Below are 72089 nucleotides of genomic sequence, written 5' to 3'. Positions count from 1 at the left end.
CGAGTCTAATTCTGAAACCGCATCTATCATCACATTGTAAAAAAGAGACTTGTCATCAGTAAACATTACAGCAGCTCCTATAGCTGATGGCATAGGTGGGACAAGGTTGATTATGATATATTTGGTCCGACCAAACTTAAAAAAATTCCACATTTATTTAAAATATCATTGAATGATATCTTTACCTCCAGTACATTTTCCGATGAATGGGATTATGAAACTGTAAATAATATATTATCTGATTCAGAAAAATCTGCTTCCTTTTCTAATAATGCAATGTTGGACGACACACCCGACTTTGAAACAATGTATTGTTATCAACATTACGGTCATCATTTTGTGCCTACATCTGCTAATCCCAGAAATGATTTCACATACCACCAATGGGAACATTGCCGAACACCGCTGAAAAGCAGTTCCAAGATATTTGCACATAAAGTTCCATATTTTTCAGTTTTTAACAATTCAGACCCAGCCTCATATTACTATAAGGTTGCACAAACATCAGCACAGAAAAATGTGTTGACAAACAGATTTATTCTGCTTCCTTTATTGCCTAGTTGTCTGAACAAGGTTTCGACTTATGGAAAGACACTATAGACTTAAAATCAGTCTGGGGTACTAGAAACTGGCAGGTCCAGGGAACAGAAGCATTATTTAGAGAATGCCTCATTTCTCAGCAAATCATGTTTTTGAATGAAACCGTGCAACAAACGCCCTGTCTTGGATTAGCCAAGAAAAAAAATTTGAATACACTTCGGATGCCCACACCATCCCACACCGAGGTTAACATAACATCACAAGAAGGGATTACTTTAGAGTAGCTCATGCACTACAACATGTCAGACCCCTATTGGAAGGGATGGTTGATTTGGCCCACAGATACCAATAGTTGTCAGGAAAGATTCATGGGTCAAACCAAAGGGTTAAGTATCACCAGTCCAGATCCACGCTATGTGCAGAGAGAACATCCAGGGGTAGTGACATCATACAGTGTTGGGAAGTTATGCCTCGATTGGCTAAAATCCTCAACACTGTCACAGGTGAAACAGCACTTATCCTTACTTACAGAGGGTGTGACCTACGGGATTTTGTATTAGTTCACAGAAAGCCACATCATACATGTTTCTTTTATGCTGTCTATAATGAGATTTGGAAAATATCACAACAAGAGGCCGCAGGGAGATTATAAGAAATAGATTGTATAAACCTAGAGAAAGCTCTGGCAGTGTTTGACAATGGTTTAACTACACTAACCTCCAGGATATATGGGCAACATTGTATCTTCTGCTATTGATGCACTAGAGCAGGATGTGTCCATATTACAGCACGAACAATCACAGTTGCATTCTATTATGTTGTTAAGCTGGACTCTGCAACCTTTGCGTGCAGGCTATGTGCCTTTGCATTTCATCAACAGCACGTCTCTGTTTTCTGCATACAACCTAACAGAAAAACAGATAGAAATGGCACAAATGGGAGCAGAGTACAAAATGTTTCATATTGAACAACTGGACATATTAGCTTTTACAGTGGCAGAGTCACTGTGCACAGAATGGTTAATCCATGGCCACATAATTTTTCCGGTCACTACTATTCAATTTCAATATCGCCCTGAACAAAAGCAGGCAGGCAGATATGAATAAATGGATAGGGAATTCATCAAGGATTCTTTGGAATACCATACAGATTTTGGTGCCGGTGTGGGGATAGAGAAGTGTTTTTAAGTGGCACTAACTGTGAGAACACTTTAAGTGGATCATTCATATTTCAGGATATAATGCTGCATGGGGCCTGTAACGGCGCAGTAGCAAACTTATCATGTCACTTGAGGGGTGCCCCAGCAGCTGTGATCACTCCATTGTTCAGGCTACTTTCAAATGGGAGTTACTTGAGGCTGAACAATCAAGGTTGTTGTGGGATGCTTCCTGGCATCGCAGATCTGGTGACCATTAGTTTAAGGGTTACTTGCTGAATGCAAGTATTGTTTCGACCAACACATACAATCAGGGAAGCATCGTTATTGCTTTCACTAAATGATTAATTAATACGGTTTGATGCTCAGAGCAGAATGAAAGCCATGCTCTTGCAGAAGTCTGTGTCCTTAACTTCCACTCAAGAGACTTTTGATCTCCAGATCGCAAGGTCTCCAGCAGGGATACAGGCACTCATATGTACGAATTGCCCCTTCCATTTTGCAAAATGGTAAATCGTATCTTTAGCATGTCTGATACGTCAGGCATCGTCCACCTATTTAAGACCAGGGGTTCTGGACTATTGAGCACCTTTCAGACAGTCCTCAGAGATATACCAAACTTTTTGCAAGCCGTGTTAAGAAGCATTTTTGGAGGATTACCACTGATCCTGTTGCTAAAGGCAGGTATTCTGATATTTTACTGCTACCCAATGGACGTCCCAATCACAAAGGAGATAGAAACAGTACTCCTGGAGTGAAAATGCAGTGATCTAATTTTACAACATCTAGGCACACCTCGCCTAAAAGAACTAAGTCATTTAGACCAATCTAGATGGACGGCATCTTACTGTCCTCCGATACCTATTTTGCTGAGAAGAATGCGTGTTGGATCTCTGTTTGACACTCCCATCATGTGTGCATCCGGATGTTGATGCTTTACTGGACTCGATAATGGCCCATATTCTGCAGTGTCCCCAGCCTATTCCAATATTGCTGGCGGCATTCCTGGAGCCACCACAGGTAGTATTGGCTCCTGTTGGTATGGACATTGGCTATTCCTCTGACACACAGGCCTTGGATGGTGTGCTAGCTGTCCCAGCATCGGTGTGGACAGTACAAAAGATCATCTGTGTTCAATTGACATAATCTGCTAGATGTTACAGGGACCGTTGTCTGCGGAGGCAGGCAACGAGAATGTTGTGTCTACCAGCCAGGACACATAAACATTTGACTCATTTTGATTTGTTGTGTGCTGGGAGAAATTTTATTTTTGAAACACAAACAGAGAATTGGAACACCATAACAAAATTGACATTCTTTTTGAGCATGCATGGCTTTTAAATGCTTATAGTATTTTGAACTACACTTACGGTAAGCTTGACTCACAATTTCCATTTTTCATCTTTTATATTTTTGTTCTATTATTAGAACTTTTGAACAATATTTTTAGCGAAACAATAAACGAATGTTTTTTAACTAGTTGCGTACCAGTATCTAGTCAGCCTAGTAGTACGTTTAGAAATTAACTATGTCGGCCATTCGGAAGAGGAGTGGGAGTTATATTCCATATAGGTACCATAATATAGGCCCAGGTAACTTTGTTACTCTTCACCTATATTCTTACCTACATTACACTTATAACAGTTTACAGGGAATGACCATTTACCTAAATACGACACTGCATTCAGAATGCAGGTCTTCCCTAGATTGAAATCTCATACATTATGCATGAGGATTCTTGGAAGCACAACAGGACTACCATCTCTTGTATAATATCTATGTATAAAGTTAATGCCCGATGTCATCCTTAGACCGACACAGTAATACCGTGAAGTAGGACCCCTGGGGAGACGCTGAGGTTCCTGCATGCAGACACTCCAGCTCGCAGTGGCCTAAACACATCCCTCGCGGTGTGTCCAACTCAAGACCAGGAAGGGGTCCCACAGTCTCTGACTTCGGGTATGTGGTTAACTTTATCCTAGAGGGATTCTTGGCTTAACACCTACACACATGCTAGGTACACGTAGGTACATCTAGTTAGGGAAGCATCGCAGGAGTACATATCTTTTTATTATCATGTATTCTGTATACTCGTATGTATTATTGATTACTGCAAGATGGTAGAGTTATACCATCCTTTTTACTTCCGTAATACTGCTGATCATTTATATCTTTTACTGTCTAACGATTGGGGCAGCTCATCTATTTTACACTAAAATAACAACTGTTCAATAAATGCTTATTGAGAACGCCCAACCATTTATTCTGTGTATCTCTCTAAGACAGACTAAATAAGCATGAGTGACTCAGCGAAAAGTGGTACATTGTTTCCAGAGTCCTGAGGGATCAGGGTTGTCATGTTTGATGGTTGCCAAGAACTATTCTCTCCTTGGTAAGAGGAGACTCTAGTGGCACTGTGCGTTAGCTGATACAAAAGGCCAACATACCCGGTGGAGGCGTTCAGAACCAGTCTGACAGCAATCCTACAGTGTATGCTGTCCGAATGTGCAGATCCTGTATAGTTTTATAGGAACTACACAACAGATCGGGTGCTATATTTCAATATATCAGTCCTTTTTCAATTGAAATTATAGTAGGTGTATGAGTTCTGATAGCTGAACATTTTTATGCTTTCTTTCCTATGGCCAACAGAGCAAATCCAACACTGAATCCGCTGCTTCATGTGCTAAATGCAAAACGTATCCCAACTCTGACCTCCGGCGCCAAAGCATTCCCTAGCAAACTGATATTGTTTTAAAATGTTGCATCATGCAAAGTTTTCTGCATCCTGTTAGGATTGCCATTAAGCGACTCATTGTCCCAAATAAGGCTCGAGTTTTGGCTAATTGTATGAGACCTGGCCCACAAGTCAGGGCTCCTGAAATACTTCTTTGCGATCCGAAGAGCAGACACAGAGAAGCTCAAGGTGATGATAATCTGGGAAGAAATTCATACACGGCACTCAAGAATGCCTGAGCAAATGCAATAAAATACACACTTTCAACACTCAAAGAAGATTCACTATGGGACCAGCCTACATCAAAATAGCAGTTTAAACATTTTCTCAATAAACAAGTCAGACTCATTCATCTTATTCACCATTGATAAGGAGTCATTGTGACGTAGAGCTAAAGCTTAGATGTCCAACAACCAGCCCTTCAGGCATATCTGACAGTGAGTTTCACACATCACAGATCCTATGCACTTGCACATTCTTGCAAAACAATCATCACATCTGACTCCACAACAATTTAAATCAATTTGGAGTCAGAAGATGTCAACATGTGATAACTTCTGTGCCTGCAAGACAATCCACCAACCGCGAACTGCGAGGTTCATAACGTTTATGAACATAGCGGACATATTACCAAGGCAGGCGATATGAAATTATCGCCGCTTTTGCGGCCGTTTTCGGCCGCAAAGCGGCAATAATTTCATCGCCCTATTAGCAAGCTGTCGCTAACATCAGTTAGCGACAGCTTTTAGGTGATAGAGAGCGGTTTGGGGCCCACTTTGCATGTCAGCGATATTTATCGCTAAGGACATGCAAAGTGGGCATACCCAACCTGTTAGCGACTAAAAGCAGTCGCTAACATCACTATTGTCTATTATCAATGCAGGCGTAGCGATGAAAAAATATCGCTGAAAACTAATGCCTGCTCAGACCACTTCTTAACCTGTATATCAAATTGAAGTTGGATATTCAGGTTAAGACCCTATTGGTATTAATGCCTGAATATCGCTGGATTTCCAGCGATATTCGCGGATTAAGCCGCTATCGCCGGATATTTTATTGCATTTGAATTAAACGTTGCTAATAGCACGTTATCTCGGCGATAAAATCCGGCGATACACGGCGTTAAAAAAATTGTCGTTAAGCTTATTTAGCAATACATATTGCTAATTGTTGATAATATGCCCCTCTGGCTTCAAGACCCTTATTCTTTTAAATCAACCTGATGTGATACCCAGAGCATAAATCTGGGCTTGACTCCCGAAACATTCCTCCAGGACTATTCAAAATAATAGATTCCTTGCAGGGAACTCACAGCGTAACTTCTGTTTTCGTGGTAATGTTTTTACACTGGATAACCTATTGCCCAGCTCAGCACATGTGAGCGTTTCATTTTTCAGTAAGATACTTGAATTGGGATATTTTAATGAGCTTTTATTTGTATGGTTTTCTATTTCTGGTATATTTAATCCACTCTTGCTCTGGAAAAAAATTCTGATGAAGAAGAATAAGTGCTGATCTGAATAAAATAGACCCCAGAATAAGTGCTGCTCTGAAAAAAATAGGCCCCACCTGCAACCTTTGACTCAAAATAGGCAGTGGGAGAATGTGCTAGGAAAGAACTATTGAGGCTTCATGTCTGTTTAGGAAACCATTCTCTTAAGAACAGTATTTTATTCCACAAATTCAAACCCAAAACCCCAGGGGTCCTGGCAGGTGACACTGAAAACTCCAACAAGTGGATTACCAACAGTCCCAGAAAAAGGCAGCCACAAAGAAAACCTGGAACACAAGTCAGCTGGTACACTGAAGACCACAAACTGTCCAAGCAGCAATGCAATCAACTGGAACAGAAACAGAGAACCAGCAAAGTGGAATTTGAAAAAAAAAACACATTCATAGATGCCCAGAAACGGAAACAGAAGAAGGCCCTAAACAAACAAATAAAAACCTGCTCCAACAGCAGCAAAGAAATCTTTCCTATTATCAAGGATTTCACCACACACACAGCTGCCAATGGCAAAATCACCCCATCACAAGCTCTGTGTAATGGCCTCTCAAACTTCTTTAGTATATAAATGACAACTATATACAGCAACTTTGCACCACAACTGGACCCCCTAAACCTCTCCAGAAGTCTCCCAGTAATGAATGAATACAACGGAAACACCTCATGGGACACCATCAGCACAGCTGAAACCACAGATATCATGAAGGCCATGCACTCCGGTGCTCCACAATCCAGGCCCCATCAGGCCTTTGACAAAGGAGCGATCCCTATCAGCGAGGCCCTCACCCTCACCCCATCCTCAAAACCTCCATCATTACAACCATCTTTCTGGAACCATGGAAACATGCAGCCATCAACCCCTCCTAAAAATACCCTCGGCCAAGCCAACAAAACTTGCCAACTGCTGACCAATAGACCTCCGTCACTACCTAATCATATCTTGGTAGAAACCATCAACAAGTGCCGCTTAAACCACTTTAATCAATCACCAGCTTCTAGATGCCACACAATCAGGATTCAGAACCAACTACAGCAGAGAAACGGCCCTCATAGCTGCAATGGATGACATCCAAATGATCAGAGACAGGGGGGAAATTGCAGTCCTCATGTTTCTAGACCTATCAGCAGCCTCCAACACTGTCTCTCTGCCTGTTCTGAGTTGAAGCCCTTGAATGTATCTGTTATGTCTTTGCTGGAGGATGCTAAACCGGTCAACATGCCGTCCTACTCCTCGTATGTGTGAGAACTCATCTGTGGAGTCTCGACACTCTGCAACATCCCCATGACTCCACTGGCTGATGTCATATGTACTCACAACATAAACATCATGACATGTGCTGAAAACACACACCTGATACTGTCCCTTTCAGACAAAACACCCAATGCCAGAAACAGGTTCAGCACAAGCTTGAATGAAGTGGCCATCTGGATTAAATCCAACTGCCTCAACTGAACTTAGACAAGATCAAAGTAGTGATGTTTGGGAAAGGTGCCTCACCATGGGACACCACCTGGTGGCGCACAGACCTCAGACCCATCCCCATGCCTTGCTTACAAGCAAGAAACTTCAGATTCACTATAACCAAAAAACTGGACATGGTCGCCCAAATCAATGCAGTACCTTGTCCTTCTTCAACACCCTGTGGATGATACCAGGAAAAACGATTGCCATGCCCTCTTCACCAGCAGACTAAATTATGGAAACAACCTGTATGCAGGGATAACCAACCAGCCCACAGGAAGAGTGCAGGCTGTCCAAAGCACAGCAGCCAGACTGGTCCTCAACATCCCACGCCAAGACTACATAACACCACACATTCAGGAACTCCTCTGGCTCCAGATACACAAGCGTGTACATTTCAACTCCTTACCCACATCTACAAAGCACTTATCAACACAGGCAATACCTACCTGAATACTGGCAAAATGTTCCGCCAACTTTCCAGACACCTATGCTCTGCAGGATTCCCAGTAGCACATGCCCCATGCTTACCCAAAAGCAGAGCATAAGGTTGCACCTTCTCATACCTGGCTCCTAAAGCATGGAACAACCTCTCTGCAACACAGCAAAAACTCCTCCTCTCTTCTTGACGTTTACAAGAATCCCAGTTCATCGAGCAAGCCCTCTAGGGATGGCCTCTCACACCCTTAATGAGCACATGCAAAAACACTACGCTCTTTAATAGAAGTATGTTTGACTCATAGTGAAGAAGATCCATGATAAAAGTCAACATTATTGTAATGAAACCCTGGATTCCTTTTGTAAATAGCACATACCAGGTGGGGTACATATGCCACTCAAGTGCAAGAATCAATGTAAGAAAACAACAAGCATCAGGAACAGGAGCCAGAGACAGCCGTATTTTCAAGTGGATTGGACTTTTGATGGCAAGTTCACATAACAGGCTCCTGACTACTGCATATGATAGACATGTTCCCATGCATGTGTGCCTATGTGTACTTAAAGTGGCAAAAGTGATCTTTAGAGAATCCACAACAAACAATATTTAGTGCCACCACCTCCTTTTTTTAACTCCTTAGCTGCTGAGTCTTTTTCCACCCCAGTGCTGAGGCTTTTTTTTTAAGTTTGGGGGATTTTCCTGTTATGGCTTCATAACTTTTTTCCACAAAAGGTATCCTTGCCAAATGTGCACCTGTTTTTCCCACATCTTAAAGATTCCAAAGTCACCTGCATCTTGGATGTGTTGGTGTAATATAAAATAGGGGAGATTGTGAATCAGGACTCTTTAAGATTGACTACAGGGTCAGTCCCACAATGCACCCAATGGAGGACAATAGGCTGCTAATGCTCTTCGTGTCTGCACTATGATTATTATCATCTCGCTGATAATTTTTAAATGATGAGTAGTGAAAAGAACAAGAAGGACGTGCATCAGTGTACTGATATCTATCAGTCTGTTTTGTTATGTCACGTTTACGTAAATTATAATGTCCATCAGAGGTTTGGGGCAGCGGAGAGGCACCCCGTGATTTGACTTTTTCTTAATTTTTTTGTTTGCTTCGGCATCTATTAGAAGACATGGTGCTTGCTTGGTATTGTCCTTTTTGGCACTACCTTTAGACTGTGGCTTTTTAGGTCGAGCCTTAGCTGCAGCGTGCATGCGCAGCGCGCTCTGCCAGACTGCGGTAGGAAAGTATGGGAGAGAAGCTTTGCCCACTCCCCCACCCTTCTTTTTCATTGGCTTGTGTGCTTGTCCTTCCTGAATGCTGGTATGTGATTGGTAAAGACGCTTGTAAGTCTCTCCTTAGTACTGCTGTGTCAGCATTTGTAATGTCCCATGGTTACTGACCCCTTTACTTCACTGCTTACACAGTAGTGTGATATTTAGAGCTCTAAGTACTATTTTCTTCCTTGAGTTTGCACTATTTCGGGTAGGACGTTGTGCTTTATTTACATTCAGCACACTTTGCGACCTTTCATTTTCGATGCTGCTGGCACAATCTCGACCGCTTGTTTATACAACACTCACAGTGTTCCTTCTCACTCTCTTATACCTAGGACATGTGATTCCCCCAGCCCCTCCAAATCCAGAGCAGGAAGCTCATCCAGGGGGATCCTGCTGCCTGGGACTAGCCCCATCTGCTCACAATCTCAACAACATCTCACTCAGCTAGCAGGGGATGAGACGACAAGGCTCTGAGCTCTGCGTTTTCTTTCTGCTCCAAGAGCAGGAGGGCCCAAAGCCCTTGGCACCATGAACCCAGACGCGTGGACAAAAGGAGAGTAAATCCCCTGGAAGGAGCAGGTGTCCCTCGATGAAGCGTGATCACAGACTCTCAGCACTCTTGCAAAGAGGATACTTGAGCCGAGCAGTAAGTCTGATAACTTTTATTCATTTCCCAGCAGCCCACAGCTCAGCATCTTCTGTTGATTTCAGGGAGGCATGGGAGAGGGCTCATTGACTAATTTACATAATTGGTTCATCCTAGCAAGCACGAGCATCTCTCCCCTTCATTTAGTCTGTTTGTATTTCAGAGAAGCCAAGGATATATTTTTGGGAAGGGAGATTGTTTCTACACTCGATCGCTTTCGTGCAGTTTTACTACCCCTGAAAGAACCCGTGAGGTTGATGTCTAATCATGAAATACCTACTTTTTGGGTCTCGGGTAGCGTTGCAGTGCGAAAGCGCTGTCATAGCTTTGTGAGGCATGCAGTATATACTGTAGAGTGGAACCTTTGTGGAAGCTCGGCCGACTCTCGGCCCATTGGCTTTTGTCTTAAATGCTGCCTTCTTGTTGGTTTGAGGCTTGTTAGTCTCTCCTCATTCGTCTTTTCTATCCTTCCACTGCTACCAGCCCCTTTACTTCTAACTGTATTTTTCTTCCATTGACTTCCCCCCTCCCCTCCCACAGTCTGTGACTTCTCAGACCACACCAGCCCCCCATCCACTCCCCTTTGTGCCTTCTTACCACCCATACTTCCGATCCTAATGCAATAGGACTTGTGTAAATGCGAGTTCTATTGCATTTTCAATGCTTGCTTATAAAGTCCTCTCTGTGACATACGCTCCCGGTGTTGTGTAATATCTGGTATCCCCTCGGGATCGAGTATCCCCTTCTCTTCGGCAGTTTCCGGACGCCCTGCCTATTGGAGAGCTCGGACGAGCCCCCAGTAGCCCCGCCCACCCCAGGAGAGACGAATCTCGGCTCAGGCAGGCAAAACGAGCAGTGCGCCGAGCAGAGCTGCTGATGTAAATGCACGCATACAGCCATTGAATCCCTTACGTCTTGGAGACAGAAGAGGAAATAATTCACGGTGTTGAAATTAGCTCGTATTACAATTCTTTTCTTGGCCATCTCCAACTGCTTATTACGTTCCCGAATGCAGAGTTTTTTTAAGAAGCACGATTACAAAGTGATTTACAGTAAAATCTTCATTGAAATGTTTTTCAAGTTTATGTTCGCTAATATGTCTGTGGTATGTGAGCATATTATTGTGTGTCTGAGAAAAACCATGTATGCCTTTGTGCCACTTTCATCGTGAGCTGTGTTTGTATATCTACTTACTTTAGTTCAAGCACATAGCTGGCAAGGTTTCAGATTGCTATGTGTGACATTTTCATAATTTTAGTGTAATTAATGAGCAGCACTTCAATGACAATGAGGGACACGTTTTCGCGCGCAAAGTTAAGACATGAAAAACATGTACATTTCAGAAATTACTCCCATTTGAGCAGCGAGAACCTCTACGGCCCCCTGACAGACATTAAATTATGACGTCCAGTGACAATACCCAACTATCACAATTTCAGTGATAGTAGCATAGTGATGCAAGCAAAAACGCACAGGTCTAGGAACAGTCACAAAGAAGAACTTACATACAAGAGGGAATTATAAACTTTTATTGTGTGAGAAACAGTACCAGAGTGATAAGCACAGTCGTGCACAATTGTCTAAAAGGTCAATTTGTATTCCAGCTTTTGTTTGGAATGTTGAGTTGAAGCAGCCGAGGGGCAGGGTGAGGGGTGCTAAAAACCGGCATAAGGATAATTGGAGGTAAGTAAACAATTTAATAAATAAAACGAATTTCGTAGCGTGTCCTGCATCGCAAAATACGATGCAGCGCGCGCTACAAAATTTGTTTTATTAATTAAATTGTTTACTTACCTCCAATTATCCATATTCTAGTTTTTAGCACCCCTCACCCTGCCCCTCCCCTGCCCCGCCTCTCTGCCCCACCGCAACTCCCTCCACGGGCCACGGCTGAGTGGAAGCTATTATGCAAAGGCTCTACGGCCTGTCACCCTAAATGCATTACAATTAAACACTTCTACTAATTCCCTGTGCCTGTGTTCATTTGCATTCTTACTCAAACTTGAAGGTTTTGTCCCCTTTAAATAATTTTTACCTAATTCGTGAACATTATTATTCCAAAGCTAGTTCAAGAAGTCCACTTTTTGCTTAGATTCTGTTTCCATCGCTTTGTAAGCTATCAAAAATATTGCACTATATTAGTGTCTACTCAATTATTACATTCAGCCCGCTTATCAAAAGTAATATTTTGTGCAACACAAGTGATACATGCGAAGTACACAAGAAAAAACACACAGCTCATACAGTTTAGCAGCTCGTAGGAAGCTGCTCTATTACAGAGAGAAGGTGATTGGAGGAGGAAATGCTGCCTGTACGTCCAAAGCTGGGAGAAGTGGCTCTGATTTACATGCACTCATACGAAGCAGACATTTTTTGCTGCAACAGGCAGGTAAGATATGCAAATGGAACTTGTAACATATTAAAGATTGCGGTCGCCATCAAATAATACTTTGCTTTTCTCTGGGGTGCCAGGGTCGGACAGACTTTTAGGGCAGTATGGCAGCTCCAGAAGGGCATTCGTGCACATGCTTTTTGCCAGTGGTGGAAATGGATATGCCGTGTGTGAGAAGTTGGCTTGGCATAGGATGTCCACTATTCTAGTGGGCACCTTGCACCAGTCCAAACCACCCTTATTGATGGTAGGTTTAAAGACAACCTATACAGAAAGCTATCGTAATGGTAGCTGTGGAGAGCAGCCTTCAGGCTAAGTCTTGAAGGAATGTAAAGCTGCTTGTTTTACCAGTCTATAATCTCATGAATGGCCAAATGAAAGGAGGACCACACCAGGTATATATATAAAATATATGTATTTATTCTAAACACATCCCCCTAGTCTCTTTAAGAGGCTAGAGGCAAAAGTACATTCAGTAAACTTATTTAGCACACAGTAAATTAGCACAATATATGTGGAGCCCTAGGGGCGTACCAAACCATATGTATGTATGTATGTATGTATAGATGTACTTATATAGCGCGATTTCTGTCACCAGACGGGCATCCTGGCGCTTAGACTGTCCTGACACTTACACATACATGATGTTTTCCAGCAGCAGATACATTTACGTTGCCCTAGGAAACAAATGGGTTTTCAGGGCTTTTTTAAAAGAATAAAAGTTTTCCAGACCCCTCAGACCTAGAGGAAGGGAATTCCACAATCTTGCAGCCGTAAATCTAAAGGACCGGCCGCCAGTTCGGGACCTCAGAATCTTAGGTACGACCACCAAATGAGATGAGGCTGAACGTAGCAGTCTAGAAGGGGTGTACCAAGAAAAGAGGTCCCGCAAAGGGAGCGGACCCTGCCCATGTAGGGCCCTAAATACCAGGCACAGTGCTTTAAAATCAATCCTCTGGGAAACTGGTAGCCAGTGGAGGTCCCTAAGTGCCTTAGCAGAGGAATCCAGACGTCGACGTGAGAGGGCCAGTTTGGCGGCAAAATTATGCACCCGCTGCAGTTTACTGACTAGATTAGCCGGAGCTCCCAAGAGTAGTGCGTTGCAGTAGTCAATGCGACTTAAAATTATGCTCCGCACTACCTCTGGTCTTACCTGTGCCGGGAGCAAGGGCAAAATCTTACGCAGCGAGCAGAGCAACGCCATAAAGGTGGCCACCGTTCGATTCACCGATGCATCAAGCTGCAGGCTAGCGCTGAACATTACCCCCAAATTACGGACCGAGTCCGCGGGCAGACTAGCGCCCCGGAAATCGGGGGGCCAGAAATCCAGCGGAAGTGGTCTGGGGATACGGTCCAGGGAGCAGTGCAGCACCTCAGTTTTTGCGCTGTTGAACTGCAGGGAGTTATTGCCCAGCCATTCAGCCGTGGTGTTCATACAGCGATGAAAGTCCTCCTGAGACACCCCATCCTTGCCCTCGAGGCAAAAGATGAGCTGGGTGTCGTCAGCGTAGTTGGTGACCGTTATGCCAAAGGATTTAATCAACATGATCAGGGGGCGGACGTAGAGATTGAAAAGAATGGGACTGATGGCTGACCCTTGAGGTACGCCCTGACCAACCCTTCTGGTGTTTGATTTAAAGGGTGGTATGGCCACTAGCTGGTGTCTATGATCTAGATACGACACCAGCCATTCAAGGGCCAACCCAGATACTCCGACCTCCGCCAGTCTCCTGATCAGTATTGTATGGCTGACCGTGTCGAACGCGGCAGACATGTCGAGCAGCACTAGAAAGGCTGCTCGACCCTGGTCGGCCCGTGTTCGCAGGTCATCAAGAACGGTCACCAAAGCCGCTTCTGTCTCGTGCGCTGGTCTGAAGCCAAACTGGGCCACATCCAAGCAGTTGTTAACCTCGAGAAAGTTGGAGAGGTGTTTAGTGGCCCATTTCTCAAGAATCTTAATAGGAAATGGCAACAGAGAAATGGGTCTGTAGTTAGCTGGACAGGCGGGGTCCAGATTTTCCTTCTTGAGTAATGGAGAGACAACCGCCAGTTTCCAGCTATCTGGGACCCGCGCCGAACTAAGGGACTGGCAGCAGATGGAAAAAAGAGGTGGAAAAAGCTCTTCCCGAAACAGCTTCCAGAATTTTGGTGGGAGTGGGTCAGACGGTGAGCCTGAAGATATACCGTCGGCCAATGCACAGAAATCCTCGAACGATGGTAAGGGCAGGATGTTCACTTCCGCTAGCCTGGCGCCCTCCTCCACACTGTCAGCACAGTTGGAATAATGCACAGTCTGACCAGATGGCAAGGCAAGATTATTTAAGATGGTAACAATCTTGTCCTCAAAGGCCTGTGCCAACGAGTCGCAGAGAGCTTGGGAGGCAGGTATGTTGTTTTTAGTACAAGCTGGATGGGCCAGATCTTATCCGATCTTAAATAGGACCTGAGACTTGTTTGCAGCTGCCAGCAATAGTTCTTCCAGGTGTCTGGCCTTGGCCAGCTTAATCTGGGCCTTATAGGTCGCCAGAGCTTGTTTAAAACGAGCTCTACATGGTTCCAGATACTGTTTCCTCCAAGCACGCTCAGCCTGTTTACACTGAAGCTTGAGCTGCCGGAGTTCCTCTGAGTACCATGGCATAGCCAGATTGGTCCTAGCTCTGATTTTACGCATCGGCGCCAGAGAGTCCAGAGAGGTCGAGATTTGCTGACAAAACGTCTCATAACTCCTGTCCACCGTGTCTCCCAATGCGAAGCCTTCAGGCAGAAGACTAGGCAGGGCGGGCTGCATAAGAAGTCTAGACCATTGTCTACCCATTCTAGTACCACCCACACTGCCCTTCGCCGCCGTGACAACTGGACAAGGGAGGGAGAAAAGGACGAGAGCATGGTCAGTCCAGCCCTGAGGTATGACGTCCTGCACAGACACTTGACCTGCGTCGGCAAGAAGCAGGTCAAGGATATGACCCTTGGAGTGGGTTTGCGAGAGTACTAGCTGTGAAAGCTCAATATTACGACAGGCTTGGACCAGCTCTACAAAGGCGGAATTAGTCGGACCATTTGGCCAAAGATTAAAATCTCCTAGCACCACCAGCCTAGTATGGGAATGAGACAGGTCGTAGATTAAATCTATAAGCTCAGGCACAGCGGATAGCGTCCCTGCGTCTGTAGCATAGCAGCCCCGTGTATAACACACCTCCTGGACCCTTGATGGAAAGGCCGAATACCTCACATCCAACGATGGCCTTGATGTTGAGCTGAGAGAAGTTTAATGTCTCTCTAAGGATTAGTCCAGTTCCGCCTCCTCTAGCCCCTACTCTGGGATTGTGTATTATTTTAAAACCCGGGGTACAGGCTGTTCCCAATTCCACCGCACTAGCCGATGTGGTCCAGGTCTCAGTCATGAAGAGTGCGTCTAGATCATAGGTCTCTATGAGTAGCGCAATCTCTTCACAGCGCTTAATGAGCGATCTCACATTCAACAGGCCGCAGGTTATAGAATCTGGGTGCCTACCGATGGATCTATGCCCACGGTTTAAAAGAGTGCCGGTGTTCAGGCGTATGAGATCGTCACAGGAGTATAATGGGGCAGTACGTTCCTGGCAGGCAGAGAGTCTGGCGTCCGGCGCGTCCTGTGCGCGAACGGGCGCAAATGGGCTTACCTCTGGCGAACCTCCGGCGATCCGCCTGTGAGCCCGCTGCGCGCCTACGCTGCGCGCCTTAGAGTCTACCATCTTAAATTGCCGTAAGCACACGAGTCCTGCAGTCAAACCACTAGCCCCCCAACCAAGATGGCGCCTGCTATTCGGCACACCCTGGTACACTCACCCAAAATGGCGGCTCCAAACACCGCAGCGCGACCTCCCCAAGAGCCCAAGAAGCCCCTGAAGCGCTCTAATTCCCTCAAGTGGGGATGGGGACGCAATTATAGTGCAGGTAAGAAACTATGCTGAGAGTAACCCCCCAGAACAGGCTGGAACGAAGAAATGCGCCTAGCGCTAGATTTATCAGCGCGAGCGCGCAGTAGAGCACAAGATTTAAAAGTTGTTTTTAAAATAGCAAAATAGAGCAGCAAATGCCTCAGCGCGGCGAAGGTCAAGTAAGTCTGACCTGATAGTGAAGGAAGTTCCGTTTTTATGCCCTTTCCAGGCACACGAGTCCTGCAGTCAAACCACTAGCCCCCCAACCAAGATGGCGCCTGCTATTCGGCACACCCTGGTACCCTCACCCAAAATGGCGGCTCCAAACACCGCAGCGCGACCTCCCCAAGAGCCCAAGAAGCCCCTGAAGCGCTCTAATTCCCTCAAGTGGGGATGGGGACACAATTATAGTGCAGGTAAGAAACTATGCTGAGAGTAACCCCCCAGAACAGGCTGGAACGAAGAAATGCGCCTAGCGCTAGATTTATCAGCGCAAGCGCGCAGTAGAGCACAAGATTTACAAGTTATTTTTAAAATAGCAAAATAGAGCAGCAAATGCCTCAGCGCGCAAAGGTCAAGTAAGTCTGACCTGATAGTGAAGGAAGTTCCGTTTTTATGCCCTTTCCAGGCACACGAGTCCTGCAGTCAAACCACTAGCCCCCCAACCAAGATGACGCCTGCTATTCGGCACACCCTGGTACCCTCACCCAAAATGGCGGCTCCAAACACCGCAGCACGACCTCCCCAAGAGCCCAAGAAACCCCTGAAGCGCTCTAATTCCCTCAAGTGGGGATGGGGACACAATTATAGTGCAGGTAAGAAACTATGCTGAGAGTAACCCCCCAGAACAGGCTGGAACGAAGAAATGCGCCTAGCGCTAGATTTATCAGCGCAAGTGCGCAGTAGAGCACAAGATTTAAAAGTTATTTTTAAAATAGCAAAATAGAGCAGCAAATGCCTCAGCGCGCAAAGGTCAAGTAAGTCTGACCTGATAGTGAAGGAAGTTCCGTTTTTATGCCCTTTCCAGGCACACGAGTCCTGCAGTCAAACCACTAGCCCCCCAACCAAGATGGCGCCTGCTATTCGGCACACCCTGGTACCCTCACCCAAAATGGCGGCTCCAAACACCACAGCGCGACCTCCCCAAGAGCCCAAGAAGCCCCTGAAGCGCTCTAATTCCCTCAAGTGGGGATGGGGACACAATTATAGTGCAGGTAAGAAACTATGCTGAGAGTAACCCCCCAGAACAGGCTGGAACGAAGAAATGCGCCTAGTGCTAGATTTATCAGCGCGAGCGCGCAGTAGAGCACAAGATTTAAAAGTTATTTTTAAAATAGCAAAATAGAGCAGCAAATGCCTCAGCGCACGAAGGTCAAGTAAGTCTGACCTGATAGTGAAGGAATTTCCGTTTTTATGCCCTTTCCAGGCACACGAGTCCTGCAGTCAAACCACTAGCCCCCCCACCAAGATGGCGCCTGCTATTCGGCACACCCTGGTACCCTCACCCAAAATGGCGGCTCCAAACACCGCAGCGCGACCTCCCCAAGAGCCCAAGAAGCCCCTGAAGCGCTCTAATTCCCTCAAGTGGGGATGGGGACACAATTATAGTGCAGGTAAGAAACTATGCTGAGAGTAACCCCCCAGAACAGGCTGGAACGAAGAAATGCGCCTAGCGCTAGATTTATCAGCGCGAGCGCGCAGTAGAGCACAAGATTTAAAAGTTATTTTTAAAATAGCAAAATATACTAAGAAAGTGGTATAAGAACCACGACTGACATAGATACAAGGCCTTGAGAACCGCTGGGGCCACCAGGAACCACCCAAGGTATTAACACAGGGGACCCACGGGGGACGCGTGTAGTGTCTAAACACAGCCGCGAATCACCATTAACTTCTAGGGGGAAAATCGCGGTTGTGAAATTACAGATTAAGAACACTTAGAAGAGGACTTGGAGCAAACCCCTTTAGAACTAGGAGGTTCTAAAGTCAACACTCATGGGAGCACCGGAAGCTGGAAGCAGAGGGGACAGAGTCTGAGTCACTAGCCAGTGACCAGGAAGGCGATGAACAGATGCCCACCGATGTCGGGTGATGTCAGGTGAAGAAGGTGAAGCTTGACTCTTCATCCACGAGGACCAGGAGGCGTCGAGGACAAACAGGAGCTGGATTCGAGCTGTACCACAAAGGATGTTGAGTGCTGCAGAATCGGTTTCCGGATTAGACCCAACAAGCCTTGGCAACAGCAACCCATGCAGAAAGCAAAGATTGGCTTCGGTGCAGACCACCAAGGTCTGAAGGACTCACCCGTTGGAGGGGAGTCAGGGAACATCTGAAGAAACCAGGGAAGCCAAAGAAACAGAAGAGCTACCTTCCTGGGGACCAACCAGTCGAAGGACCAGGGATCGCGAAGGGGCCTCAAGCAGAAATGCTAGAAGCAGGCTCGTGGAAGACTTGTGGAGTGTAGACCTACAATCTTTGGTGCAAATGGTGCTCGGGGCTTGGACTATAAGTAGTCCAATGCACTGCTTCTGGAAAGCTTGGGAAGTTGATGCACTTGCAAATATGCACTGGTCCAGGAATTCCAGTCCCACGTCACTCTTGAGGGCAGTGGGTCTCAGCTTTGCTGGGATCTCGTGTCAGCCTCTGAGAAGTCTGGAAGTCTATGTCCTGAGTCGCAAATCCATCGGGTTCTGGCAGGAGCCTTGGAAATGCAGACTGGCAAGATGCTTCTTTGGTGCCTGTGTGAACAGGGGAGTCACTCCTTGACCCCAAGGGAGATTTTTCCATCTTTTAGTCGATTTAGAATGTCAAAGTTCCTGGATATATGTTGCAGAGTTTTGTCCTAAGGACTGGGATCCCATACTTATACTAAGTTAGGGGGTTGGACATACTCTAGGGACCCACCTATGGGAGGTTCCAGGGAGGGGGGTGGTTACACCCCTTTCCGTTTGTCCAGTTTCATGCCAGAGCATGGGCTGAGTGCCCCTACAACTGGTTTGAACTGGGGTATGCACAGGGACACCAAGTTTGCCCCAGCACTGTCTGAAAAGCATTCTATGAAGGCACCCACCCAGCCCCAATACACTAAAGCCTGTCTGGGAGGTGGTTACACCTCCCTGTGACAGGAAACCTATTGTTCAGGCCTCCCCTGCCGGAGTTTCGTCCAGCAGCAGGAGGTCAGACTTATGTCTGTGGCTGCAGCATCCATTTTGTGATGCTGGGGCTCTTTTAAACTATTACCGGTTAGGTAAGAGTATACGTGTCTTTTCCCTCCACACGAAAGCCTGTCTGGGAGGTTATAATGCACTTAAGAGTATATGGTCTGGCTGCATCACAGAACAGCCTCAGAGAATAGATTCCGAAAGTTTCAGAGGGGTCCTGCTCATGCATGGGCACCCTTTCACACAAAACCAAGCACTCTGCCTTCAGGAATGATAAGGCCTGCCATAGGAGTGACTTATAGGTTTATATGTGTCAGTGATTAAAGGTAGATACAGGTAACCTATATCTTAGTAAGGGGTGCATGCACCACCTTACCCAGGCTGTAGTAGCAGACCTATGGTGCCATTTTGGAAGACTTCCCAGGGGTGGCATAATACATGCTTCAGCCCCTGGTGGCCTCTGGGGTACCTATGCCCTTGGTACCTAAGATACCATATACTCGGGACTCACAAGGGTAACCCAGTAACCAATCTGCAGTGTACCTAATGTACATGCAATCACTTTAGAGAGGAAGCTGCTAGGCTGGGGTCCTGGTTAGAAGGGCCTCAGCCAGACTAAATTAAAAAAAACAGTGAAACACCAGCAAAAAGTGGGGGTAACCATAGTGAGCATATCCTACTCTCCTACACTGTGTTGTTTTTGCACTGGTGTAAGTTATCACAATACAGCCCTCGATAACCTAAACAAGAACGTTCCCGTAGTTTAAATGCCAACCTTACGTGTAATAGTGACATCATTCATAGTTCCTTCAGTTGTGTTTGTTGGGGTAAATAAAATAATAAACACTGTAGGAAGTAAGGATCACTAGCCTTGTTCCCATATTTACACTCTCGCGCCTCACCTCTCTTCGATTGATGCTTGTCTGAGTTTGTCATTACTCTTTTCTATATTTAGTGTCATTTATTAGAGCTTTGGGCAATGGGCGGGAATACTCCTTTTGTGTAAAGATAATGTTGATTTAAGTGCCAGACTGAAGCCCAGGCCACGTGAAAGCTGCTGTCCGCATTCAAGGTAATACAATATTTAGTTAAACGTGAAATGTAAACAGAACTGTCCCTGAAACTGATTACCTCAGGGGCAACACTGAACCACAGTCCCTGCCGGCCCATAGCATACTGGAGAAGGCTCTGGACTACTCTGGAGCTGTTACCCTATGCAAATGAATTAAACCATGTAAGAGAAGCCAACACATCTTGTAAAATTACATGGCTACACAAAATCAAGGGTACATTGGTGGACATGGGGTTCAGCCACTTGTGGGAGGATCCAGGAGGCAGCACATTTCCATAAAAAAAACCTTTAAGGAGATCTATAGGAATATGGCTAAATTAAAGTGTATGTTACCCGTCCAGAATACTTCCCTCTCGCAAACATTCTTGAAGCATAAGCATAGCACTCAGTTCAAGGCCTACTGGAACTTTATAACCAAACCATGTGACAGGAAATTGTGTAATCAGTTTAGGGTTGGCTTGCTTGCAATAAAACCATTTACTACAAAATGGCAAAACACAACGGATATTATATGTCCATCATGTCAAATGACTGTTGAGTCAATCCCTCATATCCTGTTCACATGTCCAGCGTACAAATGCCCTAGAGACAAATGGCTTAAGCCGATCTGCCAAAACCTGGCCAGTAGATCCAGCATACATGCATTTCGTATTCTCAAGACCAACACGCATGAACACATAGTAATAGCTACAGGCAAGTTCCTGAGCTGGTCGTGGGGGACACAATCAAACAATTTGAAGAAACAAGGTGCAACGAGTGGCAATCACACATAACAGAAATGTTTTATGCATACAACTTATACCATTTCATGGTTATCTGTTGATGTGTAATAGGGATGTGTTGTATTTATTTATATATTTATTTATGAGCTTATAAAGCACACTTATGCCCAAAGGCGTCCTGGCGCTGCCTACTGACTCCGGAGCTATAACGGGGGGGACTATTCCATAAATAACCAGGTCTTAAGCCCCTTTCGGAATGAAAGTTGCTCTGAGGCATTTCTGAGATGTCCCAGCAAGTTGTTCCAGGCTTTTGCAGCAATGAGGAGGAAACTGTTTCCTCCCCATCTGGCCTTTTTTACACGTGGCACCGCAACCAATCTGCCGTCGGCTGATTGAAGCGCTCTGCCCGGCACATACCATTTTATACCACTGCTCAAAAACTCTAGGCCTGTGCCCTGCAACACTTTAAAGACTGTGCACAGAGCCTTGAACTGAGCACGCCTTGGTACCGGCAGCCAGTGTAGTTGCCTAAGCCCCTCACGTACTGAAACATATCTGGGGATCCAGAGCAGAAGTCTTGCTGCCGCATTTTGAACCAACTGCAATCTGTATTCATGCTTCTTTCTCAAATTAAGATACAGACTATTACAGTAGTCCAAACGCGACAGTGTAAGGGCAGCGACAGCCGTCCTGAATCCCTCCACTGGAAAGAAGCATTTTCTTTTCTTTAATATCCTAAGGATATGAAAACAGGACGGCACTACTCCACTAACCTGGTCTCCATAGTCCAAATTTTAGTCAATAATCACACCCAGATTTCTGGCCTTCCCAGTAGGGATAGGTGGACTTCCCAGTGCCTCTGGTCACATATCAGGGGTCCAAATGTTGGGATTGTTTCTGAACAAAATAACCTCAGTCTTCCCGGCGTTTAAATTAAGACAGTTGGAAGCCATCCATTCCGCCACGCACTTTAGACTGTCATGGCATCTCGCTGTCATATCCACTCGAGACCCTCGTTGTAGTGATAACACAATTTGAGTATCGTCTGCATACGATGTAAGTTGCAGACCGAAAGATCTTATCAAGGCCGCCAGAGGGCTGACATAAATATTAAAGAGCGTGGGGCTCAGGGAGGACCCCTGCGGCACACCACAGGGAAGGGCAAAAGGCTTTGATTTATCCACCCCCAGGTCTACTGTCTGAGTTCTGTCGGTCAAAAAGGACTTAAGGAGACTCCAAGCCCTGCCCCGCCAACCGGTCCATCAACACTCCATGATGGACCGTGTCGAAGGCTGCCGACAAATCCAACAGAATCAGCACAGCAGCCCCTCCCTGGTCCAGTGCTGCTCTGACCTTTTCCGTGGCCTTGATAAGGGCTAGTTCCGTGCTGTGACCTGCACGAAACCCAAATTGCGTAGGGTCTAGGGCATTGGTCTTCTGAAAGAACAAGCTAAGTTGTTGATTGATGGCCTTCTCTAGTATCTTAACCGTAAATGGAAGACGGGATATTGGTCTATAACTATTGGGATCCTTAGCATCCAGGCTGGTTTTTTTTAAAAGGGGGAGTATCGAAGCGGATTTCTACTTCCTGGGGTACTCACTCAAGTCCATGATCATGTTGAGCATGGGTATAAGAGTGGAGGTGATAACCTCGGGGCAGATTTTAAGAACTGCAGGTGGACAAGGATCATTGGGAGAGCCAGACCGAACTGTACACAGTAGGTTTAAAACCTCTGAGCATTGTAAAGGATTAAACCGATCTAGACTATCCTGGAGCTCCCTAGTTTTTTGTCCAATACTGGTTGCTGCTACCACCGCCTCTCCGTGGGTTTTGGAAAAGGAGGAGAAAATCCCTTCAACCTTATTCCTGAAGGACGAGGCCAGAGACTCACACAGAGCTGCACTGCTATGCGTGCAGGGCTTAGTTGGAATTGTCAGTCTGGTAATGGTCCTGAAGAGTTCTCTAGAAGAGGAATTCACCCTCTCATTTGCTCAACAAAATAGGCCTTTTCGCCTCCAGAATCTGTTGCTTATAGAGAATAAGACTTCCTTTGTATTTTTCTTTGTTGGTTGGACAATAACCCCTTCTCCAGATCCTCTCAAGCCTCTTACACTCTGTTTTATGTTTTTGCAGAAGGTCAGAATACCAAGGTGCCAATGGCTACGCTCTCCTGGGAGTAAAAGATTTTATCGGCGCAAATTTATCACAGGCGTTCTCAATCCACCTTGTGTACAATTCCTCTGCCTTATCAACATTTGCTGAAAATTTGGGCACATTTGATGTCAAGAACTTCCCCATCTCCTCCCCATTTATATTTTTCCAGACCCTGACAGCAATCTTTTCCCTTGGTATAACTGCAGCAGGATTCCCGGATCCTAGGCGGAGAGAGAAAAGAATGGCCGCATGATCAGACCATGAGAGGGGTAGCACTTCCAGCATATCCAAACCAGCATTGTTGGAAAAGATGCCGCCTTCTAGTTCACTCAATCATGGAAATGAGCATTTGGAAATGTGTATCACCCAGGTCACTCACAATATATCACTGTGGAAAAGTCTGTGACACACAACCATAATTAAAACATTTTTAATCTATCCTTTGTTACTGGTTTTAATATTTTAGCAATTTATGAACTTTAAAAAAGTACTTTTTAGCACTTTGCAAATATATTATATGCATTTGTGTAGGTTTGCACTGTACTGATTTGTTGTGTCTTTAATGAATGAAAAAATCGAAATAAAGACTGATTTGATTTGATTTGCATAGAGGCTAGCTCCAACAGCTGAAAGGAGATCTTCTCGATTGTCAAAGAATTCACCACCGCCCTGGTCATAGCCCACACCATCACAACATCAAAGAAATACTGCAACAACCATTTGAACTTCTTCTACAGCAAAATAGAAAAGATCTACAGCAACTTTGAACAACAATCAGACCTCAAAGATCTCATTGTCAACCGGAACACCACCAACTGAGACAAACACCTGAATGAATGGAAAACAATCACTGAAGAAGATACCACAGCGATCATAAAAAAAGTACACTTAGGTGCCCCAACGGACCCATACTCCCATCACATCTACAGCGTGGGAGGACCCCCAATCATCAACACCCTCACCCACATCATCAACACCTCCATCAAATTGCCACCTTTCCAGAAGACTGGAAACATTGGGCGGCCAAGCACTCCTCAAAAAACCATTGGCCAACTATCTTGAACTCCACGACCTACTGGACCACACCCAATCAGCATTCTGTAGCAACCACAGCACAGGAATGCCACTCATCATGGCTACAGGCCAGATTTGCATCACACTGGACAATGGAGTGACCACAGCCCTCATCTTACTCAACCCATCTGCTGCCTTTGATACAGTGTCCCACCATACCTTCATCAGAAAACCGCACAATGGAGGCAAAAATGACTGGCCCCCAACTGGATAAGCTCTTTCCTCACTAGAAGAATATAGTGGGTCAGACTACCACCCTACACATCAGAATCCAAGAACCTGATCTGCACCATCAGGGCTCATCCCTTAGCCCAACCCTGATGAAAATCTACATAACACCACTCTCCAACATCATCAGATCACAAGGCATCTCCCTCATATCCTACACTGATGACACCCAACTCATCCTTTCTCTGACAGAAAACTCCATCAGAGCCAACATCTCCTACTGCGTGATCAACGTAGCACACTAGGTGGCATCCAACTGCCTGAAACTCAACTGCGACAAGACGGAAGTGCTGAACTACTGAAACAAAAACTCTCCTTGAGACTCCACCTGGTACCCATCATAGCTCAGACCTGCACCAACCTACCACACCAGAAACTTGGGAATTTATCTGTACAACAAGCTCAACATGACAGCACATGCCAACACAGTCAGCTCCTTCTTCCTTATTCTCCACATGCTCCACAAGATCTCCAAATGGCCCTGCATACCAAACACACCATCACGCAAGCCCTCATGACAAGCAGATTAGACTACAGCAATGCACTCTACACCAGGCTCTCTAACAATCTCCTCCACTGACTCTAGACTATCTAGAACACTGCAACAAGACTCATTATTGACCTCCCACGACACATCCACATTTCACCACATCTTGGAGGGCTCCACTGGCTCTCCAGCCGCATATGCAGTCATTTCAAACTTCTCATGCACGCATACAAGGCACTGCACAACACTAGACTAACATACCTGAACAACCACATTTATTTCCACCAAAACATCAGACACATATGCTTAGCATCACTCTAACTCACACACATAACCCACGTCAACAAAAGCAGAACAGGAGGCCGAGCATTTTACTATATCGCATTCAGGATCTCCCTTAAAACATTAGGAGCTCCTTGAATTACACATGAAGCCTGACTCATCAACAAATTCTGTGGGCCGAACACCCAACACCATTAGTCTAATGCCTACATGCCTGCTCAAGCACCTGGAGACCCTCATGAGTGATTAGTTGCACCATACAAATCCACATACCATAACAGATTTTGCATGCAAACCTCTAGAAAGCATCCAATTGTGCAACTTTGTGAAGTTTTCTATTGACTTTCAAACAAATTGTGTGTGGAAAAGAAATTCTAGATTCCAGTAGGTGGAACAGCAAGCAAGGATGTGGTACAAAGGACTGAGGTTGAGACAACCAAGTTGTGCTTGCCGGCACCTCCTGACACAGTGATAGAGTGGGTCTATCAGTGATGCTGTTGATGTAAAACAAGGTCCTCATGTGGCAACGTGGGCCTCTGTGGTGAGAAAGAGGCTGAAATATGTTAAGTCACACAAAGTCAGGGAAGAGCTTGCTGATGCACATAGCACATACTATGTTTAATGGTGTATGCTATTATGAAAAACGTAGACCTGGGATCTTTGATTCGGGTTTAACCCACTAATCAACAATCCACTATGCTGAAGTAAAATGCTTTTTATTTGTGTGGCATCCCATCAAGGTACAAAGCAGGAGCTACACATAGAGACAGTTTATAAAGTGCATCTGCTGCTCTTAGCCTTACTTGCTAGGGTAGTCCCTGCTCCCTGGAAATATCCAGTTGGGTGGATATGGCTACTGGTACCATGACTGGGGGTGAGCAAAAATGTAGCCAATTTGTGAACATAAGTATTCCACTTGTTCAGTCTGCCTGCTCAGAGAAAACGGTTTGAAAAACTTCTAAACTCCCCCAAAGGTGTCATAAAAAAATCAGAGGAGTTCTTGCATGAAACCAGACCAGATAAATTCCTGTCCTCAAGAGACTTAAACTTTACATTGTCGCACAGTAACACATATGCAACACTTATTGACCTAGTAATCAAACCAGAAGATTGAGTCTTGCAAACCACTTTACATTTCAAAAATTCAGGAATGTCTTACTTTACTGTCTCTCTTTCCATCCTTGGGCACTTGCAAAAATCTACCAGTGGGCCAATTTCTGTGGAATAGGAGTAATTTAAGTTCCTTGGAGTATGACACTTAATCTAAAAATATAAGTGAAAAACTGATTGACAGGATCTACCTAAGTAATGTTGTCAACCTTGAATTAAGAAGGAACTCGACAACCTTGAGTAAAAGCTCTTTCAGATTGCCAGCCATCCCATCAGTAAATGAACCAGGTAATTCAAGGGACCACTTTGATATGTAACGGCCACAGAAACTACATCTTGCAATCAATGTTCCCTCTAACTTTTTTCCTCTGTGTGTGGCACTGTAAGGTCTCTGTGTGCTGCAGAAAAGGCTATGTGCACCAGTAACCCAGCCTTAGCGCTGCTGGTGCCCCGTTTGACAATGTTTGTTGGCGCCCCGAATGGCAACCCTGCCAGTGATTCCCTCACAATTACTCCTTAACAGTGTCCCTCAAGGTCTTCATTACCACTCTCTCTGAGATGTATTTAATTTGATTTATAGCGCCTCTCATACCAGTGTAGGGTGTACTTTACATTGCACACATATTGAACAGAGACAATGAATCATAGGTCTCCAAATCAGTGTATAATAAATGTTACATATGACTGAGGACTGCCAGGTATAGGAGCAACATGTCATTCATACTCATAGGCAGCATAGTTTAAGAGTGCTTTGTCTGGAGAAGCACAAGCCCAGAATTTAAAATGTAACATCATGGTTAGGATTTCTCTTTAATAAGAATTGCTTTATACCCAAATTAACCCTATTTCCAACATTAGGATAATGAATGGCTGGGGAAAAAAATCATAGCGCTATAATCTATACCTTGCAGTGTGCATGAAGTTCTTTGATGACAGTTAATAGTTTACTGTTCTATATAAGGATTTTAATGTATAAACTGCAAGTAACAAAATTACCTCTCTGACAAAAGTAGTAACCCGCTAACCAATTTTCATTCTATGCACTTTGTGATCTGCATGGTACACATTCTATGCAGCAGGCATATTACCCTTTGCGCCACCTTCAAACTTCCACTAGAGAAAATTCAGATCCCTCTAATACAACAAGTAACATTACACCTACAACAAGCCAGGACGTTTGACTTTGTCAATGGTTCTTATTTGCATATGATAAATAAGCACCAACTACACCTTCGTTGTAGATAACATTGCAAATGCTTCAGTTCTGACATTGTGACACTGAAAAAACAATAATGAGTCTACTTTTTACGAGCGGTGCCCCCAGCCACGATACATTCACGGTTTAGAAGTCAGGAGGCAGCAAGGGCGGCGAAGTAAAGTGAGGCGGTGTGGAGGGCGGTGCCCACAATTCATGGTGAAAGGAGCAGCTTGGTGGTGTAATCCTCAGTAAGACCAGTGTTGCGGTGCGAGATGCGGCAGTGCCTTCTGTAGTGCTCTAAGGACACGGAGCCAGCGATGGAGTGAGTTGCTTTTCCCTTCTCTGTGTCAACTGGTACAGAAGCGGTACCCCAAGGTCGGTGAAGTCTTTGCAGTCCCTGAGACTTCAGAACAGAAGGCAAGCTCTACTTCAAGCCCTTGGAGATACTGAGCACAAGTAAAGAAAGTTCTGTCCAGTCCTTTCACGGCCCAAGGCAGAGGCAGCAACTGCAGGCCAACCCAACAAAGCAACAACACTGCAAAGAGGCAGTACTCCTCATGGCAGCTCTTCCAGCTCTTCTTCCTGGCAGGCTCCTTGATTCCAGTGAGTTCTAAAGTCTGGGCCCCAGTATTTGTACTCAAAATTCCTTTGCTCTCTCAGGCAGAGAGTATCTGGGCCTAGTCCAAACCAGTTTGGTCCTCTCTGGCCCAGTTTCCCATCAGGAGGCGTAGACAGCATTGTCTAAAGCAGACCAGGCCCACTGAGGTGCAAGGGAATCTCTTCCCACTACTTTAAAAGCAGCCCAGGTCTATTCAGCCCAGCCCAAACTCATCCAGGAAAGGCAGGACACCCCTTGACTCCCCAGTAGCTGTCTGAAGAGAATGCACATCCCCAGCCCCTGTCACTCCAAAGCCAGACAGTCAATCCACTAACCCAGCAGAGGCACATATGATGGCTAAGCAAGAAAATACTTACTTTCTAAAAGTGGTAGTTTCAAACACAGAACATAAAAATCTTTACTAAAAGATGTGTTTTTACACTCAAGAGTCCAGGCATACTAAACTCCATTTCCCTATCTTTTCTTAATGGCAAGTTATGCTTATAGGATGTTATAAGTAAAACTCCCATTCTTTCCTATGGGACAGATAGCCTTGCAGCGGGGAAAAACGAAACACACTGTAATCCACCACCAGGACATGTCACACACACCAGTACATGTCCTACCTTTAACATACACAGCACCCTGCTCGCTGGGGTACCTTGGGCCTACCTTAGGGGTGACATACATGTATGAAAAGGGAAGATTAGGGCCTGGCAAGTTGGTGCACTTGCCATGTCAACATATCAGTTAAAAACAGCGTGCAGACAACTGAGTGGCAGGTCTGAGACCCCCTTTCAGGGCTGCTTCGGTGGGTGGCACAATCAGTGCTGCAGGCCCACTAGCAGCATTTGATTTACAGGCCTTGGTACTCTTAGTACACTTTACTATGGACATACTAGTGAACAAAATATGCCAATCATGGAAACACCAATATATAACACATTTTACAACAGGAGCAATTGCACTTTAACACTGAACAGAAGGGAGAAAGTGCCCAGAGACATAAAACCAGCAAAAACAGAGTCAAAACCGGGAGGTCAGAAAGCAAAAACCCTGGGGAAACACGCCAAAAGATGCAAGGTCTAACACAGTGACTTTTTGGATCTCTAGTTACCACAGCATCCAACCACAGTACAATATAATTATTAACCTACAGTGCACGATGCAAACTGAAGAATAGACTATCGGCTGGTGTTTATGGGCCTGATGTCCTAGATTGGGCACCCTTGCATTCCACGCAGATCCTTATCAGAAAACTCCCTAATTACAGGACTGTAAGCAAGGTACCTGACATACTGGAACATGGAGATCTAAACCAGAATTCTAATTAGATGTCTCTTTCAGAAATGAACAGCATAAAGCAATCACTGAACACTCGGACCTCAACCTGGTCTCTGTGCTGCGGATAACTACATTTTGGTAGGCCTTTAAAGTGTATGTTGTAGGTAAGGGCTTAGCAAAGGAAGCGAAGACATTGAAATTGCTGTGATAATGATTAACATGACTTAAAAATTATCATAGGTAGCTGGAAAAGATTAAACACAGGATCATAATTATGCCACACTTTACTGATTGAATGAACCATTAAGCAATTACATGGAGGTTGCAGAGCACGAAAGGAGATTCTTAGCAAGCAAGCTGAGGAATCGTGTATTAATAAATAATTGTGCATTATTAACAATCTGGATAATCTTAATCAGCACTCAAATTTACACATTTACACTGACCTGATGCTATTGCATTTGAAACGATTTGATATGACCTGTTAGAGTGTGGCATCCGGGCTAACTAGGCCTCAATTGATTTTCAATACTAGCTTGCATTTATTCACAATGGTTACTGTTGTTTCAGTAACTAGTTTGTTCTGACACCTCCGGATGACAATAGGCAGGGTTAGGGAGTATTCATTATTCACATAGTAGGTTAGTGCCAAGGTAGTCAGGCTGTACGATGTTTTTAAAGCCTGTATTCTGATTTGTTGAACGTGTATTGTGTTCCTCGCACCATGATTCAGCAGTTTTCATACTGTTCCATGAGGCGATTTCATACATAAATGCCCGATTTTGGGGGTGAGTCAGAAGTCTTTCCTATGCTACTAGTGATGCTGTCTGAGTTCTTACTGATTTTCCTGCATATTTGGAACTTGTTCTTTTATGTATTTTGCCTATTACTATGTATTGTTCTATTAAAGAGAGCCTTCACTGCAATGACGTTAGGCATATAAATGAGATTAGCTGCATTTGAACAGCATTCCCAATCCACACAATCAGTGGGAGTGTTTTTGTAGTGTAAGGTTTTAGGATACAGCACACTCCCAAAACTCAGGGCAATAGACTGGAGAAAGGTAGAACACCCAGTTGAGTGCTGGCAAAGTGTGAAACTGCAGTGTGATGGATGAAAGGTCCAACACCTACACCTACACCTAAAAAATGGAAACAAGACTTAAGTGATTTGATGGTCCTCTTTAAGGACTGATCCACCCAGTGGCAAGATTGTGGGACTTCAAGGACTCACTGAGAACATAACCTTTTTTTTGTTTTTACAAATTTCTTTATTGGTCTTAGCACAAGTAGAAAAAGAAACAAAAAACCATAATGGTGACAATTCCAAAGTGCCACTCACAAACGATATCACATCAAACAAAATTAACAAATGTAAACGGTGGAGTCACAATAGCCTAAAGCAAACATAAGGAGATGATAGACTGAGCGCTGAACCTTTTCAGACACTCACTCCCAGTCACAGATCTGGGTTGAATCTATCATCGTTCTTTAGCTAACTTCGCCACCCCAGTTCCTACCACAAAACCAGTCCCAGGATGCTTGCTTCCGGTCCAGGGAAGACCCGGCTTGGCAGTTTGGGCTGGACTGTTCCCAGGAGGAACAGGGTCAAGACTGATTTGCACATGCCTGGGTCTGAACTGAGGTGGGAAAATGAGCTAAAGAACGATGATGAATTCAACCCAGATCTGTGACTGGGAGTGAGTGTCTGAAAATGTTCCATGCTCATTAGTCATTTCCTTGTGTTTGTCATAATAGCCTAGACATGTCACACCTCAAATCTCAGGTGTGGTAGCATGTCATAATGAAGAAGGCCCCTGTATTGACATGGGTGGCAGTATGGTGTATCGTGGCAATAGTCCCTGGGGGTACAACATGATTTGGAAGGACACCCAGGAACGTGTACGCGCCAGTACAGGATAATCCACACATGGAGATATAAGATCCTGCAGGCCAGTGCCAGTGGTCACTCCGAGCCAGGACAACAATTCTGGGGGGCCTGAGAACCACACCCACGGTTGTAAGGGGCAGTGTTGGTGTGGCTGTATTACCTATGCGGAGTCCTTATAGGGGCATGGTCCCGCTATCTCATGTGCTGGCATGGCTCATCGTATGAGTTGTAGGATGGGACAGAAGGACCTAGGGTAGTGGTCAGGGTTCAGGGTGGAAGTGCTTACTTTTTTGCCTCTAAGTTTCTGATATAGGTATCCCAGCACCCATCTCTAGAATCCCCCCTCCATGTCTACGTGCCAATGTAAGGACATCCAGGTCAGCTTTTGCCCATTTGAGCAATGTGGAGAGCCAACAGGGTGTATCGGTGGCTGTATGAGCCTTCCAGGACATGATGATTTGCCGTTTGAAGAGTATTATGGCTAGGTCAAGGAATCAATGAAAGTACTTATCTCTCTTAGTCTTGGGTCTAAGATCTAGTAGGCATGATTCCAGGATCAGCAGGACCAAGTGCTCTAGCAAAGTGGAAGTAATTCTGTGACTTCTCTCCAGGGCCGCTCCATCACCCGGTGCTCCCAGACCATGTGGTCAAAAACCTTCCTCATCTGCTGTACATCTAGGGCATGCAGAGGATGCTGCAGGAAACAGGTGCTTGATGCGTTTCGGTGTGAGGTGTCCCTGATGCAAATAGTTAAATTGTGTGTAATAGAAGTGTGGATTACGTGAAACCCCCTTTACATGTTGTAACACCTGGGTCCAGAGACTGTCTGTGAATTGCATCTCGAGGTCCGCCATTCATCGGTCTTTAGCCCTGTCATACGACTCACAATGGGACGAGTGCAATGCAACATTAAGGGCCATAATATTTTTCTTTGGGACAGGATTCGGTGCAGTGTTGGTGTAGTGTAGTGATCGCATGCTGTCTGCCATGATATATCAGGAAATGGCCTGCCACAATGCCATACGTGTCCATAATCTCCAAAAGGGGATTAGTGCAGTCACAATGAAAAAGTCACCCATTTGGTCAATCTCTGCCTCTCTCCAAGGCGACATGTTGTGGTGTTGTTGGGTCACCTCCTGGAGTGCCAACAACTGTCAAAGTGGGATCAGTGGGGAGTATGGAGGATGGGACCCGTTGCCTTGCTCGTATGCATGCCAGCACACATGGCCTATCTTTATTTGATGCGTCTCATGTGGTGGGCGAGCCCTGGGGTCCAACAGCCACATATATATATGTCCAACTAAGGAGCCTGTAAATAGTTGCTCTCTCCGGTCAAGGGGCTGTGCCCAGCCAGCACATCGGCCACTGCAGCTGAGCTGCTGCATAGTACAACTCATAATTTAAACCACCCTCATGAAGCAGGCACTAGAGTATGAAGAGCACCACCTGTCTCCTGCCTGAGCTCCATATCAGCTCCAGCAGGAGACCATGGAGGTCCTGAATGAAGCGCTTGGTGAGGGAAAGTGGTAACGCTGCAAAGAATACAGGAGTCATGATAAGATAAGCATTTTGACGATTACCCGCCAGCCCAGCGGGGACAGCTGCAAGGACAACCATAAGGGAGGGATTTACATATGTAGTTTGGGACCCTACCCATGTTAACGTTGCCCTCCACAAGTCATTATCCAAATGGTAGATCTGTACACCTAAGTACTTCAGCATGTCAAGGTGCTATTCCAGCCCAAACCGTAGCAGGGCCTTCCTGTTATACTCATGAACTGGAGAGAGGCGGAACAGGCAAGACTTAGACCAATGCAATCTTAAGCCTGATACTATTCCAAATTCCTCCAGGGTCTCCATGAGGGCTGTAAGTGTGACAGTGGCATCATACAGATAGATAGGGTCATCATGTGCTTATAAAGAGATAAGATGGTGCTTGTCACGTACTTGGATACCCCAAAGCTGCACTTGCAAGCTCTAGCAGCAGGCCTGGGGCTCCATGGTCAGGATACAAATCAATCAACAGGGATAGGTGGCAACCCTCACTGGTGCAGCTATGTATGTCAAAGCTGTCAGATATCAACTGTACTATCGGGTTCTTATAGAGGGTGCATATCTAATTAAGGTACACCGACCTGAAGCCGATTTCCTCCAGAGTTGCCAGAAGGTAATCCCACCCCAGTATGTCATACTCCTTATCTAAGTCAAGCGACACCACCAACTATTCCCCCGTCTCACTTAAGGCAGATTTCATCAGATGAAGTGGTCATCGTATGTTGCGAAAAGAATTGCATTCTGGAATAAACCCACATTGATCTACTTACGCTAGGGTGTTAGAAACAGCCAATTAGCAAGGCCCTTCCCTAATATCTTATAGTCTACATTTAATAGGGAGAATGGCCAATATCAGGGGACTTCGGGGGGACTGGTTTTGACACTTCTATCAGCATCTTACGGAGCGAGTCTGGGAGCTGACCCTTCTTTCTAGCTTATTCAAAAACTTCAAAGAGAATCTGGGAAAGGTGTGCACTGAAGGTGGCATAATATTCTAGCGTAACTCCATCCGTACATAGAGTTTTATTTCATGCAATTTGGGTTATAGCCACCCGTATCATATAAATCTGAAGGGGTTCATCCAGTTCAGCTCATTAGAGTGGAATGAATCAGGGTAACAGTAGCCCATGAAGAAACCCTTTCATTCGGTTAACGAGGGCTGTCTACAGCTGCATACAGGGAGTGATAGTACTTTGCAAAAGCGGCAATAATGTCCACTTGTGTATTAACCACCATGCCACCCCCCCCAACTTGATTGCTCCTACTGATGGGTATGCCTGGCACTCTTAACAAGCCATGCCAATAGCCTGTCCGAACGCTCCCTTTCGCATGGAGAAGGGCAATAGTCATGTTTCCCCTACTGTGCATCTAGATCCCTGTGACTCTTTCTCAGCTGCTTGTGTCTTTCCGTTCTATCGGCCCACCATGACACCTTGGTCTCAAGTAGTGTCAACTCCTGCTCCATGTCCAGAAGCTTCGTGTGCAGGGCCTTACGTACCCCCTGACGTAGTGGCAATGCATTGCCTTCTGATGACCACCTTGTGGAAATCCCACTTCAGCACCCTGGAGGGGGTGGTGCCTGTGTTAAGTTCAAAATATTGGGTAATTAGTATTGAAAGGGCCTCCCTGAAGGGGGCTTCTGAAGTACCTTGGTCTGGAATACCCAGAGCTGTAATGTCATCAGCAGTGGGCAGTGATCTGAGAGGGTGCGCACCAAGGACTCCATCACAGTTATCTTCGTGCCCAATGGTTCGTTGCAGAGAAAAAGATCAAGTTTAGTTTGGAGGTCATGGACCAGGCAATAAAACAAGCCACTGGTGTCCAGATGGTGCAAGCGCCACATATCGAACACGCTCTTGTTAACCATCGAGTCCTGAAAGTATTGTGGCACTCTGAAACACATAGTGCCGCTCAGCGAAGGGGTGGAGCAGCCCTGGGCAACATCTAGAACACAATTAAAGTTGCTGCCTGATGTGTTTGGATTGTGTGGGTCCCGGAAAATAGCTGGGTTGAAGAGCCCTAAAAAAGTAGAGTGAATAGTGTTGGGGCATAAACAACCACCAGCATGAGGGGAGCACCACCCATTTGTCCTTCCACCACCTACTACCTATCCTCAGTGTCAACTCTGTGCATGTCTTTCACAATTGGTACCCCCGGGGCAATCTATCTCATGAACCCCTTTGCGTATGGGATGCCGTAGTGCTATACACCTGCCCCCTCTATTTTGCATGGACTTTTTATAAGTCTGCCTGTGTCGAATGCATCTCCGGCAAAAAGCTATATGTGTGCAACACCGCTTAAGATATGTATGCACCCAGTACATCTCTGTGGTAGTGGCCATGCCCTTCACATTCCAGTTCAGCAAGATATAGTGTGCGGTCATATGGCCTGTAGGTGTGCCCATCGGGTATGGTGGTAAGTAGTTCTGCATCGTATTGCATGATTCCCATTTCCCACAACTCCAGTGTGCGGGTCCCGACAAATGCCCCATCGACAATCAGGAGACCAGTACAGTACAGGGCCATACCACTGAATTATATATAGGAAACTTCATCTCTGTGTCAAAAGAAAACACAAGATTTGTAACCCCACCTCCCTGACCAGGACTCCTCTGAGTGACCAGCCATAAACATTGAACGAATTAACAACAACCACAGAGAAATGTGTAATAAAATACATGTCCTCTTTGGAGAGTTCAGGGCTCCTGGACACATGGGCCGTCTCCAATGAGCTGGCTGCCCAACCCTCTCTCATGAGGCCCCAAGGTGTTTCCAATAGTCACCAGTAAGCAGTGAGGTCTCTGATGCACACAGTCTGATGGTTTCAATATCTAAGACCAGATTTACAAAAGTTGCATCAAAAGGGAACTCAAAACAGCCACCACCCCATGCCGTTAATTCACAATTGCAGGCAATTGCTAAAGAAAGACAAAGATTGGTTCCCTGAGCGGTAACACAATATATATATCTCTGTATTATACAGTCAAATTCCTGATCGTAAGTCCATGAGAAATTGAAATATTGAAAAATTGATGATATCAAGTGTTATTCCGCAGTCATTATTCTTGTATACTGTTGTTCTCAAGAAGACTTGTTAACACATAAATTGTCAGAGAATGGAATTTGTGTGTAAACAAGTCTTCTTGAGCATAACAGAATACGAGAATAAAGACTGCAACACTTGATGTCATCAATTTTTAAATTTCTCATGGACTTACGATCAGGAATTTGCTTGTATAAAACATAGATATATATATTGTGTTACTGCTCTGGGGACCAATCTTAGTCACCAGTGAGCAGTCCACACCACTTATCACACTGCAAAGAACAAACCTCCACCCCACAGCGAAGAACAAGACCCTACCCCTCATAGCAGATCATCCACCAGCCATGGCGTCAACTCAGGCTCCTGGGAGCCCGCCCCAGCAGAGGCCATGGAGCCACTAGTATCCGACTGTCAGAGACACGGTTTGACCGCAACCCCTCAAAAGAGTTCTGCGACCCTTGATCCTCTGGTAGGTCGCTCCCCTCCCTCTGCAGCTCCGCCGTTGTCTCCTGTGACCTCTGCTCTTGCCTGCGCTTCTCTGCCGGATTGCCTAATTGCCTGCCTGCCTACTCGTGACCAGCCCCTCTTCTCTTCTATATCCCTGACTGCTGTGTGACTGCCTGACCGCCTGCGGCCTTTTCCCCTGCCGTTCTGCCAGCTCCGCTTCCCCTCCCTCCCCGGCCTCCAGGCTTCCCGCCGCTGCTCCCCTGCGGCCCCGCCCCCCTGCTCCTCATTCGTCGTCCCTTTCCTCCTCCCCTGCCTCCCAGCTGAGCCTCCCTCCCCACCGCGCCATATATGGCGGCCGCGCGCAGCGGGCGCGCCGCTGACGTGCCGAAAGCGCGCCTAAGGCAAGCCCGTCTGTGCCGTCCGCGCCTGGACCGCGCCCAGCGCCATGACCCCTGGATCACCCTCCAGCTGCCACAAGGCCACTCCCAAGCGCACCCATGGCCCCTTCACCTGTCAGAACTGCAGCTTCTCCTGCATCGTAGACGCCGAGACGACCGCCACAACGGAACCCAACCAGCTACACTGCATCCTGCTTAAAACACGCTCCACTCACAAACACGCCGTCGAGCTCTAGGACCTGCTCGACTCCACATCACCTGACATCGCCTTCCTGACCGAGACCTGGATGAACGAAGCCTCCGCCCCAGACATCGCAGTGGCCATCCCCGATGGATACAAGATCACTCGCAGAGACTGTACCAACGGAGTTGGCGGAGGAATCGCCATCCTCCACAAGAACGCCATCAGGGTCTCCACCAACACCGCCGACACCCTCAACGCCGCCGAACACATGCACTTCCAGATCCACACGGACCCCAAGACCACCCTGAGAGGCACCCTCATCTATAGACCACCAGGACCCCGCCCCTAATTCTGCAACTCCATCGGTGACTTCATCAGCACGCACGCCCTGACCTCCACCGACTACATCCTTCTCGGCGACCTGAACTACCACCTGGAAAACAACAGCGACAGGAACTCCTCCACCCTGATTGACAACCTCACCACCCTCGGACTGACACAGATCGTCACGACACCTACCCACACCGCCGGCCACACGCTCGATGCTATCTTCTCCTCCAGTCCCCACATTGTCTTCAGCCACGCCTCCGAACTCACCTGGACCACCCACCGCTGCGTCCACTTCACCTTCCAGAAACCCGTCGCACATCACCGCACCCTACAGATCGGTGGGCACCACTGGGGCAAAATCACCAAGGAACTACTGCAAACACACCTCGCACTCAACCCCCGACCAACCCCACCGACCTCGAGGAGGGAGCCCGCACCCTCAGACTCTGGATGGAAGACTGCGCCAACACCTTAGCCCCTACAAGAAAACACGCCCACAGAGATAACAGACAGAGAGCCAGCTGGTTCACCCCGGAGCTCCTAGACTCCAAACGCACCTGTCGGAGACTGGAAAAAACCTGGCAAAACGAGAAAACTCTAGACAACCACGCAGTTCTCAAAACCGCCATCCGCAACCACCACCATCTCATCAGGACCACCAAGAAGGCCGCCTTCATGAACCGCCTCGACAACAACGCACACAACAGCAAGGAGCTCTTCAACATCGTGAAGGACCTCTCCAACCCCAGCTCCTGCACCAACGACATCCCCCGTCACAAGCCCTGTGCGCCGCCCTCGCTGCCTTCTTCCACTGCAAGATTACCGACATTCACGACAGCTTCAACCCTCAGACGAACCCCGCCAACCCCACCACGGCCCCATCGATACCCACCGACCACGAGCGCCTCACCGCTTGGACCAGCGTCACTACTGAGGACACGATCAAAACAATGAGTACCATCCACTCAGGCGCCCCGACCAACCCTCTTCCCCACCACATCATGAACAAGGCCGACAGCTCCATCGCATCCCACTTGTGCAACATCATCAACCTCTCATTCAAGACCGTGACCTTCCCTGAGAGCTGGAAACACGCCAAGATTAACTCCCTACTGAAGAAACCCAAGGCGGACCCGAGCGACCTAAAGAACTTCCGGCCCATCTTCCTGCGAAGGTCATCGAAAAGATCGCCAACACCCAGCTCACCCGATACCTAGAAGACAACAACATCCTCGACCCCTCCCAGTCAGGCTTCCGCAAACACCGCAGCACCGAGACCGCCCTCATCGCCGCCACAGACGACATTAGACTCCTACTTGACAAAGATGAGACAGCAGCCCTCATCCTCCTGGACCTCTCCGCCGCCTTCAACACCGTCTGCCATCACACACTACACACATGCCTCTACGACGCAGGGACCCGCGACAAGGCCCTGGACTGTATCACCTCCTTCCTCTCCGACAGAACCCAAAGAGTCTGCCTCCCTCCGTTCCAATCCAAAGTCACCAGGACGATCATCCCTCAGCCCGACGCTCTTCAACATCTACATGGCTCCACTTGCACGCATCGCCAGATTCCATGACCTCAACATCATCTACTACGCCGACGACACCCAGCTGATCCTCTCCCTCACCAACGACCCCCTCACTGCCAAAGCCAACCTCCACCACGGTATGAAGGCAGTCGCCGACTGGATGGAAGAAAGCCAGCTCAAACTCAACACGGACAAGACAAAGATCCACATCCTAGGACCCAACCCCTCAGCCTGGGACAACTCCTGGTGGCCCACTTCCCTGGGCACCGCCCCTACACCAACCAACCACGCACGCAACCTGGGAGTCATCCTCGACTCGAAGCTCACCATGACAAACCAGATCAACGCAGTCTCCACAACCTGCTTCCACACCCTCCGCATGCTCCGCAAGATCTACAGATGGATCCCCACCGACACATAAAAAACCATCACCCACGCCCTCATCAGCAGCAGGCTCGACTACGGCAACGCCCTCTACGCCGGAGCCCCATCTATACTCCTCAGCAGACTCCAAAGAATCCAGAATGCCTCTGCACGCCTGATCCTCGACGTCCCCCGCCGAGGCCACATCACCCCCTACCTGAGAAACCTGCACTGGCTCCCCATCGACAGAAGAATCACCTTCAAGCTCCTGACCCACGCACACAAGGCACTTCACAACACAGGCCCAGTATACCTCAACAACCGACTCTTATTCTACGCACCAACCAGGACACTCCGTTCCGCCGATCTCTCTCTAGCCACCGTCCCCCGCATCCATAGAACCACCCGGAGGCAGGTCCTTCTCCTACCGTGCCGCCAAGACATGGAATTCCCTCGGTCTCCTCCTACGGCAGACAGAAGATCCTCAGACCTTCAGAAGACTACTCAAGACCTGGCTCTTCGACAATTAGCTGCAGCCCCCCCCCCCAGCGCCTTGAGACCCTCGCGGGTATGTAGCGCGCTTTATAAATTGCCCGTTTGATTGATTGATTGATTGGCCATATTGCAGCACCACTTCCCCTGCCTGTGCTCTCTCCCTGGCTGCCTATGCCATGAAGGGGCAGCTCTGGGTTCCCCGCTCCTCCTATGCATCAGCTGCAACGTCAGCTATTTACCAGAGTTCCGGTCATCGGTTGTAGGTTTCACAATTCCCTTAGCATGCAACCAGGTATATGCATATCCAGGAGTCAAGAAAGAATGGGCTCACTCATCATCGATCACCTTAAGTTTATCAGGATAAAGAAGAGCATACTTCAGGCCTAGCTCCCAGAAGTGTTGCATGACCATCATATGTGAGTTGCAAAGATGCTGCAACTCCACAGTAAAATCTGGGTAAGCAGTGATGAGGCTGCCCTTAAAGTGTCAGTTACCTTTCATCCAAAACATAGGCAGCATCAAGTCTCTGTCCCTCTACTTAAGTAGTTTCGCAATTACAAGACTTGGCTGGGTCCCTGGTGGCGGCGACCTCCCAGGTTGACAATGTGCTTTCTACACAGACAAGAACGTGGGTATATTGCCTGTCAGCACTTTGGTCATCCACCACTTTTCAAGGATGAGTTCCATACTCAGGCTCTCCAAGCACTCCAGAAATCCCAAGAAGTGGACATTAGTATGCCTCGAGCAGCCCTCTGTATCCTCCGATGTAGAAAGGCCACCTCAGCCCTCATGTCCTTTAGTTGGGTTTGCATCATGTTTAATGTTGACATATCCACATAGTCCACCAGTTTCCTGTGATCCATACAGAGCAGGTTCACATCCAAGGAGACTGCATCGACCTTGGTTTTCAGAGCAGCTTATGTGTCCAGAATTGCGTGCAATATCTATTCAAATTGGACAGAGTGACTGTGGAGAGTGGCTCAGAGTGCCACCTCCATCATCAGGGGGCGGCGGAAAGGTCCGCTGCATCCTCAATGCCTGGGCTGGGGATATTAGCAGTTTTGGGCTTCACAATCATGGTAGCATTGGTATCAACCCCAAGTGAAAGCTAGACAGTGCACCGTCACCCCAGACTCTCTACAAGGTTCGGGCTGCTGGTGTGTGCAGTGCAGTGCTGGAGTTGCATGTGGTGTCGCCGGGCCCCCTCAAAGGAAATGAATGTGAAAGCTTGTGTAATGTTATCAATATTTTATTTAATTCTATAAACTGCTGTAGGAAAGTAGGATCTGCTTTCATGGTCACTCCCCTTTTTGCTGGTGTTCAACTGTTTCCTGACTAGTCTGACTGTGATCCAGGTAATCAGGACCCCAATCACTGTGCTATCTCCCCAAAATGGTTATGGTAAGTACCTCGGTACATCCCTATTTGGCTATTGGGCCACCCTTGTAAGTTCCTAGTATATGGTACTAAGGTGTCTTGGGCATGGGTACCCCAAAGGTCCCCTATGGGCTGCAGCATCTATTATGCCACCCAGAGGGGACCCTCTAAACCACCACTACAGGCCGGCCATTGCAGCCTGTGTGAGCTGGTGCATGCACCACTCACGAGAGATGTAAGTTTCGTTATATCTCTAGCTCATTGCACTTGAGACCCATAAGTCACCCCTCTAGCAGGCATTTCAGTCCTGAGGGCAGGGTGCTTGGTTCTAAGTGTGAGGGTGCCCCGCATGAGCAGGACACCCCGGCGCCATATGGAGTCCATTCTCCCAGGTTGTAATTGCATATAACATATAGAGGGGCATTGCGTCATTGCGCAATGACCTTCTCTAAACTGGCTGGAACGAACCTGCCATGTTTGGTATCAAACAGGTTGGAATCATAGCCCAACACGGTAGTGTTGGAGGTATGATTACATCCACAGTAGGGCCCCTCCGATAGGCCCTCTATTCTCCCAGGACTGATCTAACAGAGCCCGACAGCAACTTAGGGCTGCTGCCGACCACAGACATGATTCTGCCCTCCTGCTGAGGGGACACGGGAAGGTAGGACAATAGGTTTCCTGTTGCAGGGAGGTGTAACCACCTCCCAGACAGGACTTTGTGTATTGGGCCGGGGCGGAAGCTCTTGCCAGCGTCACATAGTCTGCTAGAAGGCAACATTTGGGGCCCTCCTTGCATACTCCAGTTCAAACAAGATCAAGCAACAGTTGGCTACTCGCTCTGGCGCAAAACTGGACAAAGGACATGGGAGTATCCTCCCCACTGCCTGACCCCTTCTTGGCGAGGGACTCTGAAATCATCCTAACCCTCACCTTAGGGTACTTAAGGGCTTACCTGTGTGAGGGCACCTAGATTCATTGTGGGATTCGATTCAGATTCAAATCCACTTCTTCTTTGACCGTCTGGACATCTTGGCCGAGTCGTGCTGACTGTTCCGAACTGATCGCATTGTCCTTCTGCTTCCGGACAAAGATTGCAACGGAGAAGACTCTGTCAACTTCTGGCCTCATCATCCTGCTTAATCGCTACAACATCAGTGTCCGTGCTCCATACAGGTGCTGTCCTGGGCCTGTGGACATCTAAAGAGATCCAAAGGAATTTCCCAGGCACTGCATCAAGAACGTGGGCTCCCATGGACTCCAAGAGGCTCTACAACACAGGCGGTGATTCTGCATTCCCTCGAGGCCTGAGCTGTACGATCCGTCGAGTTGACACCAGTATCCTTCGTAGAACTTCCCGGAACCAAACCCCTGTGCAGAGTGTTTCTACATCGCTTCAATCACCGGGTACCCTAACTGACTTGTGCCAAACAGAGTTGTACACATTGAGAGGTCCTGTTGACGATCTGTCCCCGCTATAAGTGACCCATGCTGACGCAGTTGGTTGGACGCTGTGGCTCAGTCAGAGCTATCGCTTCAGTGTACACAAGCTTAAAGCCTCTTCATTCACCTTTTGCTTTCTTGAACTCGAGTGGCCTTCTTCCGTGCCTTTTGGATGTCCCGGTGTGGCCTAGACTCTGTCCCCTATGCTTTCAGGTACTCTTCGTTTCGAACTAACTTCTGAGTTCCAACAGACTCTTTCGTCCTTTTGTGGTAAGACTGCAACCGCGACGTACGCTGATCAGTATAGAGTGTATGGTCAAGTATTCCTTCTTACCTGACCGTTGGGGGCGTTCCTCAACTCTCACCTGGGGTGGTTCCTTGGTTCCCTGACTCTTCTACGTCTCTTGGGTCCAGTCTCACCTTAGGTCGTGGTTCACTTCCCATTAATTTGATATATGGTCTGTCACCCTTCTGGGGTCCACTGTGTGTTGGTGCTAACTGCTATTCTATGTCCAAAGTATTGTGTGCATTAAATTCTTTGGGTGGGAGATAGTGTAACCTGTTAGTGAGTGATTTAATAAATATCTATTTTTATAAGTACACAGTGTGGTTCTTTTTCATTTAGCCTATACTAAACTATTAGATACTGGTGAGCCAAGCTGTGTTGCACTCCTCCTAGATTAAGCCTGAAGGCTGCTCTCCACAGCTACCACTTAGAGAGCTTTATATGGTTATCTAAACCCCTAAAATCAACATAAGGGTCGCCCAGGTTAGTGCAGGGTGCTACACTTACATTAGTGAGCACCATGTATTGACCCGGCTTCTCACAACTTTAGTTATTCAATGGCTAAAGAGTAATGGGATACAATATATTATTGCCCATGCAAAAGCTGCAATATTTGGAATCCCCATACTAGCAGATGTTACAAAATTCAAGAAAGGGTGCTAGTTGGCAGAAAAATCCTGTACTCAACAGGCCAACTGTGGAAAAGTAAATTTTGCCATGTTGTATGTGCCTACGTGTTCCCCATACTATGTTATATGTGCATGATCGATATGCATGTATCCTCTTATGATCGATTAAAGACGCAATTACAGTTGTGTCCGACTCCAGTATGCTAGTTTCCAGTTCTCGTGAAAGCAACAAGTATTAGGCCTATGTTGCCACGTTTTACAGTGTGCACGTTAATTCATCGCATTGTCCCCGTTCCTAGGCCTCAAAAGGGCCCGGACATCAGATTCAGCTCCAGTCTCCTGAACCCTCTCCGAGGAGCGATGCAGCCCCCACCTGCATCCCTGACCCTTCACTTATTTCCTGCCTCGCGGTGCCCGGCCCGGCCTGGCTCTGCCTGCCTGTCTGCCAAGGGTATGTTATGCTTCTAGTTATCAGTCCAGCCCTCCTTCTCTGCATTCCTAAGCTACTGAACTGCATCAACAATTTCAGCGATGGTCTAGTCTCTCTGTCTCCATGTAAGAGAAATACTGAATTAATATTCATAGAATATTCCTAGCACACGCAATATATGTAGTATAGTGTATGCACTAGTCTTAGTGTCAAGTAGCCTTTGCCCTGATAACTTTTGGATTCTATCAACATGTACTCCAAACACCAGATACCAGATATGCTATAGGTACATGTCGTTCTGACACCGCAGACTTTAGTCTCCTCTTCTAGCGCAGAAGTCATAGCCCCCAGTTCTCCCTGGTAACACGTCATTGCCCGTTTGTGCGCACCACTAGGTTAAAGGTCCCAGCAGCTCGAATAGCCCCCTCCATGTTTCCGCCCCATTCATGACACTTCCGTGACGTTTCATACCACATGTTTCATTACACGCCCTGTACACGCCTTTCTTTCTCCACCGATGCACTCATATCTTACGTTTGTCATAAGTTACGCCTACTGTATGTAATGTAATGTAAATGTATTACTATATATATGCTGCACTGTCGATGAAGCATTGCAGCTGCCTTTCGTCCTCCCTGTTTTATTTCAGGCTATCCCGTTCCAGTCCCTTCCTTTTTGCCTGAATAAATCCTTCTGACTCGGACACATCGGATCCTGCCTCTTATTTATTGAGCTATCTGTTATTGTTAATCTAGTCAAAAATAGTCCCGGTATTATTTATTTATATACCACATAATGGCGCCCGAATAGGGACGAGCCCCTTCCTCACGCGCTGGCGATGCCACGCAGGTCCCCTGACCCTTTACAGCCGTGACGGAACTCTACTGCGCACCGGCAGATATTTCTGCTTCAAGTCTCCCTCAGGCCCACGGAGGAAACTGAGTCTGCGGTCCGACATCCAGACGAAGCGGTGTGGAATGCGGTTCGTCCCGACCAGAGCCCAAGCCGAGAGAGCAAGGTCCGAAGTATCCGGAGGCCCACCTGTAACCGAAGTTTCCGAAGTTCGTAGTCCGACGTCGTAGCAGTCCAGTCCAGTCCGAGGCCTTCCAGTTTCTGCTTTCCCGGTGAGTACCGTCGCAGGGGAAGTATCTAGGCAGGACCATTAGTTGGTCCTGGTCCGATGGGTTTGGGTACACAGATCCAGTACGAAGTATTCACCTAGGTGGATACGGGTCCTGACGTGTCTCTTTATGGGACCGGTATGTTCTGTACTGTTTTAGCAGTGCATCCAGTAATTCTAGTAAGTTTCGTTCTCGAGAAATTCATGTGTTCTGTTTTCAGTGTATCAGGTAATAGTCTGTTCGAACTGTTATCCATGTATTTTTATGTCGTGGTATGAGTGCTTTGTTCGCTGTATTATTACTGTGATTATTGTGTATTGTGTTTCAAGTATATTCCGGAAATGCCTTTATTCTCGAAATTACGTCAGTTAAAGACCAGAAAAGGGTTGCTCGAAGAAGCCGTTCCTGTCCCTCCTAGGGACAGTCCAGGACATTTTATGTATCACAAGCATGGCTTAGATGCCATAATATATCTAGACTTATGAGCGGATTACACAAAGGAACTAGAACAGCAATATAGATGGCCCGTATCAGGTACATGGGATGCCGAGTGCATCATGCGAGTAGAAGAAGCATTATGGAAAAAGAAAGCCAGACAGTCCCAGAAAGATGCCATTGAGTTATGGCGCAAAGAATCTCATAAAAGAACCGAAAAAGAATTCAGAAAAACAGAATTAAGTAGGGAATCCTCAGAAAGAGCCCAAGAAAGGGAATTGATCGAAGAAGGTGAACGTGTTAGAGCAGAACAGTCAGACAGGCAGAGAAATGCCCTTATTAAAGGTATGTATCCTCTTCTTGCCGAGGGCTTGCCAAAAGCAACCCCGGAAGCACCCTGTAATTTCCCGCCACCATTGGTCCCGATCAAGCTACGTCACAAACCGACCGCAGCTGATATTTTTCTCCCGTCCTATTTGGACGATACAGTCCCAGAATATACAAATCCTGTCCCGCCTGCTCCCGTTAATAATGTAATTCCTGCTCCTCCAGCCACTGGTGCCGTGGGTACAGTTCATGTTACAGCACCCGTTACAGCACCCCCGGCCCAGCCCACAGTACAGGTACCTGCTTCGTCAGTCACTCTCCCAGCACGCACAGTATACACCGACGATTCTAGTTTAGGAGCCGCGGGGGGAGGTTCTCATCGTACCCCGCCTCAAACCAGACGGCTGACGCTACATGAACTAGCGTTACAGCGTACGCCAAAAATGACTACATACACAGATATCAGGCGAGCACTTACTGAATGTCGTTATGATACGGTTCCAGGCGATGATTACATGGTCATATATTGATTACGTTTAAGAAGGGTTGCCGGCTTTTTGGAAACCCTGCCCGATATGAGAGAACATCTAGAAAGGATATATCGTTTTATCCGTACAGGAGTGAATCCAGAAAGTATTCACGAAGCCATGGGTCAAAGGAAAGTCGAGACTCAGCTCATGCTTTTAAAGTTTTTGATTTACTGTTTAATAAGAGAGCAAGATTACCCAGAAAAAGATCCAGAAGAAATGAAAATCCTGACTAGGTGGAGTGACAATATAGCTGAGGGAAAACACAAGACACAAAATTGTATAGAGAGTATGTACAAGAAAATCCGTAAGGAAATCCTAGCGATACACGAGAAACGAAAAGCGAAACAAGCAACCGAGAAAGAAGACGACTCTTCTACTGAAGAGGTAGACGACGAGAATCCCTCCAGAATAGCGTATGTAGGTAGAACTAGACTTTCCGACCGACATTCACGCCCAGATTACAAGAAAGCTTTTCCTCCTCCAGCACCAGAACAGTGCTCTCTTGAGCAAGTATTCCAAGCTACCGATCACATTCGGAAATCACGAATAGGCTATAGCGAGCTCAGTACAATGCATGAACAAGAACTAGCCCGATCAGCAGTCCGATGGACTACTGATTCTACCACTTTTCCAGACGAAATAGTGGCACAAATGTTTCTGAAACTGCCCCCAGCCGAGCAGCGTCTGGTGGGTATGTATATGATCCAGCACCTCATTACGCTGTATGAGGATCAGCATTCTGATCCAGGTCCTCTACATGATGTATTGAACGAGTTACTCCAGTACAGATGGAAAGGTCTAGGTACCGATTTAATTAGTGTCATTCTAGAACAGCGCCACAAATACCGAACTTTTCTGAATCCACATTTTGTTCACGTCTCACCCCCAGAAAGTAAACCGTTCTACATAGACAGACAGAATCCGTTACGAGAAGTACATCCAGTCAAGAAAGATGGTGGTGGTCTAGAACGAGTATTTGTTTACACCCCTATCACAAAGATGGAACTCTTAGAGATGAAGAAGTTAATTCCCTGTCACAATAAAGATCCAGCAGGGTTCCATCGTGAATTAAAAGACATGCTCCGTATGGGAGAATACACTTATCCTGATATCATTAAAATGCTAAAGGTCCTGTTGCCTGCGGGCACATATGAAAAACTCAAGGAAAAAGAATGGGAGGTGGGAGAGAAAAAGATAGATTGGACAGCTCTAGAAGCTGAAGATAATATACGAGTACCAGGTACCGGTCTTGGGGATAAAGCTAAAGAATTGCCCGAGTTATTAATACAAGTTTTGCCAAGATTACTAGCCACGAAAAAGGAAGACTGGGATGCTATCTCAGCCTGCAAACAGAAACAAGACGAATATACTAGTGATTTCTATTCTAGATTTGAAAAATGTTTTATTATTAATAGTGGTCTGAAAACAAGTAGTGAGTCATACCCTCATCTTTTTGTCACCAAATTAGTCGAGAATTCAAGTCCACAAGTTAAAAATCGAGTCCTGAAAGTCGAAAGTACCTGGCAAGCTAATACTCCGTCACAGATGTTACAAATGCTTCAATATCACCAGAACAGAATCAGGGAAGAGCAGGAACACGAAAAGAGACGTATGAAAGACACGAAAATGAAAGTATTAGTTGCCCAATCTGTTCCACAAGACAGTCAGAAGAGGGGTCCGAATCAAGCCAGTCATCCTGCAGCTCCCGTTAAAGGGACATGCAATGACTGTAAACAGCCAGGTCATTTTATAAACGAGTGTGCAGTTCTGAAACATAACATAGCTACTGGTAAGACTAAAGAGAGACCACGTCCGCCTAGACAAGAACAAGTTTCACAGACTTCCCAGCCACCACAGAATGCACAACAGTCAGTTATAGCACCGCAGCCTATCGCTGCAACACAGCATGTTACACAACAGATGTACCAGTATGCACAGACAGAGTATCCAGATTATCAGCCATATTCATGAAACAGCCTAGAGAGGGAGGTAGGCTTGCCTCTCATCGAGATACCTGTAGATCAAGAGGGTCCCTATGTACACAGTCAAGTATTAGGGAAAGACAGAAAGTTTCTGATTGATACAGGGGCAAGTAGGACTACCATCAGTCATGACGAGGTTCCAGGGGCTCCACTCTCAGGCTCTAGAAATGTTTTCCTTGGATTTTCAGGAAAGCCTATTGTTAATGAAATATCGAAACCAGTTACTCTAGAAGTTGGTCCATTGTCCCGAACTACTGATTTGTTACTCACGAAGTCTTGTCCAGAACATTTGTTAGGCATTAAGACACTGAAAGAATTAGGAGCAGTCATATGCTGCTCCCCAGAAGGGGTCCGCCTGTTCTTGCGAGATTTTAAAGGTCATTATGTATTACGTGATTTTGATCCAAGATTATTGAATGTACCACAGCATTTATGGGCGCAAGGTCCAACTGATGTAGGTTGTATGCATATCACACCCCATCGTGTGACTCTGAAGCAAGGTGTTGTTTTACCACGAATCAGACAGTACAAATTGCCACCTGAGGCTGTAGCAGCCTTATCCAAAATTATTGACAAACTTATTGTTCAAGGAGTGGTTGTAGAAACTGACTCCAATGTATGTAATTCTCCTATCATTCCAGTCCTGAAACGTACTGATCCAAATGCACCTCCAGTTTATCGATTAGTGATTGACCTTCGAGAACTTAATAAATGTATCATACCCCAGTACCCAGTAGTCCCAGATATTTCTTCTCTATTGACAGCCATTGATTCTGAAGCCACGTTCTTTACAGTTATCGACCTCAAGAACGCATTTTTCAGTGTCCCCATACATCCAGACAGCCAGTTCCTTTTCGGTTTCTGTTTAAATGGAAGAAGCTATAAATTCACACGAGCACCTCAAGGTTTCACAGAAAGTCCTAGCATTTACAGTCAAGCACTTAAGAGACAACTAGACAATATTGACATGCCAGCTGGCACTGCCCTGCTCCAGTATGTCGATGATCTACTGATCACAGCCCGTTCTGAACGTGACTGCGAGCGTGCGTCACTTACAGTTCTGTATTTTCTGGCCGAGATGGGGCACAAGGTGTCCCCTTCCAAATTGCAATTCTGTGTCCAGCAAGTGGTCTACTTAGGACACTTACTGTCCAAGAGGGGTAGGCAGTTGACACCTGACCGTATCCAGTTAATAGCATGTCTTCCACAGCCCAAGACACAGAAGGAGGTGCGAGCTTTTATCGGCCTCACTTCTTACTGCAGACAATGGATTCCTCAGTACGCATTTCTAGCCAAGCCACTGATACAGTTAACGACACAGGAGGCAGCCGCATCGACTGTCCTCCCTTGGACCCAGGAACATACACTTGTTTTTAATGAGTTAAAGAAAGCTTTATGTAATGCACCTGTTCTAGCAATACCGAACTACAGTAAGCCTTTTACACTTTTTGTTACAGAACGTGATGGTACTGCATTATCTATTCTCACACAAGATCAAGCAGGACAATACAAGCCCTGTGCTTATTTTTCTAGCACATTAGATCCAGTGGCCCAGGCTCTGCCTGCGTGCCTCAAGTCAGTTGCAGCCACAGCTCTAGCTATCAGACAAAGTGATTCCATAGTGTTAGGACACTCCCTGACAGTACAAGTTCCACACTCCGTGGAAGTTCTTTTAAATCGAACACAGACTCAGCACTTGACAATTGCACGTTTAACAGGCTATGAACTGACATTATTTCAGCCACACATAGAAATCAGACGCTGCAACATTTTAAATCCCGCTACACTGTTACCGTCAGTTACTCCAAATCCTGCCACACATGATTGTGTGGAAGTTGTTAACACCATGACAAAGCCAAGACAAGACCTGACAGATATTGCATTACCTGATCCCGACCTGACACTTTATGTGGATGGTTCATGTATGAGAACAAGTACAGGAGAACTAGTAGCCGCGTATGCAGTGACTACTGACACCGAAGTTATAGAAACACATCGTATTGACACCCTGTCTGCTCAAGCAGCAGAGCTAGTCGCTCTGACTCAAGCCTGCATACGTGCCAAGAACCTGAAAGTAAACATATATACAGATTCACGTTATGCATTCGGAGTCGTACACGACTTTGGAGTGCTCTGGCAGGAACGAGGTTTCATGACTTCTCATGGAACCAAGATTCAGCATGGTCTCCTCATTCAAGCTCTGTTAGATGCAATACATTTACCGACAGCTATCGCTATCATGAAGTGCAAGGCACATACGAAAGTCACTGACATCATTTCCCAGGGTAACGATCTAGCAGATCGAACAGCCAAGCTTACAGCTCAGACTCCAGACATTCCAGTTAACACGACACAGACACTCACTCCAGATCAGACTACCTGTATGACAGTTAAGGACCCTACACAAGATGTCTTAGACATACAGTCACATGCTACTCCCGATGAAATCAAGAAATGGTCCGAACAAGGAGGGGTCCAGACAGATCAAGGATGGTTGACGAAGGGAAAAGCCACATGGTTTCTCCCCGACTCTATGGTTCAAGTCATTATTAACACCGCACATAGTCCAGCACATTTAAGAGAAAAAGCCATGTTAGACAGTATCCAGAACCTCTGGTTTAACAAGCATTTACGAGCAGCAGCCAAGCAGAAAGTACGTACCTGTATGATATGTTGTCAGTTCAATCCAGGTAAAAGTGTCCCGGTGGAACAAGGTGGATTTCATCCTCCTGACCACCCTTTTGAAGTCCTCCAAATGGATTATATTCAGATGGAGCGATGTCGAGGTTTCAAGCATGTCCTCGTAGTTGTATGCGCTTTGTCCAGGTGGACAGAAGCATATCCAGTTCCAGATTACACAGCTGCGACCACTGCCAGACAGTTGGTTCGTGAGTATTTTCCCCGCTATGGATTACCTAGGGTCGTGTATTCAGATAACGGCCATCCATTCTCATCCGAGCTCATGAAACATGTTTCCCTTCTGTTAGGGTACCAGTGGAAGTTCCATTGTGTACGCCATCCTGAAGCAGCCGGTGTCGTAGAGCGACATAACCAGACTTTGAAAATCCGCATAGCCAAAGTGTGTGCAGAGAAAGGTGTAGATTGGATAGTAGCACTGCCAGTTGCTCTTTTCTATATGAGAATGGTTGCCCACTCCCGTTCAGGTCTATCTCCGTATGAGATAGTATTTGGCCGCCCCCCCAACATGTGGGGTACACCTAGACCCCGTAGCATAACCGATGTTGACAGTAATATGCTGACAGATTACCTTGCCTCCTTGATGTCTGCACTACAATCTTGTCGTTCACAGGTTGCCGCTGCATTTCCAGACAATACCGAAGTGAAACCGCATGAAGTCGTTCCGGGGGATTTCGTTCTGGTTCGAAACTTTGATCGTTCAAGTCCGCTGGAGCCCCGTTGGAAACAGCCCCGCCTGGTCCTCCTCACCACCCGGACTGCAGTAAAGCTGGAAAATCGTAAAGGGTGGCTACATATGAGCCACGTTAAAAAATTCCATGGACTGAAAGCTAAAACATTTCTCAAGGACTGCCTTGTCCCCAAGAACTGTCCAGACTATGAAACTAAAGTACCCCTGTTAGAGAAAACTCCGCAGCAGGAGTATAAAGCAAAACTCCGGTCTAGTAAAATAAGTCAGCCAGTTTAATTGTCTAAGTCCCTCTCGGGTGAAACGGTTAGACAGGTTCCTGACATGTATGAGATAGACCCACACAGTGAGAGAGTTAGTCAAAACTCTAAAAGATGTATTATCGTTCTATTCTTTTTATTATTCCTAAGTCTTATGGTTACATGCATAAGTTATGCGTTACATTTATGTTTTCCTATTTCACATGTACATATGTTTTCTAATGTTACAGTAGAGCACACATTTAGTGATCTGCCTCCTCACGAGTTATCCTATCGTCTTGCTATGCGTAACAACACTTTTATCCGAATGTTGCACTATTCACACCAGACCAGCAATGCCACTAATTGTTGGGTGTGTGGTCGACTCCCCCCTTTTCAGACACCGAAGGGAGTTCTGCCACTTTTTCCCTATCCGTTTTCACATAATGGTTCGTGTGGAGCATGGTCCACGTTAACGTCTTCCTCAACTGATATGTCCCTTCTGAATCAAATATGTTTCCCAGACAAGCAAGGTCTTTCCCATAGAACAGGGTTAGATCTAGAAAATGAAGTATATGATTTAGGTAATTATTCCTCGAATTTCATGGTTTTGAATGTCCAGTCCGATACTACTCCAGATTTGCCTGCTATTTCAGTACTACCCGTCAAAGGCGAATTATGTGTCAGAAAGAATGGTTCCGCACATGTAGGACATAGTGATTGTACTACTGTGGTCGAGTATAGTGCCAATGGGAAATCTATTTTCAAAGCCTCACGTCATTCTTATTTTGTTTGTGGTCAGACCGCATATGTTCGTCTGCCCCTCGATTGGGATGGAACATGTTACATTGCCTTCCTACTGCCACCAGTTTTCCTAGCCCCGTCTGATTATCACAGGAACACACATCTAGTACACGTTAGACATAGAAGGGAGACTGAGTCCCCAATTGTCGATCAAACTGAAACTGCTCTAGAACAATATCAAGACTTCAATAAAGGTTTCTTTTTGTTTATAGGTCCTGTCCAGAATAGTAAGTTAATATGTAGGTTAACCAGAACCCTTGAAGCAGTAGTGAATGAGACTACTTCCGCTCTAGGTAACTTAACCGAAGAACAATCTGCTATGCGTTTTGTTGTGCTCCAAAATCGTCTCGTTCTTGACGTCATACTGGCCGATAGAGGAGGAGCTTGTAGAGTCATCGGATCTAGTTGCTGCATTTTCATTCCTAATAACGCGCCGTCTGTTTATTCAGCTATAACCAGACTTCATAAAATCGCCCATCAGTTACACCAGAATCCAGGCACCTGGACATGGTCCGGTTGGCTCTGGAGTATCATATCTGCCTGGGGATGGAAAGTATTGTCATTCCTAGGTATAGCAGTAATGATCATATTCAGTTGCTGCCTCTGTTTACAATGTGGCCCTGCGATTTGCGGCATGTGTGCTACCTCTTGTATTCCTAGTCCTAAGTCCCGTTCCAAGATAATTCGAGACGAGCAAATGATGCTGTATGAACAGATAGATGGTATCATGAATATTGATGTTTCCTGATGGAAACGTAGGGCACAAGGAGGGAATGTGGAAAAGTAAATTTTGCCATGTTGTATGTGCCTACGTGTTCCCCATACTATGTTATATGTGCATGATCGATATGCATGTATCCTCTTATGATCGATTAAAGACGCAATTACAGTTGTGTCCGACTCCAGTATGCTAGTTTCCAGTTCTCGTGAAAGCAACGAGTATTAGGCCTATGTTGCCACGTTTTACAGTGTGCACGTTAATTCATCGCATTGTCCCCGTTCCTAGGCCTCAAAAGGGCCCGGACATCAGATTCAGCTCCAGTCTCCTGAACCCTCTCCGAGGAGCGATGCAGCCCCCACCTGCATCCCTGACCCTTCACTTATTTCCTGCCTCGCGGTGCCCGGCCCGGCCTGGTTCTGCCTGCCTGTCTGCCAAGGGTATGTTATGCTTCTAGTTATCAGTCCAGCCCTCCTTCTCTGCATTCCTAAGCTACTGAACTGCATCAACAATTTCAGCGATGGTCTAGTCTCTCTGTCTCCATGTAAGAGAAATACTGTATTAATATTCATAGAATATTCCTAGCACACGCAATATATGTAGTATAGTGTATGCACTAGTCTTAGTGTCAAGTAGCCTTTGCCCTGATAACTTTTGGATTCTATCAACATGTACTCCAAACACCAGATACCAGATATGCTATAGGTACATGTCGTCCTGACACCGCAGACTTTAGTCTCCTCTTCTAGCGCAGAAGTCATAGCCCCCAGTTCTCCCTGGTAACACGTCATTGCCCGTTTGTGCGCACCACTAGGTTAAAGGTCCCAGCAGCTCGAGTAGCCCCCTCCATGTTTCCGCCCCATTCATGACACTTCCGTGACGTTTCATACCACATGTTTCATTACACGCCCTGTACACGCCTTTCTTTCTCCACCCATGCACTCATATCTTACGTTTGTCATAAGTTACGCCTACTGTATGTAATGTAATGTAAATGTATTACTATATATATGCTGCACTGTCGATGAAGCATTGCAGCTGCCTTTCGTCCTTCCTGTTTTATTTCAGGCTGTCCCGTTCCAGTCCCTTCCTTTTTGCCTGAATAAATCCTTCTGACTCGGACACATCGGATCCTGCCTCTTATTTATTGAGCTATCTGTTATTGTTAATCTAGTCAAAAATAGTCCCGGTATTATTTATTTATATACCACACAACATAAAACCCATGCCCAATTGAATCCTTGTAATTTATAACCCTAAAAACCTAGGGGATAACAAATATTATAGTCCGTATGGGCCATTATATCTAGTATCCCCAAAGGAACCGGATGTGAAAGTTTGTGGAATGAAATTAAAAATGTGAAAAGAGATTTCAATCTGTATCACCCAAAAGGCAACTCCAGTTGGTCAATGGCTAAAAGGTAAGCCTTGAATATTAGGGGATACAAGATATTACAGCAATGTATGAGCTTTAATATGTTGTATCCCCATAGCAACAGGTAGTTAGAAAACTCAAGGAAGGGTGCCAGTTGGCTTGAAAAATCTCAGTTATTCAATAGATAAAGGGTAACCCATAAAAAGTAGGGCATACAAATATTACAGCCTTGCATAAGCCATGATATTCAGTATCCTCATAGTAAGAGATGTTGGAAAACTCAAAGAAAGATGTCAGTTAGCAGAAAAATACTGTGCTCACACGGCCAATATAAGATCATGTCAAAATGAATCTTGATATGTTCTAACCAGAGAAACATAGGGAATACCAAGTACTATAGTCTGTATAGGCCATCATATTTGGTATCCGTAAAGGAAACACATTTGAAAGATTGTGAAATGAAATCATGATTGCAAAAAGTGACTGCAATCTGGTATCAAATAAAAGGCAACTCCAGTTGGTCAATGGCTAAAAGGTAACCCTTGATAAGCAGGGGATACAAGATAATACAGCAACGCATATGCCGTAATCTGTGTATCCCAGAAGTAAAAGGTGTTGGAAAACTCAAGGAAGGGTGCCAGTTGGAAGAACAATACTGTGCTCACACATCCAACATCAGATTATGTCAAATTGAATCCTGGTAATTTCTAAGTCCAGAAACACAGGGAATACAAAATATTATAGGTGGTAGAGGACATTATATTTGGTACCTCCCAAGGCTACCAGATGTAAAATCTTATGCAATGATTTAAAATGTGAAAACATACTATAGTCTGCTATCAAATAAAAGGCACCTTCAACGGGTCCGTGGCTATAGGCTAACCCATGAAACATAGGGGATGAAAGATATTACAGCAGTGCATGAACCATAATATTTGGTACCCCCATAATAAACTATGTTGGAAAGCAATAAGAAGGGTGATAGTTGGCAGAAAAATACTGTACTCACCAAGCCAAAATAAAACCCATGCCCAATTGAATCCTGGTAAGTTATAACCCTAGAAACATAGGGGATACCAAATATTATAGGCCAGATAGGCTATTACATTTGGTATCCCCTAAGAGTACAAGATGCAAAATCTTGTGGAATGATCTACAAAATGTGAAAAGATAGTGTAGTCTGCAATCAAACAAAAGGCATTTCAACTGGTCAATGGGTAGAGGGTAAAGGGTAACAAATGAAACATAGGGGATACGAGATATTACAGCAATGCAAGAGCCATAATATTTGGTATCCCCATAGTAAATGACGTTGGAAAGCAAAAGAAAGGGTTCTATTTTGTATAGAAATACTGTGGTACCGCATCTAACATAAGGCAAAGTCAAAATGAATCTTTGTAACTTCTAAGCCGAGAAACATTGGGGATACCAATTATTGTAGGCCGTATAGGGTATTATAGTTGGTATCCCCTAAAGATACGGATGCAAAACCTTATGGAATGATGTACCAAATGTGAAAAGATACTGTAGTCTGCTATCAAAGAAAAGGCAATTTCAACTATTCAATGGCTCATGGGCAACCCATGAAATATAGGGGATGAGAGATATCACGGCAGTAAATGATGTTGGAAACCAAAAAGAAGGGTGCCATTTGGTATAGAAATACTGTGCTCTGCCATCCAACATAAGGCGATGTGAAATTGAATCATGGTAACTTCTAACCCGAGAAACGCCTGGAATACCAAGTATTATTGGCTGTATAGGCTATTATAAGTGGTATCACCTCAGGGTACCGTAGGCAAAATCTTGTGGAATGATGTACATATTGGGAAAAGATACTGTAGTCTGCTATCAAACTAAAGGCAATTTCAGTTAGTCAATAACTAAAGGGTAACCCATGAAACATAGGGGATACAAGATATTACAGCAATGCGTGAGCTATAATATTTTGTATCCCCATGGGAAACAATGTTGGAAAGCAAAATTAAGGGTGCTATTTGGCATACAAATACTGTGATCCTCCATCCAACATAATGCGATGTCAAATTGAATCCTGGTAACTTCTAACCCAAGAAACGCTGGGGATACCAAATATTATAGGCCATAATAGCTGTTATAATTGGTATCCCCTAAGGGTACCAGAGGCAAAATCTTGAAGAATGATGTACAAAATGTGAAAAGATACTATAGTCCGCTATCAAATAAAAGGCAAAGTCAATTGGTCAATTGCTAAAGGGTAACCTATGAAACATAGGGGATACAAGATATTACGGCAATGCGTGAGACATAATATTTGGTATCCCCTTAGTAAATGATGTTGGAAATCAAAAAGAAGAGTGCTATTTGGTATATAAATACTGTGCTCCTGCATCCAACATAAGGCGAAGTAAAATTGAATCCTGGTAACTTCTAACCTGGGAAACACTGGGGATACCAACTATTATAGGCCATACAAACTATTATAGTTAGTATCCCCTAAGGGTACAGATGCAAAATCTTGTGGAATTATGTACAAAATGTGAAAAGATACTGTAGTCTACTATCAAACAAAAGGCAAATTCAACTAGTCAATGGCTAAAGGGTAACCCATGAAATATAGGGGATACAAGATATTACAGCAATGCGTGAGCCGTAATATTTGGTATCCCCTAGTAAATGATGTTAGAAAGCAAAAGGAAGGGTGCCGTTTGGTATAGAAATACCTTGCTCTCGCATCCAACATAAGGTGAAGTAAAAGTGAATCCTGGTAACTTCTAACCTGGTAAACACTGGGGATACCAACTATTATAGGCCATACAAACTATTATAGTTAGTATCCCCTAAGGGTACAGATGCAAAATCTTGTGGAATTATGTACAAAATGTGAAAAGATACTGTAGTCTGCTATCAAACAAAAGGCAAATTCAACTAGTCAATGGCTAAAGGGTAACCCATGAAATATAGGGGATACGAGATATTAGAGCAATGCGTGAGCCGTAATATTTGGTATCCCCTAGTAAATGATCTTGGAAAGCAAAAGGAAGGGTGTCGTTTGGTATACAAATACCTTGCTCTCGCATCCAACATAAGGTGAAGTAAAAGTGAATCCTGGTAACTTCTAACCTGGTAAACACTGGGGATACCAACTATTATAGGCCATACAAACTATTATAGTTAGTATCCCCTAAGGGTACAGATGCAAAATCTTGTGGAATTATGTACAAAATGTGAAAAGATACTGTAGTCTGCTATCAAACAAAAGGCAAATTCAACTAGTCAATGGCTAAAGGGTAACCCATGAAATATAGGGGATACGAGATATTAGAGCAATGCGTGAGCCGTAATATTTGGTATCCCCTAGTAAATGATCTTGGAAAGCAAAAGGAAGGGTGCCGTTTGGTATACAAATACCTTGCTCTCGCATCCAACATAAGGTGAAGTAAAAGTGAATCCTGGTAACTTCTAACCTGGGAAACACTGGGGATACCAACTATTATAGGCCATACAAACTATTATAGTTAGTATCCCTTAAGGGTACAGATGCAAAACCTTGTGGAATTATGTACAAAATGTGAAAAGATACTGTAGTCTGCTATCAAACAAAAGGCAAATTCAACTAGTCAATGGCTAAAGGGTAACCCATGAAATATAGGGGATACGAGATATTACAGCAATGCGTGAGCTGTAATATTTGGTATCCCCTAGTAAATGATGTTGGAAAGCAAAAGGAAGGGTGCCGTTTGGCATAGAAATACCTTGCTCCCGCATCCAACATAAGGTGAAGTCAAATTGAGTCCTGGTAACTTCTAACCTGAAAAACACTGGGGATACCAACTATTATCGGCCATATAAACTATTATAGTTGGTATCCTCTAAGGGTACGGATGCAAAATCTTGTGGACTGATGTACAAAATGTGATAAGATACTGTAGTCTGCTATCAAACAAAAGGCCATTTCAACTAGTCAATGGCTAAAGGGTAACCCATGAAATATAGGGGATGCGAGATATTATGGCAATGTGAGAGCCATAACATTTGGTATCCCCTTAAATGATGTTGGAAAGCAAAAGGAAGGGTGCTATTTGCTTTGGAAATACTGTGCTCCTGCATCCAACATAAGGCAAAGTCAAATTGAATCCTGGTAACTTCTAACCCGAGAGACACTGGGGATACCAAATATTATAGGCCATAATAGCTATTATAATTGGTATCCCCTAAGTGTACCGGAGGCAAAATCTTGAAGAATGATGTACAAAATGCGAAAAGATACTATAGTCCGCTATCAAGTAAAAGGCAAAGTTAATTGGTCAATTGCTAAAGGGTAACCTCTCAAATATAGGGGATACAAGAATTACGGCAATGCGTGAGACATAATATTTGGTATCCCCTTAGTAAATGATGTTGGAAATCAAAAGGAAGAGTGCTATTTGGCATAGAAATACTGTGCTCCTGCATCCAACATGAGGCGAAGTAAAATTGAATCCTGGTAACTTCTAACCTGGGAAACACTGGGGATACTAACTATTATAGGCCATACAAACTATTATAGTTGGTATCCCCTAAGGGTACAGATGCAAAATCTTGTCGACTGATGTACAAAATGTGATAAGATACTGTAGTCTGCTATCAAACAAAAGGCCATTTCAACTAGTCAATGGCTAAAGGGTATCCCATGAAATATAGGGGATACGATATATTATGGCAATGCGAGAGCCATAACATTTGGTATCCCCTTAGTAAATGATGTTGGAAAGCAAACAGAAGGGTGCCATTTGGTATAGAAATACTGTGCTCCGCCATCCAACATAAGGCGATGTCAAATTGAATCCTGGTAACTTCTAACCTGGGAAACACTGGGGATACCAACTATTATAGGCCATACAAACTTTTGTAGTTGGTATCCCCTTAGGGTACAGATGCAAAATCTTGTGGAATTATGTACAACATGTGAAAAGATACTGTAGTCTGCTATCAAACAAAAGGCAAATTCAACTAGTCAATGGCTAAAGGGTAACCCATGAAATATAGGGGATACGGGATATTACAGCAATGCGTGAGCCATAATATTTGGTATCCCCATAGTAAATGATGTTGGAAAGCAAACGGAAGGGTGTCATTTGGTATAGAAATACTGTGCTCCGCCATCCAACATAAGGCGATGTCAAATTGAATCCTGGTAACTTCAAACCCGAGAAACGCTGGGAATACCAAGTATTATTGGCTGTATAGGCCATTATAAGTGGTATCTCCTCAGGGTACCGGAGGCAAAATCTTATGGAATGATGTACATAATGTGAAAATATACTGTAGTCTGCTATTAAAGTAAAGGCAATTTCAGTTAGTCAATAACTAAAGGGTAACCCATGAAACATAGGGGATACAAGATATTCCAGCAATGCGTGAGCCATAATATGATGTATCCCCATGGGAAACGATGTTGGAAAGCAAAATTAAGGGTGCTATTTGGTATACAAATACTGTGCTCCTCCATCCAACATAATGCGATGTCAAATTGAATCCTGGTAACTTCTAACCCAAGAAACACTTGGGATACCAAATATTATAGACCGTAATAGCTATTATAATTGGTATCCCCTAAGGGTACCGGAGGCAAAATCTTGAAGAATGATGTACAAAATATGAAAAGATACTATAGCCTGCTATCAAATAAAAGGCAAAGTCAATAGGTCAATTGCTAAAGGGTAACCTATGAAACATAGGGGATACAAGACATTAAGGCAATCCGTGAGACATAATATTTGGTATCCCCTTAGTAAATGATGTTGGAAATCAAAAGGAAGGGTGCTATTTGGTATAGAAATACTGAGCTCCTTCATCCAACATAAGGCGAAGTAAAATTGAATCCTGGTAACTTCTAACCTGGGAAACACTGTGGATACCAACTATTATAGGCCATAGAAACTATTATAGTTGGTATCCCCTAAGGGTACAGATGCAAAATCTTGTGGAATTATGTACAAAATGTGAAAAGATACTGTAATCTGCTATCAAACAAAAGGCAAATTCAACTAGTCACTGGCTAAAGGGTAACCCATGAAATATAAGGGATACGAGATATTACAGCAATGCAGGAGCCATAATATTTGGGATCCTCATAGTAAATGATGTTGGAAAGCAAAAGGGAGGGTGCCATTTGGTATAGAAATACTGTGCTCCTCCATCCAACATAAGGCAATGTCAAATTGAATCCTGGTAACTTCTAACCCGGGAAACGCTGGGGATACCAAGTATTATAGGCTGTATAGGCTATTATAAGAGGTATCTCCTAAGGGTACCGGAGACAAAATCTTGTGGAATGATGTACATAATGTGAAAATATACTGTAGTCTGCTATCAAACTAAAGGCAATTTCAGTTAGTCAATAACTAAGGGGTAACCCATGAAACATAGGGGATACAAGATATTACAGCAATGCGTGAGCTATAATATTTTGTATCCCCATGGGAAACAATGTTGGAAAGCAAAATTAAGGGTGCTATTTGGTATACAAATACTGTGATCCTCCATCCAACATAATGCAATGTCAAATTGAATCCTGGTAACTTCTTTTTTTTTTCTTTTACTTCTTCATTTATCTAATTTTTATTCAAAGCAAAACTTTATCATATCTGACATTTATGCATTAGTAAATCTTTATTCAGTAAAATCTTTTTTTTTTAATTTCTTTTTGTTAAAACAAGGCATCACTAAATACATCGGTGCAGAGTACAGAAGGGGGCCAATCACCGTCAACATTAAATACAAAAATTCTTGGTCGGGGGGGGGGGAGCCATACATCAATATCATAAACGCACATTCAATCGTGTTATGGGGAAGTTGGAACATCCAGGACTACATTTGCAGGTGGTACACAAATATTTCCCCTGTATTCGTTCCAGGGGCCCCAAATATCATTACACTTCCGAGGACGACCCCGTGTCAGGTAAACAGTTTTTTCACGGAACATACACCAATCCATACTTTCTTTCCATCTCTCTATCATTGGCGGCCTATCAGAACCCCACAGTTGTGCTACATTTCGTTTAGCGATCATGGACCCCAACATGACCCATTGGGTCTGTGCAGTATTCAGATCCGTGGGCTCCCAGATATTTAGCAGGCATCTCCTAGCCTCTGGCAAGATAGCCACCCCTGTAACTTCATGCATAACATTATAAACAGAGCCCCAATAATTCACCATATGTCGACATTCCCAGATAATATGAAGGAACGTCGCCAATATGCCACATCCCCGCTTACACAAACCCTCCTCTGATAGACCCATCTTAATCAAACGTGGACCCGTAATATAGATTCTATGGAGTATCTTAAGCTAGACAAGTCGCAATCTTGCTGTGATCGCGACCTTCTTTGGAGAGGGGATCGCCGATTGCCAGTCCTCGTCATCAATTTAAAGGCCATCACGGGTCCACCTCTCCCTCAAATCTACCAAAAGATCAACTCTATGATTAATCAGTTTTTTATATACCAGGGAAATGGTGCTATCGGGCATATGTCCATCTAGTATACGGTCCTCCAAGGGGGATGCCTCCGGTATCTTCTCCCCCTCGGGGAAGACCGATCGCAGTGCATGTCTGAGCTGCGCATAACAAAAATACTCCGTACCACCCATCTCATATTCCTTTTGTAGGTCAGCAAATGATTTAATCTTCCCCTTCACCCAGAGATCACCTACAGTGGTTATTCCAATCAATTCCCATTTATCGAAACCCTTCGTGTTCCATAGTTTGCCAAATCTATCCGAACTAAAGAGTGGGACAGCCAGAGTCAAGCGGTCTTTCCAACCAAGCGAAGTAGTAACACCCGGAAGCAGCCACCTATCCATGGCATAGCCGGGATCAGTCGCAGATCCATACATACCATGATTTATAGCCCCCAGTTGCGACGCCCAATAATATCTCCTGATGTCGGGGAGGGCAATCCCTCCATCATACAATGGAAGCGTTAGTTTGGCCAACGCAATACGTGGCCTGCCGTCCCAGAGTAATTTACGCTGCAAAGCTTCCACTTCACGGAAATAGCCTGCAGGTACTACGTCTAAGGTGTTTTGGAGGGCATAGAGGAAACGTGGCAGAGACATCATTTTAAAAAGGGCCGCTCGTCCCGACATCGAAAGTGGAAGTCTCTGCCACCCAATCACGTCACTTTTCAGCCGAGCTAATGGAGGAAGAAGGTTTCGCTCAAACCGGATCGTAGGATCCATGGGAATATAAACACCAAGATATTTGAAACCTTCCCGTACAACTTGAATGGGGCAGTTCCAAGGCAAAACTGGGGCGTCGCCATGTAAAACACAAATAGGACTTCGTCCAATTTATAACCAATCCCGAATTTCTGCCATACGACGCCAAAACATCACAGAGGACAATTAGAGATTTCCTCGGAGAGGAAAGGTAAAGCAAGATATCCGATCCTCAAACTGTGGAGACCAACGAATACCCTTGATCGAGGGCTCCCAGCGGAGCCAAGCCGCCAACGGCTCGAGAGCCAGTGAAAACAGAAGTGGGGAGAGTGGGCACCCCTGCCTAATCCCCCGCCCAAGACAAAATGGCACAGAGACACGACCATTAACGACTACCTGCGTGAGTGGCTCAGTATACAATAGACGCACCCAGCTAATGAACTCCGAACCAAAACTGAACTTAGCCAAGACAGCCCATAAATACGACCACTCTACCGTATCAAAAGCCATTGTCGCATCGAGTGACGCCACGATAGCAGGCTCCTGCAGGGTATGTGCTCTCGCAAGAACCCCATGCAATCGCCTCAGATTCAAGGCCGTATTTCGATATGGAATAAATCCCGATTGATCGGGATGGACGAGTTCACCGATAATTTTTACCAGTCAATTGGACAGTACCTCAGCCAATATCTTAGGCTCTGCATTCAACAATGAGATCGGTCTGTACGAAGCACAGCTAGTTTTCGGCTTCCCTTCCTTATGGATCACCACAATCGATGCCAGTCTCTGATCTCGGGGGAGAACACCACACTCTCTAGACTCCAAAAACATATCTCTCAAATGGGGGCAACTATATCGGGGCGGAGCTTATATAATTCGATAGGGAGACCGTTGGGACCCATCGCCTTTCCAGCATTCAAGGAGCGCACAGCCAAAGCTACCTCATCGGCGGTAAGTTTACCGTCCATAAAGTCTCGAATCCTGGTAACTTCTAACCAGAGAAACACCGGGGATACAAAATATTTTAGGCCACATAGGCTATTATAGTTGGTATCCCCTAAGGGTACGGATGGAAAATGTTGTGGAATGATGTACAAAATGTGAAAAGATACTGTACTCTGCTATCAAACAAAAGGCAATTTCAACTATTCAATGGCTACTGGGTAACCCATGAAACATAGCGGATACCAGATATTACAGCAATGTGTGAGTCATCATATTTGGTATCCCCTTAGTAAATAATATTGGATGGCAAAATGAAGGGTGGTCTTTAGTATAGGACTACTGTGCTCCCCCATCCAACATAATGCGAAGTCAAATTGAATCCTGGTAACTTCTAAACCGAGAAACACTGGGGATACAAAATATTATAGGCCATATAGGCTACTTTATTTGGTATCCCCTAAGGGGACGGATGCAAATTCTTGTGGAATGATGTACAAAATATAAAAAGATACTGTAGTCTGCTATCAAATAAAAGGTAAATTCAATTGGTCAATGGCTAAAGGGTAACCCATGAAACATAGGGGATACAAGATATTATGGCAATGCGTGAGCCATAATATTTGGTATTCCCTTAGTAAATGATGTTGGAAAGCAAAAGGAAGGGTGCTATTTGCTGTAGAAATACTGTGCTCCCGCATCCAACATAAGGCAAAGTGAAATGGAAACCGGGAAACTTCTAACCTGAGAAACACTGTGGATACTTCATATTATAGGCCATATAGGCTATTATAGTTGGTATCCCCTGAGGGTACTGAAGGCAAAATCTTGTGGAATTAAACACAAAATATGAAAAGATACTATAGTCTGCTATCAAACAAAAGGCAATTTCAACTGTTCAATGGCTCAAGGGTTAGCCATTAAACATAGGGGATAAGAGATATTACAGCCATGATGAGCCATAATATTTGGTATCTCCATAGTAAATGATGTTGCAAAGCTTAAGGAAGGGTGCTGTTTGGCATAGAAATACCTTGCTCCCGCATCCAACATAAACGAAGTCAAATTGAATCTGGGCAAGTTCTAACCTGAGAAACACTGGGGATACCAAATATTATAGGCCGTGTAGGCTATTATAGTTGGTATCTCCTAAGGGTACGGATGCAAAATCTTGTGGAATGATGTACAAAATGTGAAAACATACTGTAGTCTGCTATCAAACAAAAGGTAATCTCAACTATTCAATGGCTCAAAAGGTAACACATGAAACATCGGGGATACGAATATTACAACAATGAATGAGCCATAATATTTGGTATCCCTATAGTAAATGATATTGGAAAGCAAAAGATAGGGTGCTATTAGGTATAAATAATACTATGCTCCTCCAGCCAACATAAGTCAATGTCAAATTGAATCCTGGTAACTTCTAACCCGAGAAACGCTGGGGATACCAAAGGCCCTATAGGCAATTATATTTGGTATCCCTTAAGGGTATCAGATGCAAAATATTGTGGAATGATGTACAAAATGTGAAAAGATACTATAGTCTGCTATCAAATAAAAGGCTAATTCAATTGGTCACTGGCTAAAGGGTCACCCATGAAACATATAGGATACAATATATTACACAATGGGTGAGCCATAATATTTGGTATCCCCTTAGAAAATTATTTTGGAAAGCAAAAGAAAGGGTGTTATTTGGTATGAAAATACTGTGCTCCTCCATCCAACATAAGGCGAGGTCAAATTGAATCCTGGTAACTTCTAACCCGAGAAACGATGGGGATACCAAATATTATAGGTCGTATAAGCTATTATAGTTGGTATCTCCTAAGTACGGATGCACAATCTTGTGAAATGATGTGCAAAATGTGAAAACATGCTGTTGTCTGCTATCAAACAAAAGGTAATTTCAAATATTCAATGGCTCAAAACGTAACACATGAAACATCGAGGATACGACATATTACAACAAAGGATGAGCCATAATATTTGGTATCCCAATAGTAAATGATGTTGGAAAGCATAAGGAAGGGTGCTATTAGGTATAGAAATATTGTGCTCCTCCAGCCAACATAAGTCAATGGCAAATTGAATCATGGTAACTTCTAACCAGAGAAATGCTGGGGATACCAAATATTATAGGCCCCACAGGATATTATATTTGGTATTCCTTAAGGGTATCAGATGCATGTGGAATTATGTACAAAATGTGAAAAGATACTATAGTCTGCTATCAAATAAAAGGCTAATTCAATTGTTCAATGGCTTAAGGGTAACCCATGGCACATAGGGGGTCCAAAATATTATGGCAATATGTGACCCATAATATTTGGTATCCCCTTAGTAAATGATGTTGGAAAGCAAAAGGAAGGGTGCTATTTGGTATAGGAATACTGTACTTTCCATCCGAAATACGCCGAAGTCAAATTGAATCCTGGTAATTTCTAACCCAAGAAACACTGGGGATACCAAATATTATAGGCCGTATAGGCTATTATAGTTGGTTTTGCCCAAGGGTACGGATGCAAAATCTTGTGGAATGATGTACAAATTGTGAAAACATACTGTAGTCTGCTATCAAACAAAAGGCACTTTCAACTATTCAATGGCGCAAGGGTAACCCATGAAACAAATCGGTTACTAGATATTACAGCAATGCGTGAGCCGTAATATTTGGTATCCCCATAGTAAATGGTGTTGGAAAGCAAAAGAAAGGGTGCTCCTTGGTATCAGTACACTGTGCTCCCCATCCAACAAAAGGCGAAGTCAAATTGAATCCTGGTAACTTCCAAGCCGAGAAACATTGGGGATACCAAATATTATAGGCTGTATATGCTATTAAATTTGGTATCACCTAAAGGTACGGATGTCAAATCTTCTGGAATGATGTACAAATATGAAAAGATCCTATAGTCTGCTATCAAATAAAAGGCTAATTCAATTGGTCAATGGCTAAAGGGTAACCCATGAAACATTTGGGATACAATATATTACACAATGGATGAGACATAATATTTGGTATCCCCATAGAAAATGATTTTGGAAAGCAAAAGGAAGGGTGCTATTTGGTATGAAAACACTGTGCTCCTCCATCAAACACAAGGCGAGATCAAATTGAATCCTGGTAACTTCTAACCCGAGAAACGCTGGGGTTACCAAATATTATAGGTCGTACAGGATATTATAGTTGGTATCCCCTAAGGGTACGGTTGCAAAATCTTGTGGAATGATGTACAAAATTTGAAAAGATACTGTAGTCTGCTATCAAATAAAAGGCAAATTCAATTGGTCAATGGCTCAAGGGTAACCCATGAAACAAATGGGATACTAGATATTACAGCAATGCGTGAGCCATAATGTTTGGTATCCCTATAGTAAATGGTGTTGTAAAGCAAAAGGAAGGGTGCTCCTTTGTATCAGTACACTGTAATCCCCCATCCAACAAAAGACGAAGACAAATTGAATCCTGGTAACTTCCAACCCGAGAAACACTGGGATACCAAATATTATAGGCTGTATTTGCTATTACATTTGGTATCACCTAAAGGTATGGATGCAAAATCTTGTGGAATGATGTACAAATGTGAAAAGATACTATAGTCTGCTATCAAATAAAAGGCTAATTCAATTGTTCAATGGCTTAAGGGTAACCCATGGCACATAGGGGGTCCAAAATATTATGGCAATATGTGACCCATAATATTTGGTATCCCCTTAGTAAATGATGTTGGAAAGCAAAAGGAAGGGTGCTATTTGGTATAGGAATACTGTACTTTCCATCCGAAATACGCCGAAGTCAAATTGAATCCTGGTAATTTCTAACCCGAGAAACACTGGGGATACCAAATATTATAGGCCGTATAGGCTATTATAGTTGGTTTTGCCCAAGGGTACGGATGCAAAATCTTGTGGAATGATGTACAAATTGTGAAAACATACTGTAGTCTGCTATCAAACAAAAGGCACTTTCAACTATTCAATGGCGCAAGGGTAACCCATGAAACAAATCGGTTACTAGATATTACAGCAATGCGTGAGCCGTAATATTTGGTATCCCCATAGTAAATGGTGTTGGAAAGCAAAAGAAAGGGTGCTCCTTGGTATCAGTACACTGTGCTCCCCATCCAACAAAAGGCGAAGTCAAATTGAATTCTGGTAACTTCCAAGCCGAGAAACATTGGGGATACCAAATATTATAGGCTGTATATGCTATTAAATTTGGTATCACCTAAAGGTACGGATGTCAAATCTTCTGGAATGATGTACAAATATGAAAAGATCCTATAGTCTGCTATCAAATAAAAGGCTAATTCAATTGGTCAATGGCTAAAGGGTAACCCATGAAACATTTGGGATACAATATATTACACAATGGATGAGACATAATATTTGGTATCCCCATAGAAAATGATTTTGGAAAGCAAAAGGAAGGGTGCTATTTGGTATGAAAACACTGTGCTCCTCCATCAAACACAAGGCGAGATCAAATTGAATCCTGGTAACTTCTAACCCGAGAAACGCTGGGGTTACCAAATATTATAGGTCGTACAGGATATTATAGTTGGTATCCCCTAAGGGTACGGTTGCAAAATCTTGTGGAATGATGTACAAAATTTGAAAAGATACTGTAGTCTGCTATCAAATAAAAGGCAAATTCAATTGGTCAATGGCTCAAGGGTAACCCATGAAACAAATGGGATACTAGATATTACAGCAATGCGTGAGCCATAATGTTTGGTATCCCTATAGTAAATGGTGTTGGAAAGCAAAAGGAAGGGTGCTCCTTTGTATCAGTACACTGTAATCCCCCATCCAACAAAAGACGAAGACAAATTGAATCCTGGTAACTTCCAACCCGAGAAACACTGGGATACCAAATATTATAGGCTGTATTTGCTATTACATTTGGTATCACCTAAAGGTACGGATGCAAAATCTTGTGGAATGATGTACAAATATGAAAAGATACTGTAGTCTGCTATCAAATAAAAGGCTAATTCAATTGGTCAATGGCTAAAGGGTAACCCATGAAACATATGGGATACAATATATTACACAATGGGTGTGCCATAATATTTGGTATCCCCATAGAAAAGGATTTTGGAAAGCAAAAGGAAGGGTGCTATTTAGTATGAAAACACTGTGCTCCTCCATCCAACATAAGGTGAGATCAAATTGAATCCTGGTAACTTCTAACCAGAGAAACGCTGGGGATACCAAATATTATAGGTTGTATAGGCTATTATAGTTGGTGTCCCCTAAGGGTACGGTTGCAAAATCTTGTGGAATGATGCACACAATTTGAAAAGATACTGTAGTCTTCTATCAAATAAAAGGCAAATTCAATTGGTCAATGGCTTAAGGGTAACCCATGACACATAGGGAATACAAGATATAATGGCAATGTGTGACCCATAATATTTGGTATCCCCTTAGTAAATGATGTTGGAAAGCAAAAGGATGGGTGCTATTTGGTATAGGAATACTGTGCTTCCCCATCCTACATACGGCAAAGTCAAATTTAATCCTCTTAAGTTCTAACCCGAGAAACACTGGGGATACCAAATATTATAGGCCGTATAGGCTATTATAGTTGGTTTCCCCTATGGGTATGGATGCAAAATCTTGTGGAATGATGTACAAAATGTGAAAACCTACTGTAGTCTGCTATCAAACAAAAGGCACTTTCAACTATTCAATGGCTCAAGGGTAACCCATGAAACAAATGGGATACTAGATATTACAGCAATGCGTGAGCCATAATATTTGGTATCCCTATAGTAAATGGTGTTGGAAAGCAAAAGGAAGGGTGCTCCTTGGTATCAGTACACTGTTATCCCCTATCCAACAAAAGGCGAAGTCAAATTGAATCCTGGTAACTTCCAACTCGAGAAACACTGGGGATACCAAATATTATAGGCTGTATTTGCTATTACATTTGGTATCACCTAAAGGTATGGATGCAAAATCTTGTGGAATGATGTACAAATATGAAAAGATACTGTAGTCTGCTATCAAATAAAAGGCTAATTCAATTGGTCAATGGCTAAAGGGTAACCCATGAAACATATGGGATACAATATATTACACAGTGGGTGAGCCATAATATTTGGTATCCCCTTAGAAAATGATTTTGGAAAGCAAAAGGAAGGGTGTTATTTGGTATGAAAATACTGTGCTCCTCCATCCAACATAAGGCGAGGTCAAATTGAATCCTGGTAACTTCTAACCCGAGAAACGATGGGGATACCAAATATTATAGGTCGTATAAGCTATTATAGTTGGTATCTCCTAAGGGTACGGATGCACAATCTTGTGAAATGATGTGCAAAATGTGAAAACATACTGTTGTCTGCTATCAAACAAAAGGTAATTTCAACTATTCAATGGCTCAAAACGTAACACATGAAACATCGAGGATACGACATATTACAACAAAGGATGAGCCATAATATTTGGTACCCCTATAGTAAATGATGTTGGAAAGCATAAGAAAGGGTGCTATTAGGTCTAGAAATATTGTGCTCCTCCAGCCAACATAAGTCAATGGCAAATTGAATCATGGTAACTTCTAACCAGAGAAATGCTGGGGATACCAAATATTATAGGCCCCACAGGATATTATATTTGGTGTCCCTTAAGGGTATCAGATGCAAAATATTGTGGAATGATGTACAAATTGTGAAAAGATACTATAGTCTGCTATCAAATAAAAGGCTAATTCAATTGTTCAATGGCTTAAGGGTAACCCATGGCACATAGGGGGTCCAAAATATTATGGCAATATGTGACCAATAATATTTGGTATCCCCTTAGTAAATGATGTTGGAAAGCAAAAGGAAGGGTGCTATTTGGTATAGGAATACTGTACTTTCCATCCGAAATACGCCGAAGTCAAATTGAATCCTGGTAATTTCTAACCCGAGAAACACTGGGGATACCAAATATTATAGGCCGTATAGGCTATTATAGTTGGTTTTCCCCAAGGGTACGGATGCAAAATCTTGTGAAATGATGTACAAATTGTGAAAACATACTGTAGTCTGCTATCAAACAAAAGGTACTTTCAACTATTCAATGGCGCAAGGGTAACCCATGAAACAAATGGGTTACTAGATATTACAGCAATGCGTGAGCCATAATATTTGGTTTCCCCATAGTAAATGGTGTTGGAAAGCAAAAGAAAGGGTGCTCCTTGGTATCAGTACACTGTGCTCCCCCATCCAACAAAAGGCGAAGTCAAATTGAATCCTGGTAACTTCCAAGCCGAGAAACATTGGGGATACCAAATATTATAGGCTGTATATGCTATTAAATTTGGTATCACCTAAAGATACGGATGTCAAATCTTGTGGAATGATGTACAAATATGAAAAGATCCTATAGTCTGCTATCAAATAAAAGGCTAATTCAATTGGTCAATGGCTAAAGGGTAACCCATGAAACATTTGGGATACAATATATTACACAATGGGTGAGCCATAATATTTGGTATCCCCATAGAAAATGATTTTGGAAAGCAAAAGGAAGGGTGCTATTTGGTATGAAAACACTGTGCTCCTCCATCAAACACAAGGCGAGATCAAATTGAATCCTGGTAACTTCTAACCCGAGAAACGCTGGGGTTAGCAAATATTACAGGTCGTACAGGCTATTATAGTTGGTATCCCCTAAGGGTATGGATGTAAAATCTTGTGGAATGATGTACAACATTTTAAAAGATACTGTAGTCTGCTATCAAATAAAAGGAAAATTCAATTGGTCAATGGCTTAAGGGTAACCCATGACACATAGGGAATACAAGATATTATGGCAATGTGTGACCCATAATATTCGGTATCCCCTTAGTAAATGATGTTGGAAAGCAAAAGGATGGGTGCTATTTGGTATAGGAATACTGTGCTTCCCCATCCTACATACGGCAAAGTGAAATTGAATCCTGGTTAGTTCTAACCCGAGAAACACTGGGGTTACCAAATATTATAGGCCGTATAGGCTATTATAGTTGGTTTCCCCTATGGGTATGGATGCAAAATCTTGTGGAATGATGTACAAAATGTGAAAACCTACTGTAGTCTGCTATCAAACAAAAGGCACTTTCAACTATTCAATGGCTCAAGGGTAACCCATGAAACAAATGGGATACTAGATATTACAGCAATGCGTGAGCCATAATATTTGGTA

The sequence above is a fragment of the Lissotriton helveticus genome, chromosome 7, assembly GCF_964261635.1.
Source record: "Lissotriton helveticus chromosome 7, aLisHel1.1, whole genome shotgun sequence".
Classification (NCBI taxonomy): domain Eukaryota; kingdom Metazoa; phylum Chordata; class Amphibia; order Caudata; family Salamandridae; genus Lissotriton; species Lissotriton helveticus.
The sequence above is the reverse complement of the archived record's forward strand: the minus strand, read 5'-3'. Positions refer to the sequence as shown.